We start from the raw sequence: 60,948 nt of genomic DNA, 5'->3' as shown, positions 1-60,948 counted from the left end.
TGAAAAATACTAATTTCTAACCAGTTATGATTAATAATTTCGGATATAATCATAAGGGTAATAATTTATAAATCACAACACGACATGCATGACACAAGGAATTTCGAACCACAAGCGCTGATCTTGCACGTACCCCACGAAAACCCCATATGAGCCGTTAGATCCGAATTTCAGTATCTTACGTGGCAATTTAACCGCATTTGAAATCCGCATTTGAAGTCCGAAATATAAATTCTTCAAAATAACCCCCACGCACTTAGTTACTGCCAGCTCTGTTCTAATGTTCTTCTCTTGCAACCTCTGATTCTGTAAGCTGCTTCTCTTCCAATTTCCCTTCTCACGCATCGTTTTAGTTGGAAAATTTTCATCTTTATACTCTCTGGATCTGATTCTGTAAGCTGCTTCTCTTCCAATTTCCCTTCTCACGCATCGTTTTAGTTGGAAATTTTTCATCTTTATACTCTCTGGAGTTAATTGTTGTATGGGGTGGGGGGAATTTGGTGGGTGAGGAATTTTTAGGGCTTTGAATTGAAAAAGTACTTAAATTTGGGATTTTACTATGATTTGATTCTCTGGGGTAAGTTTGACATCAAAGGTTCTCACTGGGTGTAATTAAGAATTTTTGTTTTTTTTTATAATTGGAAGTTTGTCACCCTAGCTCTGCTTGCTCTGGTGAGAATTTTGTTCTTGGAATGGCATGAATAGGGTTACCTTTTTGATGGGGTGATGTGATTTTCTCTGGAAATGGTGCAAAATGAATATTCAAAGATTGATATTTTTTTCTCTGGAAATGGTGCTAAATGAATCTTCTCTTTGGAGAAGAGTAAGAGAGAAAAAGGCTATGTTTGGCTCCTCATAGAACATGGTTGTGGCTGATTTGGGGGGCAGGGGGATAGGTTTTTTATTTTTTCTTTTCTGTCTAACCATTAGATTGTCAAATTGAGATTCAAATTATGAATTGAAAATCCTATTTCTTGAGCCGTGAATTGAACTGTATTGTGAATTGTTAAGATTCATGATCAATGATTAAAATTAATATATTCAGCTAACAAATTCATACAAAAGCACAAATTCATGATCAGTAGCTAAAAAGGCTTAAATCTGAGAGCATTTTAACATGAAGAAACACATCAAAACGTCTATGTATTGGCACTGTGAAGTCAAATAGCTCAAGATATAACTAATAAAGTATTACTAGTCTCCTTTTTTGTGTGACCCATTCATCACCAAAACTGAACAAAGCCCAAATTAGTATAAAGGCAATAGCAAAGAGGAGAGACAACAAGTATAAAAAAATACCAAAATCTCGCAGGATACCCAATACTACCAACCAGCAAAATCTTCAATAGTAGGAGACAGAATATGTGAAGCACATGTAGCACTCACTGTAGTGTGTGGGGAGGGGCAGAGAGAGGAGAAAAGAAAAAAATATTTTGTGTGGATAACATTGGAGGGTTTCTATATGTGAAGCACATGTAGCACTCACTGTTTCCCTCCCTTTTGCAGTTTTCTTTTTTTAAGATAGCATTTTTTAGAATTTTTCAGAACCATGTCATGTATGACCCCACCCAATTATTAATGCAACCTAGTCTCGAACAGAATCGTGCAATGCTGAAATTTATCACGATTTTAGAAGGATTCAGGTGATTCAAGGTTAAATTCAGGACCCTAATCAATTTGCCAACCAATCTATATTGCTGAAACTGAGAATCACATTGAATCACATGTATTGTATAAAGATTCCTACAATTTTAATAACACTGCTAACCAAGGGTAAAATATTATTTTTAGACCTCGAAAAGCCCCAAAATGACACTGGAGCAAGGCCAAAATAGGTTTTTTAGAGAGTAGAAACTCAATGTCATGATGTCTCTATGGAACACAGGTTGTGATTCAGCCGTGACCATGAAAGCTCCCCTTGATGGCAACGTTGTTGGGGCTAATCACTGCTCTGCTGCTATAGCACCACTAATGCATGCTATCAATAACCCTTAGTTTAATTTTAAAATATTTTCCTTATTGAAATATACTTCCGTTGTAGCTAGTTTATATCGTTTAGTTTTCCCTCCTTTTTTGCACTTTGCTGTTTCAGTGTTTGTCATACTTGTACTAAATGTTTTTCTTTTAATCTCCAGGTAGCCTTCAGTTGTGCTATTTAACAGAGTGTGCTTAAGAAATAGTAATTTTGTATATTTACTGTAAATAAGATCAGTATGAGTGAGGAAGAACCAGCGAATGAAGTTTCTAAGATTGATTCAAATGGAAAGAGCTTGCAGAAGATAATTTTGGATGAAATTACTGAGAAAGAGGATTTGGAAACTGATGGAGGAAAAGTCTTGGAGAACAATGGAATCAAAGAGTTGAAAGAAAATATTGTAAAAGAAATTGAAGATAAGAAAACTGATAGTGTGGAAAAGGTAGAAGAGGACAAGAAAGTTGGTGTTGTGGAAGAAGCAAAAGAGGATAAGAAAGAAGATGGGGTGAAAGAAGCAAAAGAGGATAAGAAAGAAGACGGGGTGAAAGAAGCAAAAGAGGATAAGAAAGAAGGGGTGGAAGAAGCAACAGAGGATAAGAAAGAAGATGGGGTGGAAGAAGTAAACGAGGATAGGAAAGAAGATGGGGTGGGAGAAGTAAAAGAGGATAAGGAAGTTGATGGTGTGTCATGTGTGAAAGAAGTTGAGGAGGATGGGGAAGTTGATGGTGTGAAAAAAGTAGAAGATAAAAAAGGTGATGAGTTGAAAGAAATAGAAGAGGATAAGAAAGATGATCATATATCTGAAAATGATAAAATGGATGAAGACACTGAGATTAAGGAAACAATGGAAGGTGAACCAGAAAATGGAAAAGAGGAATCTGAGAAACCAGTAGTAGATGCTATGGAAGTGGAGGGTGGTATTAAGGAGAAGGAGGAGAGCAAAGAAAATGAGAAAGTTGAAGTGGTGATGGAGGAGGATGAGAAGGATGAAGATGAGGATAAGGATAATATTGATAAGTCAAAAGAAGAGAAGGCAGAAGATAGTAAGGGTGAGAAAGGATCAAAAAAACGTGGGAGAGGGAAGATCAATGGGGAGAAAGTGAAAGAAAAAAGAAAAGAACTGAAGAAAACAGAGCCAAGGACTCCTACTATTGATCGCCCTGTGCGGGAAAGGAAATCAGTTGAGAGGTTGGTAGCATCAATTGATAAAGATGCTACCAAAGAATTTCACATTCAAAAGGTATTTGTTTTCAGTTTCACATTTGAAATATTTATTCTTAATTATCCATTTATTTTAACTTAATTTGCTTACAGCTTCTCTTTCAAATTGTAGGGCCGTGGTACACCTTTAAAAGATATACCAAATGGTATGGTGCTTTCCTTTTTTGAATTCTTCGATAATGGTGTTTTAATTCCCTTCTGTATATGCTCAAGCCAGCAGAAGTTTATATAATGCATAATTTACTTACACATGCATTCCATATTCTTCCTTGGTTGATGACAAAATCTTGATAAAAGTGTATGAATTAAATTTAACATAAATATCAGGCAAGAAATGTGCCATATATATATTGTTTCTATACTTCCCCAATTATGGTCTAAGAGTGTGCCATTTGTAGAGATGGTTGTTTGAAGGTTTTCAAATTATAGGGTTATTGTGACCCTTCCATTCAATGATTATGTGAGCCAAGGATATATGCTTAACTACATCTTTCCCTTGAAAATCTGAGCCCCTCACCCTGCAGATTTTCAAGAGTTGATGTTCCTTACAACATTAGCTGATACTTTGATAATGCTATTGGCAAAATCCATTAGCGTATACTGATTAGATTCCCTTGTGAAGTTTAATCTATTTATGAAATAGTTACTTTTTGCCTGCCTTCTTTTCCTATTAAAAGGGGAAAATATTTATGTATATTTCCTATTCCCTCTTACTGTATCTTCAATGACAATAATAATGACACAAACTTGGAAATATCTGAGCTCCTTCCTTTTTAATGGAAAATGAGATTATCAGCTAATTATAGTTTATCCATGTTATTTAATGTCAATTAACTGTTGGGTCTATGGAATCTTTAGCTCTCAAGATAATGGGAGAGTGTTAACAGTAATAGGAAATGTTCCTATTATCAATATATAAATGAAGTTGACCTGATATATGGGGGGTTTATTAGTTTTTGTTCTTATATACATTGATTACATTCATTATGTTATGAAGTGTGAATGCATGTTTCTTCTTCAGAACAGCTAAAACTTAATGACTTTTGCATTTTCTGCTTTAGTGGCATTTAAATTATCTAGAAGGAAGACTGATGATACCTTCAAATTGCTCCATACAATTCTCTTTGGAAGGAGAGGGAAGGTATTTCTTACTTCATTAACTATCTGTATTTTTTGTTACAGTTGTTATACCACCTCCATTGACATTTTTTTTTATAGTTTTTGTATTATGCCACCTCTATAGTTCAGGATATGTGGTATTGGTTGCCTAGATTGTTAAAAAGTTAACACTCAACTTACCTGGTGTTAAAATGCCACACTAATGTTATTATGGTTTCTTGTGAATCCTCTTTTTACTCTTTTTCAGGCAGTTGAAATCAAGAGTAATATATCAAGGTTTTCTGGTTTTGTGTGGCGTGACAATGAGGTAATTATAACCTTTATATATTAAGAAATTTGTGACTCATAAGATGCAACTATATAATACGTTACAATCATAGGGTTTTGTTTATAGTGGGTTCTTTTACTGATTTTTGCTTTTCTGATTGAAGTCCTTTGTCTGCCAAAGGTTCTAAAATCCTAATATTGTTACTGCAGGAAAAGCAAATGATTAAAGTAAAAGAAAAACTTGACAAGTGTAATAAAGAGAAGTTACTGGAATTCTGTGATGTGCTTGACATAACAATTAACAAGGCAACAACGAGGAAGGTATGTTGGTTAAGCATTATTGATGCATTTTGACTAATACCATTTAACACAGCCCTATCATTGCTTTTAAATTTCTACTTATGCAGGAAGATATTATTGCTAAGCTTATAGACTTTTTAGTTGCCCCTCATGCAACCACAACTGTGTTACTTGCAGAAAAAGAGAAGGTTTTCTTTATTCTTTTATGTTTCATTTTTTTATCCTTGTTATGGTAATTTCTTTCTACCTAGGCAACTATGTTCTGGTCACAATATTCATATTATTTATGTTTTAACTATTATCAGCCCAGTAAGGGAACAAAGCGCAAGCGTGTTGTAAAACGGGGTTCATCAAGATCTGGGACAACTTCAAGACGTTCTGTGAAGGTAATATCTCTCCTTTAACTGCCAGAATGTGAAATATAATTTGTGTATTTCAAAGTTAAGTCATGTAGAATATCAGTCTTGCATTGTTTTGACTATGCTAGTTTATCTCACTTTTGCTTGTTTATGCTCTCTGCATTGCAAGCTATCACAAAATTGTTCTTGTCCTAGTGAATGACTAGTTGTTCTTATCCCATGTCAGTAACGGTGCATTTGATTCACTAAATAATAGCGGAGAGGACAGCACTAAAAACACTCATTACAAGTTCTGTTATTAACATGGAAATATGATAATATGGCTAACTAATTCATGCAATAATACAGCAAGAATTTTGATATTTGTTTAATTGTTGTTATTAATTATCAATGTCTCAATTAAATTTGTACTAAGTGATGATTATGAAATCAAATGAAAAAATAAGTTAGGCCGTTATATTTCAAATGAAGGCCCAAAAGAAGCCCATTCATGGGTATCAATCCCCCACCCCCCAACAAAAAAAAAAAGCCACAAGTGTTGCAAAGCAAGAGGAATAGAGAGTAAAGTTTCCTGTTCAAAAAGAGAACAGAGCTGTAGTGGCATAGAGAGCCAAAGGGGTCAAACCATTCATGAGATCTCAAAGAGAAAAGGGAGATCAAGTGTTTTTGGAGAGGCTGGGACAATTTGGATTTAGGGATTCAGGTTCTGAAATCACTGGTTGTGGATCAAGTGAGATTAGTTCAGACCAGAGGACAGATCAGACCACTGAATAGGCTGCTGGCGACAGGAAGCTCTGGTCTGGGAGGGAGATAGGAGGCAAAATGGTTGGGAGAGTGTTGCACAACCCTGAAGAAAATCTTGGTCTTTTCTTTTGGGTTGCACCACCCAATCCAAGAGTGGGTCTGAAAATTGAATAAGTTTTCCAATTTGATGGTCCCACAAGCAATCCTGGTGATATTACTCAAATTCCAGGATTAAGGATCCTTGGTATAAATTAACAAACATGGAAGAAGCTAGAATCTTGTGGGATCATACGATCCTATTTGTAGAATTGCAATTTTGACAACATTGGTTTTAGGTTCACATTATGGCCCCCAAAACAATAGTTGTATTGGGATGAGTTCTTGGTAGTACTACTACTGTAGTACTTAATTGTTTGTTGATCATGTTAGTCTAATCCCATACTATCCAAAAATATAGTACCAATGCAACTACACAAGTGATATTGCAATTTTAGTTTGTTTTTATTGGGAGCTTCTCATTAGTTATTTGGTTTGCTCAACTTTTCGGCATGTATTTTTCAGAGGCAGAAGAAAAACGAAGATTCTACAGTAGCGCGGAGAAAGAGTGCATCTGACACAGATGAGTCAGAGGAAGACAAGAAAGATGAAGAAAACGAGGAGGAAAATGAAATTGGTGTTGCTGACAAATCTGAGGATGAAACACCAGAGAAATCTGAAAGTGAAGACAAAAGTGATTCTGGGAGTGAATCTGAAGATATAAAAGAAAAGAAAAAACCTTCTAAAACATCATCCACAAAGAAAGAATCTGCTAAGAAAAGTAAAAATGAAAAAATTACAGTTCCCAATAAATCTCGCTCACCACCAAAAAGAGCACCTAAGAAACCATCATCCAATCTCTCAAAGTCTGATGAAGACAGTGATGAAAGTCCAAAGGTCTTTTCAAGGAAAAAGAAAAATGAGAAAGGAGGAAAGCAAAAGACGGCAACACCAACTAAATCTGCCTCCAAAGAGAAAACTGGTAGATATCTTGAGCTCTCCTTTGTTATTGCCATTATTTCATTTGAAAATGTTCTGATTTGAATGCCTGCTGTGTTCTAGTAAAAATAATTTTTAGCTGAAACCAAATATTCAGGTATTACTAGACAGCACTTTTGTTTTTCCATTTTCATTAGATTAAATGCGAATGTTTTTAATTGAAAAACTGATAATGAAATAATGAATTTGGTATAATCATCTTCATACCATGTACATTATAAAACAAATTTCTGTTGTATCAAGCAGAAAAGGTTACTAGAGGAAAAGGCAAAAAGAAAGAGAAGTCGAGCCCCAGTGACAATCAGTTGCGTGATGCGATATGTGAAATTCTTAAAGAAGTTAACTTCAATACGGTAAGATTTTGGAATAAATTTTACATAATTCAGCAACTAGTTGAAATTTTATGTTGAATACATAGCTAAATCTAGTGGAACTGCAATCTTGTATAATGTTGAATGTTAGCAGTAAAAGCCAACAAAAGAATATACACAAAGTAGTAGAGATGAGACTGATGCATTGGATGTGTTGACATACTAGATGCAATAGGATTGGGAATGATTGCATTAGAGAAAGGTTGGGGTAGCTTAGCTCCTATTGTTGAAAAAAATGGTAGAAACATGCATTAGGTGGTTTGTGCATGTGGTAAGAAGAGTTGTAGAATCTCCAGTAAAGAGAGTAGATCAGATGGAGGGTGGAGATCAAGAAAATCTATTGGAGAAACGAAAACAGGTTTAAAGGTCAATAATTTGATTATAAACATGATTTATGACAACATTATGGAATTGTTTGATATATGTAGCTGTACTAGCTGACCCCAGCCAGTGGGAAAAGGCTTTGTGTTGTTTGTACTTCGTAATACATAGATAAAGTACTGCAAAACTACTTTTAGGTTTATTGTTCTACTTCATAAATGCATCTTTCTTAATTGAGATGCTGTCAAAATCCTCCTTGAAAGCTTGATAAAAAACCCTAGGTTAAGATTAAACATGTGCAGTACATTCCTGTTAGGCTGGAATGTGGCAGCAGATTTGCTTCATTTTAAACCTTGTAATATTTTTTGCTTCTACACAAGTCCTTCATATTAAAAAACTTCGTACCCCATTGCCCGGAGGCTCTTCGCTATGCGAAGGTATGGGGGAGGGATGTTGTACGCAGCCTTACCCTTGCATATGCAAAGAGGCTGTTTCCGGAACAAGTCCTTCATATTGCAAGTGGAATTTGTAGAATTCTTGGATGTAATATTGAATGTTGCAAATTTCAATTATGATGATGTTGCTACAATGTACTATGTCATAGTGCAGACCATGGCTATAAAAAGATAGTGTCTATGGCCATGAACCAGACATTGTAGCAATAAAAAGATAGTGTCAATAATTCATTTAGTGTCTACTGAATATTCTGTCTTAACTAAAATTAAAAGTCATTTTTTCTCTTTTTGCAGGCCACATTTACCGACATTCTGAAGAAACTTGGTATGGATCCTTTTTACTTTTTTGCTTAAATACATAATTTTTAGTTATACCTTTTCTCAGTTGCAACTATGAGAGTAAGTGCTACTTTTGTGCCCTTGAAAACGAGTGACATGTATTATCCACAAACCTGAATTACAATTCACAGGAGCTCTTTCCCTTGAATGATCTAGGATTTTAATTTTAAGGATGTATAGTTTATGTAGTCTTATCATTTACAAATATGAACATTTGTAAGAATTTGACAATTCATGAAAATGAAAAATATTAATCATAACTCAAAATTAAACGCCTAACAAAATTGCTCTTCGTTTTTCAGCTAAACAATTTGATATGGATCTCACTCCGAGAAAGGCATCTATAAAATCCATGATTCAGGAAGAGCTGACAAAACTAGCTGATGAAGCAGATGACGAGGACAGAGAAGAGGATGCTGAGAAAGATGAAGCCCCATCTACAGGCCAAGAGGTTGAAGGCTGATTGAAGAGTAGACTTAACTGCTTGGAGATAGGTTTAGCAAGGTACTATAACCCTAATTATGCATGCTTCATCTGTACACTATGTTGAGTGGAAGTGGCTATAGCTTACTCTTAGCATTCATCCAATCTGAAGAGAACAAACTTGTATTTATCAATTTAGGCTTTTGGTGGGCTGCCAGTGTGCAGCTTCTTGTTTATATATCAACAGAATTTGTAGGGTTTTAAACTGTTCATGAATACTACTGACCAAAACTGTACCAGTCTCAAGAATCTGTCTCTAGTTTAATAAACATTTTACCTTAGAGGTTGTCACCTTTCCGTGTATATTGATAACTAGTACCGGGATAAAAGTAATTATCTCGGGTGACAAAAGATGGCTCGTTCATTAGCAGTAGCTGCAATAAATGTTGTGCAGGAGTGATGATGATCCGGTAGCTCTAATCATTTCATGGTATATGCTGTGTTACAATTTCGAAAGTGAGCACCGAATTTGTCCTTGATCAATGTCAAAAGTAGGATACATTAGTTTAATACAGAAACAAACTTTACATTAGTCTTCAAAATTTGCAAATATTTATCATATTAATTTTTTAGACTTTAATTTATGTATACTATTAGGCCTCGTTTGGTGGCCAAGATGGCCAAGATATAATAGGAAAAGATATAATACTATCTTATTTTATTGGCATTCATTGTTTGTTGCGCCAATGGGATATGATAATGTTACATATCTCTTATCATATCCTAGGAGAGTTGGTTTATAGGAGGCAATGCATAAGATAATCTCTTTATATATATATATATATATATATATATATATATATATATATATATATATATATATATATATATATATAGATGAGGAAGAATTTAGTTACTCCTAACAATCCAATTTTGTTTTTACTCTTCACTCAGGTGACTTCTTTTCCCCCCCAAACTTATGCATTTTTTTGTCTCTCTCCCCTGCTCACAAAATCCAATCCATGTCTTCGTTTCACCTTCTTTATCATCAGAATTCATGAAATCTATTTTTGATTATGCTAGGTGCCCATAATCCAATTCTCCATTGCATAAATAAATTTAACGTCTTGGCTAAAAAAAAGTAATCAACGTCTACTCCTTTTGCTGCAAGAAAAAAAAAACTTCAGCAATAAAAACACAAATTAATCATTAGAACCTAGTACTTTAAAAGAAAGAAAAAACACTGTTGGCATAACATCAATTAAATAAAATCGCTATGGGTGTTCAATCAGAGGACACTCAATTGGAGTATGGACTTTGCCATTATTAAAAGAAGTAGGGAAAAAAAAGGTTGAAGGGAGTTGTGTTTCTTTAAAAGAAATGTAAGAATTCAATAGAATTACAAAGTACAATGAATGATGCGTGAGGTGCAGAGAGATGGGCAAACTGCGGTTGATTTTTCATGAGCAAACCGGAGATGGAAGATGAAGGAGCACAGTAACATTTTGGGAAAGAAAACTCTCACGTGAGTTGGGAGTGGAAATAAAATTGAATCGTTAGATTAAGAATAAATGAAGAAGATTGAGAGTATCTTTAAACATTTACTCTTAAGTGGATTTCTTGTCTTTTATATATATATAATTTAATATTATATTTATTATAATATACATATGAATGTTTCAAATGAAAAAACTTTTAAAATAAGAAATAAAAATAATTAATTTTAACCGTTAAATTATAATTAAAAGAAAATAATAACTGATAGTAAAGTTTTAATTTTAGTCAAATCATGTATGTTTCCTTATCTCCCTCTTACTTTCCCTCTTTTCTCGAACTCATCTTCTCTATGTTATCCTCCTTTCATGGGAGATGAATAACCCTCCATAAATATTTCCAATGATGGAAGTTTAAATTCAAAGTTCTTGTAACTGCAAAAAGTTGTGAGGTTTTCCAATCCCACAAGTTCTATATTAACAATTTGTTAAATAAAATTTTGACTACTTCGTCGTCTTCATTTCCCTCATCACATTATATTCCCTTCATGGTCTTAAGTTGAATCATGCTTTTGGCCGTTGAAAATGCCATTAAATTTATTTTTTTAATCCTGTACAATACTCTATATGCAAATATGTCAAGTCAATGATGCCGACGAAGGAGCTAAATTGCTCATTGTGTGTGGCAGAATTGTAAGCCGCAGTCACAAGTGCTGGAAGAAACAGGAATAACAGGCAACAACGTAAACATGGAATCGTGACATTAGAGGGAGATGAGGAAACATACATGATTTGATCAAAATTGGGGTTTTAAACTCAGTCATTAATTTCTTTTAATTATAATATAACTGTTAAAATCAATTCTTTTTATTTCTCATTTTAAATTTTTTTTATTTGAAACATTCCCAATATACACATGCTAATAATAAATTAAAAATGCATAAAATAATGTGCATGTATAATTATACATAATATTCATCACATATATACTATAATTTTTATTAAACATATTATTTGTATATTTATAATAATTTTGAGATGTAAATTTAAATTGTATTATTAATTCAAATATTTAAAACAAATAATCATTTTTTAAAAGAAAAATATTTGAATAATAATTATAATTTTAAAAATCCTATATAATTTTTTTAATTTTAAAAAATTAAATACATAAATAAAATATAATTTTGTATAATTTAGTTAAAAATATATTTTTATAACTTTCATAATTAAAAGTTAATTTTTAGAAAAAATATATGTAATTTTTTGTCATTTGAACATAATTTAATAATTTATATTATATTCTACCACTATCTAGTTTATAATATGGTGTGCATCAAATATTAGATAGGATTAAACCTTATCATGCTCTTATTATATTATGTTCTTATCTTGTTCTCATATCCTATTATACTTGTCCACCAATTGAGTCCTTGAAATAATTGTTGAATATAAATGCCTAATAAGATTTTATCATTTTATTATATTATCTAAATAAATTTTTCAGTGCAAATGCATTAGTTTTTGAAAAAAATCAATTAGTTCACATTTGTAATTTCTAGAGATAAAGGTTGGACTCTTGGGAATGAATTTGGTAGGTGTTCTTACAAGCTTTTTGGAGATCCAAGTTTAGTTCTAATTCCAAGAGAGTTTCTTGGTTAAGAGTTATGAAGTTGTCTTAGTTTTACAGTAGTGATTCTATAACCGCTGAAGGGGGAGAGAGTTGCTTTGATTTTAAGAGAATTTTGACAAATTGATCACCTCTAGTCTTGTTGTGAGTGATGTATGTTGAAGTGGTTGATCTAGCAAGGACTCTAGATGTTCCTGAGATGGTGGGGGTGTTTGTTGGGATTTTCCTAATTTTGTGGGTTTGTAGTTTTGTCTTCATTGATCATGGAATAATCTAAGTCGTAGCATGGTAGGTATATAGGCTTGGAAGTTATGAGAACCTTGTGTGTGAAGTAGCTTGAGTGAGTTGACTAAATGAGTCTAGTACACACTCCTAGAAGTCACAGACATCTTATGTTCAAAATGGCTTGAGTGGGTAGACTTATTAAGTCTTATCATGAATGGGTAAGTAGTCTTAGAACCTGCAAGCACCTTGTGTGAAGTGGTTCAAGTAGTTGGTCAAGTAAGTCATATCATGAGCAATTGCATTGACTTAGAAGTCACAAACACCATATGTACAAAGTGGCTTATGTTTTAATCGATTGAGCCATATCATGGGTGAGTTCATGTGTTGAGTGGTTGTAAGAGGAATTTAAAGTGTTTATCCTATATTAAGGGTGATCATGTGTTTATGAGACTGTCAGGTCTAATAGAGACCGACTTTGTATATGTTTATGACTACTTGTTTAACCAATTTTGAGTAAGGGCCTTTTTTTATTTTAAGTGTAATGAATGTGGCCCTAATACAGTAAGTCAGTAACACATAAACTTGTGGGGTTTTGTTAGTTTGAGGTGTCATGAGACTATATTATTAGCTTCAAGTTGGCCTTTCAATATGTTAATATTCTTTAAATCCTTTAGGACACATTTGAGTGCAATGTACTAAAGGAGGTTTGTGATGGCCAACAGATGAAGGATATAACTAGAGTGAGGATGAGGGAACCCATAGAGATGATGTCGTCAACTGATATATACGAAGTTATCGCTTTATTGGTCATTTGTTAGGGACCATTTTTGTATTTTTTTTAAATAACTTTTGTTAAGACTTGTGGTGCTTTAGTATAATGTTATGTTTTGTTGAGGGTTTTTTGGTTGCACGATGGTATCTAATAGGCAAGTGCACCAATTCGTTAAAATAGTATTTTGAAACGGTAAGATCGAATATCGTTTCTATAAGGATTTTGTTTGTACTCAACTAGTGCATATTCAATTTGTGTGCACTTAATGAATGAATTGGGAAAATGCTAAATAAATCATTTTGGTTGTAAATTAAACGATGGTGCGATTCTAAACTAAGACTGAGTAAAGGAAACAAACATTGAGCTTGATGACAAAAAATAGATGTAGAATTTGATTATGTCGGGGGCTCCTTACCGAAACCTCTCTTGATGTAATTAGGATAATTTTTCTCTATTTAATACTATTCTAGTTATCACCTACATCTGTGAAATTACTCTAACCGTGATTCCTCACACGAGAGAGCCTAATTCTCCTAGTTTTTTTTCTTAATCCCTCAAGAACTAAACTAAGTGAACTGCATGACTAATAGAGATGTACACCTTGGCTAAATTACTTCACACTATCCCTAGCAATGAAGCATTTTAGATGCTCTTCCAAATTCTAAGGATTAATCATATTTCCCAATGCTTAAACCTTAACATAACATATAAATGGATGATCAAATCAAATACATGGAAATAAACACAGTAAGAAACAATGAAACTAAGGATAATATTAAATAGATAATAAGAGTTTTTACATCAAGAGAATTTGGTGGAAAGCTCCCCAACAATGGATTGTTTAGCCCTCCATGGTCATGAAGGGCTCAAATATACAAAAGGTGTAAAAGATGAAGGGATAGGGAATGAAGGTGAAGTGGGAAAAGAGAGTGGACTCTCAATGATTGTCCTCCTCTAGCTCAAGCTTTAGGGCTTCTTCTTATCTCTAAATGAACTCCCTTTCTCTCTCCTTTTTTTTGCTTAAAAACCTTCTTGAGTTTGAAATCTCGCGACTATGCGCTGAGCGCGTAGGCGCACTGAACGCGAGTAAGTGGTTGGGCGCTAAGCAAATCATGTGCGCTAAGCGCCCTTTCGCCCGATTGCAGGTTCTTTAAGTTACTTCTTTGCATGCGGACATTCTCCTGCTAAGCAACACAGCTTGCTAAGTGAGCTTTGCGCGCTAAGCGTAAACCATCTGGCTTCAACTTCTCTCTCTATCCCTTGCCAGTATTTATCTGCAAAATAAAACCATCAAAACAGTATGAATTAGCAGTTTAAGGCACCTATTGCATAGAAACTCAGAGGATGCTAAAATTCTAATGGTTCACACAAAACGAAGCAATAAAAATGGGAAGATATTGCCAATTCTTACATGTTTTAACTACATAATTTACTTATACACATCAATTATCAACAAATTGCATGTTTTCTTGATAATGTGGTGTGCATTTATTATTTCTTACCACTTCAAGTGCAATGAGTTATGCATTTTGATTTTTATTAATACATTGATGTGTTGATGAGTTAAATGTGCAAAGTTTTTTTTCCTAAAAGCTTTATGTATAAATAAGATGTGGTGTTTGTGATTTGTAGTGACCCTTAAATTATTGTTTTAGGTTTGGCAAAATTGTAAATTTGGTCCCCCAGTTTATCTCCAATTTCGAATTTGATCTCCTAGTAATTTAATTCACAAATTTGATCCCCCTATTTTGTAAAACCGTGCAATGTTGGTCCCTCAGGTCACAATTGGACGTTGACCATTAACAAGTGATGTTGACTACCACGTGTCACGTTCTTATTGGATGATGACTGATACATGTCATGTTCTAATTGGATGTCAACTCTATGAAAGATGAAATAAATTGTTGTTTTCATTGATCAATCAGAACATGACATGTGGCAATCATAATCCAATAAGAACGTGACACGTGGTAGTCAACAACACTTGTTAACGATCAACGTCCAATTGTGGCCTGGGGGACCAGCATTGCACAATTTTACAAAATAAGGGGACCGAATTTTTGAATTAAATTATTGAGGGACCAAATCTGAAACTGGAGATAAACTGGGAGACTAAAAATGCAATTTTGCCTTTAGGTTTTGAGTAGGCATTGTTTAATTTTAGGTTTTTGTGATGGTGCTAGTTATGGCAAATCTTAGGGGGTTATTTCATGGAATTAACTAATCAAAATAACCAAGGTGAAAAATGTAGCAACCTAATTTTTAGTAATTCATGTTTAGCTCAATTGATCAGAATTACAACTGAATACGCCTAATTTAAATAATAAATTTTAGTTAAATGAACTTTGTGATTTTATTGTGAAATTTTTGGTGGTTAATTCAACTTAAACTTAAATTGCATTGTGAGATAGACAATATAAGATCTTATTGTTATATGTGAGCATACAATCAAATATTTAATGGAATTAATTATGATTAATCATTATTAATTATAATAAAGCTTTTGTGAAGTTTTAAATTCATTGCGACACTATTGATTAAAGTATTATTATTGATCTTATATCAAATGTGTATTTTACAATGTTTTTTAAGTTGAAAAAATGCCCTAACTATTCCTTGACAATATTTAATGACTAATCAGTCATAGCATGTTATTAACATGATAGGTCATCAAAACAAGCATAAAATTAGAAAGTTCACCTTTTGTACACAATTTTACACAAACATGAAATTGACACAAATTCAAACCAAGCCTTCCTCTTGATGTAACTTGACCATGTATTATAAGGGTTGGGGTGAATTTTAGCTTTAAAACTTGTTACCAAAACCTAAAAGAGTCAGTCATTAGTCATAATTATCAATCTCTCTCATCTTACATCCAAACTCTCAAACTCCATCTTCCTCTTCTCACTTTCCACTCCAACAGTACAAGTATTTTCTCTCTTAAATATTACTTCTTTCACCATTTCAAAAAGATAAAAAGCTTTCAAGGCCTAAGGTATGTAAGCCATTAAAGACCTTGATCCAAGCATCCTTTGTAACTTTCTTTAATAATTTTTCCTTCCTCTCTTCATGCCATTCTTCACCTCATTCTTTTCATGTTATTTAATAAAAAAAACATGGTCTTTGGGCAGAGGATGAGATTATAGTTCAAGAAAGTTCCTCTAAGGCCTAAAAATTTCATCCTTTTTTTAAGAGTTTCATTCTTTCTTTTGGTATTTAAGGGTAGGGGATGATTACCTCATTCTCTTCACTTTTGATCTAATATTATCTCTTGGTTGAATAAAAATACTTTCTTTGGACATCTTTTTTTTAGTTTAAATTTTAGGGTCATGATCATCATTTTATATCTTGTGAAATTAACTTCCCTTGCTTGCATGACTCTTTGATCTAGTGCATCATTGGACAAAATATCAAATTTATTATATGACATCAAAGATTTCTTTTTTTCTTTACCCATTTTGTTGCATTTGCACCATAAGTGAGTTGCTTTTTTGAGAAACATGCATCCAATCACCAGGTAATGACTTTAAAAAAATAGGAATGTTATCTATCCCTAAATTGGATGAATTTCCTTTTAATTTTGAGTTTTGATATCACCCATAACGATGACATCCTTATCCTTTTGTAGGGAAGAAGATGACTTTGTTTACTTAGGTTGTGAAAGGGGTGATTGTGGACAATCATGAGTGACATAACCATAACACTCACATCCTGAACAAATAATATGAAGTCCTTGCATAAATGACCTTGTACCTATGGCCATTTATTTTTCCACTACGAGTTTGTTAATATTTATTTCCACTCATACCTGTATAATTTTTTTTCCTATTCCTCCCTTAGGGTGTTAACGTCCACCTTAATCAACTTACCAATTATAAAACCCAAAGCAAAAAGGAAACTCTTGTCACAATAAACCATGTCAAGATTAGGAAAATGACCTAAACTAAGGTTTGATCCATTTTTGCTTTAGACAGGGTAAACTTAGGCTTTCATTCCTAACTGCAAGATAGTGATCAAAGAATCCAAGGGCATCTTGCTACTACTTTATCTACATCTGACTCCACATCAAATTTGACTGAAAAAATAATCATGATCATCATCCATAATCTAAAAACTTGCTTATGTCTTTTAGAGCCCAGGAAGATGATCTTTCATTGTCATAAGTCCTTTAAACTTTTCCAACAACTTCACAATAAGAGTATATTGTCAATGGTTATATAGTTCCTAAAGCAACGAAGACTCCACCCTCATTTTGGCTAGATGATTACCCTTCATACTTAACATGAACAAGTTTTTGGGCTATGAAATCAGATCTTGGAGTAAGTCAAGGGTGTGTAGGCTTTTATCTAATACTTTATTTCAAAATGATATTAGAGGGCCTATATCATGTGATTTCTTTAGACATGTAGGCATTAAAGTGGAAGAAAATGGAAAAGTCATAAACATTAATGCAGATGATTGATAAAAATACTTTTTTTCACTAGTTTGAAACATTTTACAAAGTGATTCTTCCTACATTGTTTGGGCTTGTAAACTCCTAACTTTTTGCTTTTTATTTTTTTATTTTTACCTTCTTATTAAAATCTCTTTTGCATTTTCTACACTAAAAAAAGCCTTTAACTCTTTCTCCCATTCTTAGTTTGACTCTCTATTACTCTCTCCATTTCTAATTATAAGACTATTTCAACTAATTTATATCACTTAAAAAAATAGTTAATTTAGTTAATTACATTAAAGTTGTCAATTATTTATACTATCATTTCAGAATTATATTTTTCTTATCTCTCTATTTACTTAATTGTTTTTCATTAATGTCTGGATAGTAAAGAATTAAGTAAAGATATGTAAGAAAAAATAATTAATGCATATAAAAATTAGAAAAACCTTTTATAAAAAGAGGCAAACAAATTTTTAAAAAAGATTTTATAATTAAGAACAAATGATGTATTATTATCAAATATTATAAATTATAATATAAACTCATTTACATTATTTGAATTCATAAAAAAGTTAATAATAAAATTAAAATTTTACATTCATAATTTTCAAGAAAATAAATTATTTAATAAAAATTAATTTTTTTTAAAAATATGTATGATAACCAATTTTCAAATTATAATCAAATATATTTTCATTTCATTTTACATTTATAAACTATTAAGTTTTGGACCATCATGAGATTTATCCACTCATTTAATATTTTTCTTTTTGGTAAATCACTAATTATAACCTTTTGCATCATAAAGAGGAAAGTACTCTTACATTGGCATATTCAATTGTTCATTTACTCACTGAAAAAAATATAACAGGACAATTTAACTGCATGACACAAAGGAATTTCGAAACACAACCGTTGATCTTGCACGTACCCCACGAAAACCCCATCAGAGCCATTGCATCCGAATTTCAGTCTTACATGACAATTTAACTGCATTTAAAATCCACATTTGAAGTCCGAACTATAAATTCTCCCAAATACCCTCCCCCATACATTCACATAGTTACTACTGTCAGTGGCAGAGAGAGAGAGAGAAAGACGTGGAGTGTGTGAGTGAAGAAGCTCTCTGTTGATGCTTACCTCTTCCATTCCAACCTTTGAATCTGTAAGCTTCTTCTCTTCCAATTTCCCTTCTCACGCGTCGTTTTAGGTTTAAAAGTTTGCATCTTTATGTACTCCGCTGTCAATTGTTGCATGGGGTTGGTGGATTTGGGGTGAGGGATTTTTAGGGCTTTGAATGACTTTACTTTGATTTGATTATTTGGGCTATGTTTGAGATCAAAGGTTCTCACTGGGTGTATTTAAGAAGAAAAAAAATTATATTTTGAAGCCTTTTCAATTCTCACCATGGCTCTGCTGTGCTCTGGTGAGAATTTTGTTTTTGGAATTGCATGAATATATCCTTTTGATGCGGTGATGTGATTTTCTCTGGAAATGGTGCAAAATTAATATTCAAGGATTGTTTTTTTTTTTTTTTAATTTAATTATTCGCTCTGCCATGCTGTACAGTGTTGAGTATTATCATGTTGGCTTTTTGTTTGTCATCAACTGCATTCCTTTGTTGCTTTTAGGGGGGTGGGTGGGTTAATTTTCATGCTTTCGCTGCAATTAATTGACATGGGGTAAATATATTCATTTTTTCTCGTTGTGGCCATGACTGAAAGATACTATAGTGCTTTTCGGGTTGGCTGCCGCACGCTGTTATCCAACATTGATAGTAACTATGATTGACCAAAGTGGAGCCAAATTGTACTCCCCTTGACGGCTGCTTTGTAGAGTCCAACAGCCGCTGTACTGCTACAGCATGCTATCAATAACCCTGGGTTCAATTTTAAAATATTTGCCTTCTTGAAATGCCCTTCCATTGTAGCTGGTTTTTATCGTTTATTTTCCCCTCTTTATTTGCACTTTGTTGTTTGAGTGTTTGTCATACCTATACTAAATGATGTGTTTTTTAATTCTCCAGGTAGGCTTCAGTTGTGCTATTTAACAGTGTAGGGCATTGTGTGCTTAGGAAATAGTAAGTTTGTATAATTACTGTAAATAAAATCAGTATGGGTGAGGAAGAATCAGTGAATGAAGTTTCAAAGACTGATTCAAATGGAAAGAGCTTTCAGGAGAAAACTTTGGATGAAATTACTGAGAAAAAGGACTTGGAAACTGATGGAGGAAAAGTCTTGGAGAACAATGGTATCAAAAAGAATATTGTAAAAGAAATTGAAGATAAGAAAGCTGTTGGTGTTGAAAAGGTAGAAGAGGACAAGAAAAATGGTGTTGTGGAAGATGCAAAAGAGGATAAGAAAGAAGATGGGGTGAAAGAAGCTAAGGAGGATAAGAAAGAAGTGGTGGAAGAAGTAAAAGAGGATAAGAAAGAAGATGGAGTGGAAGAAGCAAAAGAGAATAAGAAAGAAGATGGGGTGGAAGAAGTAAAAGAGGTTAAGGAAGTTGATGGTGTGAAAGAAATCAAGGAGGATAAGGAAGTTGATGGGGTGAAAGAAGTCAAGGAGGATAAGGAAGTTGATGGTGTGAAAGAAGTAGTTGAAGATAAAAAAAGTGATGAGTTGAAAGAAATAGAAGAGGATAAGAAAGATGATCATATATCTGAGAATGATAAAATGGATGAAGACACTGAGGTTAAGGAAACAATTGAAGGTAAACAAGAAAATGAAAAAGTGGAAGCTGAGAAACCAGAAGTAGATGCTATGGAAGTAGAGAGTGGCATTCCGCAGAAGGAGGGGAGTGATAAAAAGGAGAAAAAAGATGTGGCGATGGAGGAGGAGGATGAAGATGAGGGTAAGGATAATATTGATAAGTCAAAAGAAGAAGAGAAGGCAGAAGATAGTAAGGGTGAGAAAAGATCAAAAAAACGTGGGAGAGGGAATATCAATGGGGAGAAAGTGAAGGAGAAAAGAAAGGAACTGAAGAAAACAGAGCCAAGAACTCCTACTATTGATCGCCCTGTGCGGGAAAGGAAATCAGTTGAGAGGTTGGTAGCATCAATTGAGAAAGATGCAACAAAAGAATTTCACATTGAAAAGGTGTGTTTTGTTTTCAGTTTCACATTTGAAATATTTACCCTTAGTTATGCATTTATTTTAACTTAATTTGCTTACAGCTTCTCTTTCAAATTGTAGGGTCGTGGTACACCTTTGAAAGATATACCAAATGGTATGGTGCTTTCCTTTTTTGAATTCTTCTTTGATAATGGTCTTTTAATTCCCTTCTGTATATACTTGAGCCAACCGAAATTAATATAATGCTTAATATACTTGCACAAGCATTCCACATTCTTCTTGGTTTTATGACAAAATCTTAATAAAATTGAATTTAACATTTAACATAAATATTAGGCAAGAAATGTGCCAGATATATATATTGTTTCTATACTTTTCCAATTATGGTAAAAAATGTGCTATTTGTAGAGATAGCTGATTGAAGATTTTGAAATTATAAGGTTATTGTAAGCCTTCAATTCAATGATTATGTGAGCCAAGGATATGTGTTTAACTACATATTTGCCCCCAAAATATTGACTATTGAGGCCCTCGCCCTGCAGATTGTCATGAGTTAATTTTCCTTACTTACAACATTTGCTGTTACTTTGATAATACTATTGGCAAATTCCATTAGTGTATTCTGATTTGAATTTCTTGTGTACATTAATCCATTTATAAAATTGTCAACTTTTTGCTTGCCTTCTTTTCCTATTGAAAGGGAAAAGTATTTTATGTATGTATATTCCTTTTCCCCTCATATTGTACCTTCAATGTCAATAATAATGACACAAACTTGGCAATATCTGAGCTCCTTCCTTTCACTCTTAATGGCAAATGAGATTATCAGCTAATTATAGTTTATCCATGTTATTTAATGTCATTTAACTATTGGGTCTATGGAATATTTAGCACTCGAGATAATGGGAGAACATAGTTGACTATTAAATTGACTGCAATTTAGCAGTGATAGAAAAGGTTCCTGTTATGAATATATAAATAAAGTTGACCTGATATATGGGGGATTTATTAATTTTTGTCCTTATATACATTCATTATGCTGTGAAGTGTGGATTCATGTTTCTTCTTTAGAACAGCTAAAACTTTATGACTCTTCCTTTTTCTGCTTTAGTGGCATTTAAGTTATCTAGAAGGAAGACTGAAGATACATTCAAATTGCTACATACAATTCTGTTTGGAAGGAGAGGGAAGGTATGTCTTACTTCATCAACTATCTGTGTTTTTTTGTTACAGTTGTTATGCCACCTCCATTGACTTTTATTTTAGCTTTTGACTTTTTGTATTATGCCACCTCTATAGTTCATGATATGGGGTAGTGGTTGCCTAGATTCTTAAAAAGTTAAACACTTAACTTACCTGGTGTTAAAGTGTCACATTAATGTTATTATGCTTTCATGTAAATCCTGTTTTTACTCTTTTGCAGGCAGTTGAGATCAAGAGTAATATATCAAGGTTTTCTGGTTTTGTGTGGCGTGAAAATGAGGTAATTATTACCCTTATATATTAAGAGAATTGGTGCTCATAAAATGCAACTATATCATACTTTACAATCATAGGGTTTTGTTGGTAGCAAGTTCTTTTACTGATTTCTTGCTTTTCTGATTGAAGTCCTTCATCTGCCAAAGGTTCTAAAGTCCAAATATTGTTACTGCAGGAAAAGCAAATGATTAAAGTAAAAGAAAAACTTGACAAGTGTAATAAAGAGAAGTTACTGGAGTTCTGTGATGTGCTTGACTTAACAATTGCCAGGCCAACAACGAGGAAGGTGTGTTGATTAGGCATTATTGATGCTTTTTGACTAATACCATTTTACACAGCTCTATCATAGCTTATAAATTTCTACTTATGCAGGAAGATATTATTGCTGTGCTGATAGACTTTTTAGTTGCCCCTCATGCAACCACAGCTGTGTTACTTGCAGAAAAAGACAAGGTTTTCTTTATTTTTGTGTTTCAATTTTCTTTTTCCTTATGGTTGTGGTAATTTCTTTTTACCTAGGCAATTATGTTTTGGTCATAATATTCATATTATTTATGTTTTAACTATTATCAGTCCAGTAAGGGCAAAAAGCGCAAACATGTTGTAAAACAGGGTTCATCAAGATCTGCAACAACTTCAAGACGTTCTGCAAAGGTAATATCTCACTCCTTTAACTTCAGGAATGTGAGATGTGATTTAAACAAGAAAAAGACTCCCCTCTCCCGTCTTCCCCTCTATTGAGGGAAATAGTTATTTTATTTTTATTTTTTATGTTCTAACAAATCTATTCAGCTCATTTGGAAAAACTTCTCCCCAAGAACTTACAGGAAAAGTAAAAAAGAAGGTAAAATGAATTAAGCTTTTGGAAAATTTAATAGTTGTGATTTGACAAAACTGTTCTTAGGTTCAATTCTATGTTTGTATTATACCCTGCCCCTCCCTACAAAATAGTTGTATTGGAATGGGCTTGTGGTATAGTACTGCTACACTAGTACTTAATTGTTTGTTGGTATAATTTGGTAATTGGTACCAGTGCTGTGTATTATATTGCTTTTCATGTTAATCTAATCCCATATTATTCAGAATATAGTATCAACATAAGTGATATGTACAGTTTTAGTTCGTTTTTACTGGGATCTTCTTAGTTATTTGTTTTCTTTTGCTCAACTTTTTTGGCATGTATTTTTCAGAGTCAGAAGAAAAATGAAGATTCTTCAGTAGTACGGAGAAAGAGTACAAGTGACACAGAAGATGAGTCAGAGGAAGACGAGAAAGATGAAGAAAATGAGGAGGAAAATGAAAATGGTGTTCCTGACAAATCTGAGGATGAAACACCAGAGAAATCTGAAAGTGAAGACAAAAGTGATTCCGGAAGTGAATCTGAAGATACGAAAGAAAAGAAAAAACCTAAAACATCATCCACAAAGAAAGAATCTGCTAAGAAAAGTAAAATTGAGAAAATTAAAGTTGCAACTAAATCTCGCTCACCACAAAAAAGAACACCTAAGAAATCATCATCCAACCTCTCAAAGTCTGATGATGACAGTGATGAAAGTCCAAATCCAAAGGTCTTTTCAAGGAAGAAGAAAAATGAGAAAGGAGGAAAGCAGAAGATTGATGATAGTGATGAAAGTCCAAATCCAAAGGTATTTTCAAGGAAGAAGAAAAATGAGAAAGGAGGAAAGAAGAAGATTGATGATGATAGTGATGAAAGTCCAAATCCAAAGGTCTTTTCAAGGAAAAAAAAGGAGAAAGGAGGAAAGCAGAAGAGGTCAACACCAACAAAGTCTGCCTCCAAAGAGAGAACTGGTAGATATCTTGAGTTCTCCTTTGCTATTGCCATTATTTCATTTGGAAGTGTTCTGATTTGAATGCCTGGTTGTGTTCTATTAGGGTATTGCTAGTCTGCACAATTATTTTTCCATTTCCATCAGTTTAAGTGTGAATGTTTCTTAATCAAAAAACTGATAATGATTTTGGTGTAATTATCTAAATCCCATTTACATTATAAAATATCTCTGTTATATCAAGCAGAAAAGGTCACTAAAGGAAAAGGAAAGAAGAAAGAGAAGTCCAGCCTCAGTGATAATCAGTTACGTGATGCAATCTGTGAAATTCTTAAAGAAGTTGACTTCAATACGGTAAGATGTTGAAAACTTGAAATAAACTTTAGATAATTCAGTGTGACTAGTTGAATTTATTTTTGTTTAATACATAGCTAAAGATAGTGAAACTGAATGGAACTGCAATCTTGTATAATAAAATTGAATGTTAGGCGGTAAACAGCCAACAAGGAAAATAAACTTAGTGTAGTAGAGATGAGAATGTTGCATTGGATGTGTGGACATATTAGATGTGATAGGATTAGGAATGGTTGCATTAGAGAGAAAATGTTGGGTAGTACCTATTGTAGAAAAAATTATTGAAACTTGAAAGTAGAAACTTGCATTAGGTGGTTTGGGCATGTGGTGAGAAGACTTCTAGAAGCTCCAACAAAGAGAGTAAATCAGATGTAGGGTCACTCATTTGCTAGGGGTAGAGGGAGATCAAACTATAGGTGAAACAATAAGGGTTTAAAGGTCAATAATTTGTTAATAAACATTATTTATGACAAAACATTATGGAATTGTTTGATTTAGGTAGCTGAGCCCAGTTAGTGGGTAAAGGCTTTGTTGTTGTTTGTAATACATAGATAAAGCACTGCAAAACTATTTTTAGGCCTATTGTTCTACTTCATATTGTATCTTTCTTAACTGAGATACTGTCAAAATCCTCGTTGAAAACTTGACAAATAACCCTAGGTTAAGGTATACATTGGCCTTTTCTCTGTCAATGCTCTACTAGAACAATTAAAATATTTATTTACCTTTCAACCAATTTATGTATGGATAATTGGACATGGCATGACCCTGTAATTGATGCTCTAGTCATTAACATAGTCTATCAACTCAGAGTGATGGATTATTAAACATGTGCAGTGCATGCTTCCAGGCTGGAATGTGGCAGCAGATTTGCTACATATCAAACCTTGTAATATTGTTGGCATCTATACAAGGACTTCATATTGCAAGTGAAATTTGTAGAATTCTTAGATGTAATATTGAATATTGCATTTATGATGCTGTTGCAGGAGTGGACTACTTTGTCATTGTTGCTGGCCATCTTATGGCTATAAAAAGATAGTGTTTATGGCCATGAACCAGACAATGTTAATGTTGTATTTAGTATCTACTGAATATTCTGTCTTTTCTAAAATTAGAACATTTTTTTTTCTGTTTTGCAGGCGACATTTACTGACATTCTGAGGCAACTTGGTATGGATCCTTATTACTTTTTTATTTTGCCCAAATTTATAATTTATACCTTTTCTCAATTGCATCTTTGAGATAGTGCTACTTTTGTCCCTTTAAGAACAAGTTCTTTTGTATGCATCTGTTTCTGGATTTTGAATTATAACTGACTTGTATTATCCTCAAAACCTGAATGACATTTCACAGGAGCTCTTTCCCTTGAACGATCTAGGATATTTAATTTTAGAGTGTGTTTGTTTGAGGGGGGGGGGGGGGGGGGGAAATAGGGCAGAAGCAATGTTGGTTTTATGTGGGTCCCATACCTTTTACACACTACTTTAATTCAAATGTTTTTCTTCTATTTCCATCCTCCAAACCAAGCACAACAATAAGGATGAATTGTTTGCTTTGTATAGTCCTAATACTATTTACAAATAAAAAATGAAAAATATAAGATCATAACTTAAAATTAAGTGCCTAACAAAATTGCTTCTCATTTTTCAGCTAAGCAATTTGATATGGATCTCACTCCAAGAAAGGCATCTATAAAGCTGATGATTCAGGAAGAGCTGACAAAACTGGCTGAGGAAGCAGATGATGAGGATGGAGAAGAGGATGCTGAGAAAGATGAAGCCCCGTCTACAGGCCAGGAGGTTAAAGCCTAATTGAGGAGTAGACCGGACTGCTTGGAGATAGGTTTAGCAATGTAATACTATAACCCAAGTTATGCATGCTTCATCTGTACACTTTGATGGGTGGTAGTGGCTGTAACTTATTTTTAGCATCCATCCATTCTGAAGAAACTTGTATTTTGTCAATTTAAGCTTTTGTTGGGCTGCCATTGTGCAGTTTTTTGTTTACATACACCTCAACAGAATCTGTAGGCTTTTATACTGTTCATGAATAGTACTGACCAAATCTACAACAGTTTCAACAATCTGTCTAGTTAAATAAATATTTGACCTTTGTAGTTATCTCCTTTTTGTGCATGTTGATAACTAGCACCGTTGTTGGTTGGTCAAGTCTTTATCTTTCTAATCTTAATGTATTTTTTCGCTATATTATTTATGTCATAGTTGTGTGTTATCTGGTGTGACAAGATGACTGGTTCATTAGCAGTAGCTGCAATGAAATACACGCACTGCAGGAGTGATGATCCCATTTCTCACGTGTCTTACAAATAGTTCTAATCATTCCATGTCATAAGGTTACAAGAGTGAACCCCGAGTTTGTCCTTCAGCAATGTAAGGTAGGATTAGTCCAATAATTTAAAATTTTCACATTAGTCTTAAAAATTTACATATCTCGGTCATTTCAATCTAAATGCAAGAACCAATGTAGTTCACAATTTGTAAATTTTAGCAACTACAGTGGGACTTTTATATGCTTAAAGGATTAATGTGTCTAGTCAAATTTCTTAGGAATGAATTTGGAAGGTTACTTAAATTTCAATATTATCCCTATATTTTGTAAGTTGGGTTTAATTCTTTATATCATGCATGGGACATGTCTATGCCATTGTGGTTTGAAAAGGGGTGTTTGTTGAATTAAATGTGACTGTTAGTAGTGAAGATTGAAGAACACACTCAAGGAATAATTTGGTCCGGCTAACCTTAAATTGTTGGAGGGCATTACTTCAAATGTAAGTGGAATAAGTCAAAAAGGTTTCTGGTTAGAAGCCTTCTCCACTAAGACAAGTGGAACACCAAGAAAATCTAATTATAGTGACAAATGCGATTTATATAATGATTTTGATCAAGATGTAAGGTGTCTAGTTGACCAGGTAGGGACATTTAGAGGGAGAATTATTTTACACCCATTTGATTCGTTAAAGATGAGATGGTTGAAAATAAAATATCATTCATACTTTTCCCGTGCAAATCATTTTACTAACATATATGCACAAGAATAAAAGTTAAAATAAAAATCATATTTTGTCAAAAAGAAATTCTCTTTCTGTTTTCAGTGTCTTTCCTGTTTTCGACTAAACACACCCCTAGTTGAAAACACAAGTTGGCCATTTGGCATTTGCCAGCAGAGGATTGCATACAATATTAGTTCGGTTAACTTTTTTAGTTGGTTTCTTCAGGATGAAGCCGTTTAGATTTTACTGAAATTGATTTTAAAATAAGTTAATGTAAAAGAATTGATTTTCGTTTATGGATGACATTTTAAAAGTTAATATAAATATATCTGCTGAGATAAAATAAAGCAAAATTAAAAAAAATACTAAAAATATAAACTTGACAACTCCATGAATAAGAAAAAGGGTTAATGTAAATAGTTAACCGCTTGTCTTTACAGGTATATAAAAAGAGGCAAGAAATACTATAAGTAACAAACAAATAGAAGGACAAAAGATGTTTACACCAAACTAGAGTCTAGTTCAATTGATTATTGAAAATTTCTGAAACCTATCTTCCTTTCTTACTAATTAAAAGAAAAATATATGTTTACACGCAATGAGTTTAAAGAATTTTATACGTGGATCTTATTTATATGAGAAGGACTTGGATCCTCTCTAATACTCTTCTTTGAGATCCTTTTCAGTTCTTTTATCTAGAATGTTCTTTTATCTTTTTGCTCTTTGGGTCCTAATTATAAGATTTTTTTTTTTAGAAATTACTTGTTACTTTTTATAAGACTATTTTTTAATTTATATGTTTTAATTTTTTTTTCCTTCATACACTTACTTAATTATTTTATCTCCAAACATTTATAAAAAATAATTAAACGGATAGAAGAATAAAAAAATTATTTTAAAATAATAGTATAAATAATTGATAAATTTAATATGATTAACTAAACTAATTTTTTTTATTAACGGATATGAATTAGTTGAAAAGTTATTATAAGCATGGACGGATGGAATAATTTTATTAGGCTTTTTTTTTTTCTTTGACGGGGCATTATTTGGCTTCCTCTCTTCATTGTTTCTGTATTTCGCCTTTCGTTTTTATATTTTGCTGTGGATGCTGAAGAGGATCTAATTTGATAGGAGAAATAGTGAATTTTCAGTTTTGACATTTTAGAGTAACGAAAAGATATTTACGTGCAACCTATTAATTTTTTATGCATGCCATTATTAGGATTAGGTAAAATAAAATAAAAAACAGTATTAGGTGCTCTTGAACTATTATATTTCGATTAGTTTTCACGTGATATATAATTAAGGGTTATTGATTCTTTTTTTAGTAACTTAAAAAATTTCTTCTGTAAAAAAATAACTTAAATTTTTTAAATGTATCATATAAAAAGATTGATTCATATCATGAATACGTGGGTGGATAAAGATCACCTAATAAATTTTTCTATTCAAGAGTAGTGAGAAAATTTAATTTAAGTGACCTATAACGTCTTAGTTATAAGTTTTGTACTTAATTATCCCACCAAAAATGAATCTTATTTTCCAAAGTGAGTATTATTCAACATATGATTAAGGGTATATTTGAGTGAATATTTATAAAAAAGTAATTTTGACTCAAAGTGAGTTTGAAGTAAAATTATTTAGAATAAGTTACACTAACATTTTCTGAGATTTTGTCAAACTTTTTTCAATATCGATCTGTCATTTGTTTTACTGTTACACTAATTTTTTTAATTATTTAAAAAATATTACACCAACACTTTTTATACATTATATTAATCCCTTGATTGATTGAAAAATTATGTATAGAAGGTATTGTACATGTTGAAAAAGTAGGAAGATTGTGTGCAATAATAATAAAAAAAACCTTGGGGGATATTTGTAATTTACTGAATTGTTTATATTTTTTAGGAAGAATTATTTATATTTAAAATAGATCCTATAGAGTTATGAAACTTCCTCTATTTTCTCTGTTGTAGTAAGTTATCAGAGTCATATGTTTGATATTACTAAAAAGTTGCTTAAAGAAAACCAAAGAGAGTGATCAATAGAAAAAGAAAAGTGATCCCACATCACATCATCGACAGTAGAAAATTAAAACAATGGTCCATAGTCGGTGACCCACTTAGCAACTCTAATAATGTTTATAGTGGTGATGTTGGCACCATTCAAGTTGCTTATTTGCAAAGTTACAATGCATGTGACCACTTCAGCCTCCAATTTAATCACTTGAAAGCCAGTCATTAATTAATTAATACCCTCTCAACCTCTTTGTGATATTTTCTTCTTCATTGTTTATTCAAGCTGTGTCCACCAATGGTTGATTCAGTTTATCGTACGAGGTTGGTAAGAAGTGCAAAAAAGAGTGCATAAACCTTATAAATCAACTGAAAGGTTGTATTAGAAATCCATATAAAAATATTAATTTCTACGACGGAAAGATATGATTGTGGTATTTTTTAATAATTAAAAAATTTAAATGAACTTTTCAGTAATTGAGGAACCATTTGAATCAATTGGATAATTAAGCCTTCATTCAATCAATGAATTGAAACATCAACCTTCCTATAATGTTATTAGAGATTACATTACATTATTATTGTTATTAACCTGTTATTAATTTGTACTTTCTTATGGTAATAGATATAATGTGTAAGTTTTTCGGCCAATTGGAAAAACAAAATTAAAACCCGTGTAGTTGATCTTAAAAATGTTCCTATATATATGTTCTTACTCGAAAACAAGGAAAGAGCATACAAATGAATATGTTTGCTTCAGAAATTTGTTTGACATAGAATCACGCAACACGGACACAGTAAGAATAGACACAAGAATTGTGAGAAGCAAATTATGATTCTATATTTAATTACTTATTAGCTATTAATTAATCTTATTCAAGTTGATAGTTTTCTTAGTTTGGAGCCTCCGTGTCCACCCAAAAAAATAATAAATGAAAACTAAAAAAGCAAGTTGAGCTCTTTTTCAAAAAGTTCGGCCAAATGTTCAATAGATATGATATATTTTTGTTTTTCTTACGAGAAAACAAATGTTATTTATGCAATATTATTTATAATAGTTTTTACAACACTATTTTCATTTTTTTATTACATTAATTATCTTATTACATATTTTTCTTTCTTTTCTTCTTATTTTTTCTCTTTTTCATGAAACAAATTTTACAAAGTTATTGTAAAAAAAACTCCTTTTGTCAAATGATATGCAAGTTGTTTTGTTTAGAAGTAAAGCACAAGTTCCTGTTATGAAAAGTCCAAAATAGTGAAATGGTCCTACTCTCCTCCCTCTAGCCTCTAGGCCATTAGTTTCACCATCAAGTCTTCTTGTACCTCCAATATTCTCATTCTTGAATAACAAGGGTTAACATGACCCAATCTGTTTCACTAACTTAATTTGATGTCAGGCTTAATTTTGACGGGTTAGGGTTTTACAATTATATCCTATATATATACGTTTAGAAAGTGATTATGAGTTATGTTTCAAGTAATTTTAACCCAATTTGATATCTTATTTTCACTTTGGAAAAAGAATCTTTTGAACATTTGTATATTGAGAATATTTTTTTATTTAATTAATAAATAATATTTCATATAACATGATGTTATATTTATAATGATATATTTTTAAATATATATTGTCAAATATACCTTGATTTAAGTTTATATTTCTTTTGTTCTATGATTTGATGATACGTAATATTACGATTGATATTACGTTAAAATATGTGAATTGACTCAATTTTATCTTAATATATTTTGAGTCTTGATAATATTGGTTTAAAAAATAAATGACTTCATCAAATTTTTAAATCGAGTAATGTTACTACCTATATTACAGTAAAAAAAAACACATGGAACTTTCTTCTGCTCCATTACAGCAAGAAGAAGCATTATTTCCTAAGAGGTGAGAGAGGTAGGAAAGATATATACAAAACATACGATAGTTTCTAGCAAGATAGTGACAGTGCCCAAATCTTCTTTCACACTACCTAAATCAACTAGAGTCTTTAATTAGGGAACAGATCCACATCATGTGTTCAAGGAAAATTTCTATACATCTGACTGTCTAGGAATAAACTAATTTTTAAAGATTATCAATTTTCTTTAATAGAAATTATTAGTAAGATTAAATTTCTTATGTATAAACAAACGCACATGTTGCATTTGTTTTAACATCTTGATATATGCCTTCTTGTATTAGGGAGATTTTTTATTTTCTCTAGCTTGACCCCGTTTATTGTTGTATCATTTTAAATTTAATATAATTTACATTTTTCTAAAAAAAAAAAAAAATCAATGACAAGCAAAAAACAATTCACCCGTAGCTGCAATGTGAGTCTTATGATTAGTAATGGACTAATTAATCACCAAAGAACATGCCAAATCCACAGCAAACTTCTCATGCATCGTTATAGTGTAGTATTATCAGTGCCACATTGCCATCCAATTGATTCATAACTAACTAGTTATTGACCCGAGATTGATGTGTGCGCTAGGGATAAATTTTGTTCTAAAAGGAATAATTATCCATGTATAATCAGTTATCAGCTAATTATTTCATATATGAAGAGATTACCATTTATTGAGGATTTGGAACATATTTGTGACATTTGGTAAGATGTGTGAATAAATCATCAATTTCATTCCTAAAATATTACTTTTGTTCTTAAATAATCCATAAACTAAACAAATTATTATATAAATAATTTCTTAAGTATTGAAAATTATACTTGTTTTTACCTGAATTGTGAAGTGCTCACTAAAATAATCTCTACCGGTAATATAATCTCCTACTCAATATTTGAAATTCCTTCAAACAGTGATATTTACAAAGACATTTTGACAATCAAATTAGTAAGTAAATAATCAGAATTTTAGTAGAATTAGAAGATATTTTTACTTGTAATATATTCGTTTATTTATAATAATAGAATTTGTCATTAGTGAAATAGGTAATTATTGTCTACTAATAACTCAGATGACCAAGTTATATCTTGGCCAATATAGACTACTACTAAGTAGTCTTTCAAATATTAAAAAATAAATCTTTAAAATTAACTCTTGAAAATTAATAAAATATATTAACGTAGATACTAAACTAATGGATATTCATTACTTTAATAACTATTTATATAATTTTATCATTTTAAATTGATGTTTTACTCTAAGATATATCATGGAAAAGATGAAGAAAAGTGAGAACAGTAAGGTTGTATCTCAAAGCTTAAACCAAGACATTGGTATCCAGACAAGTCCAATACATCAAATCAACCTCCCTTTTTCTCAAGAACTGCAAATCCTCCATTCAGGAAAGGAGTGGTATTAAGAGAAGCTTCCAAGTCAAAATCAATGCCACCAATGAAGAGGAAAGATTCTGATCAACTAATTGCCCACACTGTTAGGCAAGCAATGAAAGCCTCTCCATTCCCCTTTAAGATATTTTAATTTTAATATTACATAATAGTTGTGAATGAACTGTGACAAGATAAATTACAAAAGCTTTGTTTTGGTTACTTGCAATGTACCTTTTAAATTTGATTAAGTTTAATTTAAAACATAAATTAAGATAGTTTTTTAAAATGCTCAAAATTATAAAAGAAATACGTATCATTAAGTTTAAAACCTAACAGGAACCAGTCAACCGTGATTCTAAGTAAACACTATTTGCAATGACATTCAAATTCTTGTCGTCACTTAGAAAAACCACAGCCACTAACCCGGAAATAAATATCATAACTATGATGAAATATTTTGTCATCAAAGACAAAAACTTTATACAGTAAATCAAAATCTTTTTGCTATTATATTAAAAAGAATTCATGCAAGTGGGGTTTATGTCACATGTGAGTATTAACTTTTTTCTCCCCAACAAATTTACTCTCGCTTAATATATTCTTATTGGTTTTATGTATATTAGTTTTGATTTAAAATTTTCAAGTTCAATAAAAAAAAATTCAGCAATGTTGTGGTAGAGGTTTCACCAGAAGTATTACAAATGATTTTTTTTAACCACTCAAGGTTTATTAGTTTAAAGGAAAAAATCATTTTAAAAGATAAATTTGACGAAAACCATTTCATATTATTTAGCATTTTTTTTCATTAAATTTTTACTGATAGTTCATTTGATTTAATTTAAGTATTAAAAACATCAATTTTAAAAATTAACAGACCAAATTAAAAAAATTTAATAATAGAGACTAAAATAAATAAATAAACAAAAGGATAAAAAAGCAATTTAGTCTTTTTTTTAGGGAACAGTCTATCTTTTTTTAACAATAGTATGTTAACTACTCTTATTTTCAAAAATTTAAATAAAATAATTCAAACTCCAATTATGCATCTTAATTTTATATTTTTTCAATAATAATTAACCATTTAATATTGATTTATATATTTATTATAATTATGAATAATAAATAATAAATTTGAACAAAAATTCAAAATTTAATTAAAATTCCAGGCATCTTTGTTTTCATTTAACATAAATAATAAAATATTTCTTTGAACATTTCTTAAAAAGTATGAACATAAATTTAAATTATTATTTTATATTTAATGTATTTACATTAATTTATTTGTCTTACATACACTTGTAATGTTCTCCTTATATTTATTAAACTATAATATAGTATATATAAAGAAAAGATTTTGAAATTTGAATAAAATAAGAGTGTCCAAGTCAGAGGCGAGCACGTGCCAGATACCAAAGCAACGGTCCAGATCATGGAGCACTCACCAAATCCAAGGGCTCCTATTTGTCCGTGCAAACTCACACTTATCGACTAACAACGGTCCACAAAGCGCCACGTGTTCTCAAGATAAAGCGTTATTAACCCTTCTGATCCAACGGATCCTGCTCATTACCTCCCAAACAAACCCTTCCGTTCCGTTTCACCTTTCCTCTTCCCGCCGGAGCCGCCGTCACCCGCCGCCGGCAATCGTATCAGACCCTCCCAATACACCGTCTCCGACTTCCACGCAGAATTGCACGATTCATTGATTTCAATTTTCAAGTCTTGAGGATTTCGTTTCAACAGCGCTTCAATTTGACGCAGAAAAACTGAGTCAAACCAATTCTCCCAGAGTTCGTGACTTGGATTCTCAATTTATCGTTCATTCCGAATAGAATTTGAAACTCCGAAGAAAACTGCACCGAACACTGAATCTCAGTTACCGAGGAGCTTCTTCTACGAACCGTGCTTAATTCCACACAGAAACACCGAGTCAAACTGGTTCGTGCTGTGTTCGTGGTTCAGATTCTCAATCGAAATTTGAAATTCAGAAGAAAACCGCACCGAACACAGAATTTCAGAATCTGAACAAGTTTCTTCCGTTAACAGCACTTCAACTTCACGTGGAACAAGAATCAAACCGTTTCGTGGTTCGGATTCTCAATTCCTCGTCCATTCGCAATCGATTTTCAAATTCCGAAGAAAACCGCTCCGAACACTGAATTTCAGACTCTGAACAGCGAACAGTACTTCAAGTTCACGTGGAACGAGTCAAAGCGATTCCAATCAATTTCGCGAACTCCTCCACGGTGAACTCCGATATTTTCCTGCACTGACTTAGTGATTCGTTTCATCTTTCTCAGCTTCGATTATCCGTTTGTCGATGGCGGACTCGGACAACGACTCCGGCGGCGCGCACAACGCCGGGAAGGGGAGCGAGATGTCGCCGCGGGAGCAGGACCGGTTCCTGCCGATCGCGAACGTGAGCCGCATCATGAAGAAGGCGCTGCCGGCGAACGCGAAGATCTCGAAGGACGCGAAGGAGACGGTGCAGGAGTGCGTGTCGGAGTTCATCAGCTTCATCACCGGCGAGGCCTCCGACAAGTGCCAGCGGGAGAAGCGCAAGACGATCAACGGCGACGACCTGCTCTGGGCGATGACCACTCTCGGCTTCGAGGACTACGTCGAGCCTCTCAAGGGCTACCTCCAGCGCTTCCGAGAAATGGAAGGAGAGAAGACAGTGGCGGCGCGTGACAAGGACGCGCCTCCTCCTACCAATGCTACCAACAGTGCCTACGAGAGTCCTAGTTATGCTGCTGCTCCTGGTGGAATCATGATGCATCAGGGACACGTGTACGGTTCTGCCGGCTTCCATCAAGTGGCTGGTGGTGCTATAAAGGGTGGGCCTGTTTATCCCGGGCCTGGATCCAATGCCGGTAGGCCCAGATAGATGGGCCTATGTTATTATTATTATTATTATTGTTATTATTATTCGTAAGTTAAAAGAAATGTGAGATTCAAAGTGGTGATTAAGTGAATTAGTAACAAAAAAGTGCGACTCAGTTGATTAAAAATATATATAAATTATTATAAGTCTTTTAATATGTTTTTGATTCTCACACATAAAAAAAATTAGAGTCAACTAGTAATAATTTTGAGAGAGTTGGTTTGTATTCTTATGATGATGATGGTGATATTATTATCATTGATGGATTGATTGGTGATATGTATAGTATGACACACTTCTAAGTTCTAAGGCCAACAATCTGTAACTGATTTGACTGTTGTATCATAGAAATAGTGTTTCCTAGTATTGTACCTCTTTTGCTTATTGGTTAACTCTGTACCCAAATGGTCAAGTTTTCCTTTTTCCTTATTGGTTATGTACTTTAAATTCAACTCTTTTAGGGCTATGATAAAAAAGGAAGCGGTGCTATGATTCATACATTGGTGTTTGTTTGTTCATTAATAGGAAAATAACAGCAATCTTTCTTTCTTTTTTCATATAATGTTTTGGTTTTCTGTCAAAACGTTGGTAAACCATGAAAAATTGCGACGGTTGTGTCATGAGATTTAATGTTACTTCTTCTATTTATGTTGTGTAGTAAACATATATGGTGGAAAAATCTTGCTAAGATTGAGCATAAGGAAATATTGATCGCCACGCGAATGGTATGAGAGAATATTTTGGGAGACCAGAAAGAAACACGGATGAGGGTTGCTACTACTTTTTTATCTTCTAAATAATTTAAAGCTTTACTCTTCTTGGCACTAGCATGTGAAACTATAGATTGGTTGCTTCTTGTTCCTTTGCCCTTTCTAAGTGTATCTGGTTCAACAATAATTTTATACATTATCCGGACGTAAGAATAAAGTCAGTTTTTGATCGTAAGAAACCTAACGCCACAGCCTTTCGTATCGGAATTTATTCCTTTACATTGAACAAGTGTATAAAATAATAACAAAAAATAACATTGCATCTACCATTGATTTTAAATTATAAGATCCTTTAATATAAACTGACGGTAAATATAGTTTTATTTTATCACTTTGCATACCAAGTCTATCGGTTCTTATATATATAATACGGCAATATACAAACTCATCGAAACTTAATTAAACACATAAAGAAAGAGTATGCAAGAACTAGTAACGATATGAAGCAAATTGCTATGTATAGAGGTTAGGCATCACAACTAATTGAATAGGCAGATCACTGATGCATGAAATGTATACCTACCTAGTTTTAAAGTTCGGAATTGTGTGTAGGTGTTACATTATTACCTATATACCCTTTCTTCTGTATCTAAGTCGGTTCTAGATACAAAAGTTGGTATGTATCTACACAGAACATACTTTGTTCTTAAAGTTTAAACTCTTCCATTATAAGAGTAGATCGGGTGTCACAAAATAAAATGTGGTGAAAACCAAAACAAGTATAACTCAGTCAACTTGCATAGGAAACGTTCAATCTCGAGATCGAACATCGGAAAGGGAAACAGAATAATTATACAAGGACCGAAAACCCAATCCTGAAGAATATATACCAGTAAACATATCGACCGAAAATAAATCAATTGATCAAATCAAATCATCCTAGATTACCACTATTACTTCCATGGGCAACAATAAAATAGAAGGCTGCTGATGGAATTGAATAAGCAATCTCCTTCAAAGTAGTCAAAGGCTCTCTTAAAGCTAAAACCTAAACATAGTAATAAAATAAAGAAAACTAACACTTAGGTGACAATTTGTATTCACTACTCAAAATCAAAAAATGACACATTTCCCTAAAAAATCATATGAAGAAAACACACTATCATACAAGAGGCATAAACAGAGCAGATGGTATGACAATTAGAGGCATAAACTGACCATTTTTAAATGGTTACTAGCACATTCAAATAAGAATCAATTTATATATATATATTAAGAATCAATTTATATTTTGGAAATAAAATAGGATAGGAGAAAAAATAACACATAAAATAATTTTTTTTCTATAAACTAAGAGTTGGAAGATGGACAAAAAGAAAACATCTAGTCTCAATTTTAACAAAATAAAAGATTGTTTATATGTCTTCTAGTAAGCATATAACAAACCCTAGGAAACAGATGTCTCTCAGAAACAATAGACAACATTTGAACATGACCGGCTCTCCCATACATAAAAGGATTATTCCCCAGAACATCATTTAATTTCAGCAGTTTCTGGAACAAGTTTAATACATACTTTTGGAAGTAAAATGAGCTATGGAAAAAGTAGTCAATATATCTAACAAGAGTGCTTGCAACACACTCTTCTCAACACTCTTACAGGTCAATTTATTAAAATCTACAAAAATAAAAAATGAAATTCATTAAATAAGAAATGAGACCCACACAATTTTAAAATTTTCAGCAAATTTCAATCAATAGTAAAAAGTAAGAAAATTGTGTTCGAGAAGCTATCATTTCACTTTATATAATATATGAAATTTTTATAATCAACATTATATCTTTGAAAAGTGAAAAACCTAAGCATCTTCCTCTCTATTAAAAGCATTCAAAAAACAGAGACAACAGAAATCAATGCAATATGGCCCTCCAATTCTCAACAGTTGGATTCCATTAGACTAGATATAAAAAAGACAAGATCATAAAACAAAACTGGAGCTGGATTCGACCTTTATCAGCGAAGTTAATATCAATATATACATGAAAACCATGTACAATTCTCCAGCTTTGAATGATTACAGTGGTCAAATGGTTAGCTCTCTACATCATACACAATATTTGCATGCTACACCGCTGCTATGCTAACAAAATGTGAGGGAGAAAACAACAAAGAAGTGGGGAAAAATGATACAACAGCCAGCCAAAAGGTGGGGAAAAAAGATACAACAGCCACCCAATAAGAAACGGCACATTATCAGCATCCTCTGCTAAATCCTAGTACATATTTCAAACAATAAGTTCTAAACAATCTGCCACATTTCAGACTTCAGCAAGTTAAACCCATTACATCAGCATTGATGGTTTAATTAATCGTGTGCTAATAACTGAAACATAAATTCAAATCAAAAGCTAATACTTCATAGCAAAAGTTCCACTTCTCAATGTATGAATGTAAGAAAAGGATTGTCATGACTTGAATCTCCAACATTGAAGACGCTTGATCCCCATCATAACCCAGAGTTTGAATGAACAGTTTCCTTTCTCAAAACAATTGTCCTACACCAAACAGAAAACCCATAACAATGATAATTGTTCAATTCAGAAAGCATTAACAGAAAGAAGAAAAAGCAGGTATAATTCATATAAAATGGCAAAACAATACTTCCTCAATTCCGTTAAACAGGCACACAGAATTTTAGTTGATTTATAGGAGTGAGAATAAAATATATAGACCCGAGAAGCAAACATGACATTTTTAATCTTTGGAAAACTTCGATCTTAGAAATGCATATAACTTCAAAAATTATTAGAAATTTTGATGTTCAAATATCTAAAAAAAATTTGCCTTGAAAGGAGGAAATGATGCATGATACATTATAAGACAATTGTGCTAACTTATTGTTGGGGATCTTTTCTTGTTAGGAACTGGGCATTTTACCTAATCTTTAGTAAATAATTTGTTCCAGCAATACAATTAAGCAGGCTAAGAATCTAGTAAATAACCCCAACTATATAGAGGTTAGTGCTTTGTCTTTTAAATCATCTAAAAGAATATAATTGAAAGTCACCCTACTTTCTTTTTCCTATATCTCAAACAAATATCTCGACAGGTGTTAAAAAATGTAGTCTAAGAAAGAAGTTAAGCAGTGTTCTGGGTAATTTAAAATTTTCATGGGAAAATCTAGATTGGGGAATTCAGCAAATCCAGAAAGTCATACAGACCATTTGATGCTTCAATGTTTACATATTATATGCTCATCCCAATATCATAATTTATTCCTCTAGAAACATTTAGCCACAATATATGGATTCACATGTAAAGACATCCATTTCAGAATATAGAGCTTTGATATACAGCAATTCAAGTGTATATATACCACTAAATAGAACATAATCTTTATACAATTATACTACCAACAAAAGGGAAGGGTACTGAACAGCCTGGGAAACTAGTTACTACTATGCAATTTAAGAAGCTACACAGCTGACTCCAGATCATAAACTCGTTTAGTTTACTTTACATAATTAGCCCAACAAAATAAAATAAGAAATGAATAATCATGACTGTAAAGTGTTTAGCAGACAACATATAGATTTCCATTTCATCCAGAATCCATAGTCAAACAGCCACCTGGTCCAAATGCAAAGAGGTACGAAAGCTATACAGCCTCACACTGGGGATCACAGGAAAAAAAGATCCAAATACATTTGGTGGAACTCATGCAGAATTTTAAGCAAGGATGATTACTAGAATAAAGAGGTGCGCACATGAACAAAAGAAATACTACATTGAAACATTAACTAGACAATGGAAGAAAGAAAATTCTAAATTCAAAAATAATAATAATTTATTTAGATAGATAAAGAGTTAAAGACATTAATATTATATAATGGGAAAATACAAAAGTAGATAAGAAGTTCTCAAAAAAAAAACCACAAAGCAGAAGGAAAAGAAAAAGAAAAATCCTCACATAGAAGACCACAAAACAAATAAGGGGGGAAGGGAAAACAAAAGGACTCCCAAACCCCCTATGAAACACCCACAACAAAAGCAAAACACTGATACCAAAAATAATATCTTAATAATATTTAAAACTAACAGTTTCTTATTGAACATTAAGAGTCATCTTGATAGGCTTTTCATTTGTTGGCTATAGTTTAGTCCCAGCCATCTAGGATGCCTGAGCTTATACTTCTAGGCTCAGTTTTGACAAAAAATATGTAGTGCAAATATTACAAGGCTTGATCTCAATCATGCCAATTCATCTGTTGGTCTGCAGAAATCTACTAGCTAAAAACTCTAAAAAGTCAAATAGTAGTGTTCTCTAGATTGTTGTTATGTCATCTATGGTTAAAACAATCTCAGCTCACAACTGGTTCTAAAACAGGAAGTAAGCTCATATCACAAATTGAGATCTAATAACACTAGCAGGCTCAGAATTGAAGTCGTAAACTAACCTTTCTCAGAGAAGAAAGAAACCACGCTCCTAACAAGAAGAAAACAGAACAAGTGATTGAAATAAAACAGCTGCTCAACAACATCTGGGCCCCAGACAATCAAAGCAAATGACAAATCCTGACTCTTTGGTCATGGTATTTTCCTTCCTCAACAGAAAGAATTCAGAGCAATAACAGGCAGCATACATAGTTATTCAGAAGTAAGACGCCGCCTCTTCCCATAATCAGCATCTCTTGGTCTAGAATGGTGTTCCTCCTCTTGCGATAATCGTGACTTGCTGTGAGTCCTTGATGACCGTCCCCTCTCCCACTCATCATCGTGCTCTGCTTCCCGGTCTCTGAACCTATGATGATCTGCATACCCATCCCTATCTTCTCTGTGCCTGTCACGCTCACGGAGATCCTTTTCACGGTCACGATCACGATCACGGTCTCGAGATCGTTCACGGTCACGGGATCGTTCTCTGCCCGTTTCTCTATCATCACGATGCCTTCTTTCAGACCATTCATGATCATGACCCATATCTTTTTCTCTAGATGCATCTCTCTCATATCCTTGATCTCTATCATCTCTGTACCTTCTCTCAGAAGAACCAGACCAGTCCCTTTCCGAACCTCTATCTTTTTCCCTCATAGGCCACCCAGCTCTATCATGACTCACCTCACCATACTGTTGGTCTGAAGCAGCTTCCTCCCCATAACTGGACTCTCCAGCCTTCCCACCACCGGGCTCTTCACCACCCCATCCACCCATATTTGGATCCGACCACATTCCCATATTAGGACCATCCATGACTGATCCGGGCATCATCCCCATACCATTAACAGGCATCCCTCTTCCAAAAAAGGCTGGATTAACATGAGGTGCCACTCCAGGCAAACCAACACCTCCAACACCAGGGAATGAAGGCAAAATACCCGAAAACGGAGGCACCGGAGCACCAGGAAAGCCTCCATAGCCACCCATTCTGCCCATGGGACCACCAAATGCAGGATCAAAACCCTGATTCATCATTGACTGAGGATGCAACATTGGAGGGGTACCACCCATACCCTGTCCAAATCCATTTCCACCATGGCCCATTATACCTCTACCACCCATCCCACCACCCCTGTTCCTCATTGGATTAACAGGCCCTCTATTCCCCATACCAGGATTGTTTCCTCTCCCCCAGTTACCTCCTCCTCTTCCATAACCTCTATTCCCCTCTCCACCTTGGTAATTACCACCCGTTGAAATATTACTCCCACCAGGTTTAGCCCCTGCGTCAGCAGGCCCCCTCCTTCCCTGAGGAACAGCAGATTGGTTCATCTGCTGATTTCTGTTTATCTGAGCCTCCCCCATTTTCTTAACGGTAAAAGGTGAAGCAAATGCAACGACACACGGCCTCCCATTAAAAACATGCCCATTCATCCCTTCCTTGCAAGCAGTTGCAGCAGAAGGATCAAAAAACTCAACCTGGCAATACCCCTTTGATTTCCCACTCGCCTTCTCATCGAAAAACTTCACCTCCTTCACAGGCCCATACCTACTAAGCTCGGTTTCAAGCTCGGCATCAGTAGTCCACCAATGCAAATCACCCACAAACAATATAGTACCACCAGAACCGGCAGCACCACCACCACCACCAGCACCTCCAACTCCTCCAGTATTAACACTAGTAACAGCACTCACACTGTTTCCAACACCATTTCCACCAACCCTATTAACATTCCCTCCTCCTCCACCACCACCAACACCACCTTGACCTTGTCTCACCAAACCCTCATTTCCCACAATCCCAACAACCCCACCATGAGGTTGCTGTCCAATCCCCTGCATTGCAGCACCATCATTCCCACCCTGATCCTCAATTTCACTCAAATTTCCAGATTGGTTCCCTAATTCAATCCTAATCCCACCTTTGGCACCCACCTCGTTCCCTCTATACCCTTGATTCTGAAACCCATCAACCCTCCCCGAAACCCTAGATTCCACAACCCCGCTTCCTCCACCGCCACCGACACCCGGAATCGAAACCCCGGCGGCATCCGGAACCGGCGGCGGCGGCGGAGGCTTCTTTTCTTCGACCTCGTCGTTTCGGAACCCCGAATCGTCGTTCTTGCGCAACGATTGAAGGAACCCTTCGCCGACGTTGACGTCGTTGTAAAGGTCCTCGTAATCGTCGTCTTCTTCCTCGCCCAAGAAACCCTCGTCGGCGACGGCGGATATAGCTTCGTTACGGTGGAACTGATCCATGGGATCGCCGCTCTCACCGTACCCTCCCTCGCCTTCGTCCATTTTTTGGGTCTTTTTCCTTTTGCTTCTTCAAATTAGGGTTTGCAGTGAAGAGCGATACAAAAAATGGAGTACAAGCATGTGGAAATGAAAACGCAGCGTAGAGAAGAGAGAGAATATGCGATTTGTTTAGGAACTAATGTAATCAAATCTAATAGTCACAAGCTAGATAATGCGGTATCTTTTCATATACACTTGCCAAGAGCAAATCTTCCATAGGCCTTGGGCAAAGACACCCAAACACATCATACTCACCAACCAATGGTAAAATGACATCATTTTTCATCATGATAACTTATGGTAAAAAAAAAACACATGTAGGATATGAAATAATGGTAATTCCATATTTGCATATTACATGTGTTAACGATTTTTCTCCAATAAAAAGTTAACGACAATTACGACATCTTGTAACGATTGTGAACTTATCTATTTAATATTAAGCATGCGGAGAAGGATTGCCACTATTATCTCATCAAGTTAAAAGTAGAAGCTCTAATTCGTCAACATTATCACCATTATCATGAGGTTGATCTTCTCGTGACAATAAAAAAACCTACTAGCTAACTAACAAATGAAGTACATGGCGATGAAAATGATGGTGCTAAGGAAGAAAGTATGTTACAAAGATGACAACGAATGAAAGCGTTGTCATTTGCAAATTAAAGAACCACTACTCTACTCCATGGAAGTTTTGTGTGTTCCTTGGTAGCTAAGAATATCCTCATTGGAGCTTTTTTTCCAATATAATGCAAGGTTGAATTTTTTTTTAAGCATTGTAAATTTCATCCATAAATCTACGATTCTTGCACTTTATCCTTAAAATGTTGACAATTGAAGCATTTTTGTGTCATTGTCGTTCAAATACATTGAGAAATCAATGGATTCACATGACTTTGAGGGTGGAACTTGAAAATGATCGTTGGAAATGACATATCTTAGTATGACTTTCACACTAGCCAATCATGGCCAAAAATTCTACATATGTAGGTACTACCAAATAAGTTGTTTTATTCATGCTCATACATTGGTTTAAGTTTAACTAATTCAACTCCGACTTCCATTGATAACATGTTCATGATGTAGTTAGATGCAACTTCTTTTAGTGGTATTTAGATGAAGTAGGTGATGAAAAAGGGATCTTCTAATTAGACAAAGAAGAAGTATGGTTGTACTTTAAAGTTCCTTAGGCAACATAAAATGGAATAAGTTCTTTGTGATTAGTTGTTGTCTTTTTGCTTGTGATGAATGTAATTGTCACATTGCTATGATTATTAGGCGAAATTGGCCATGCAAGTGTTTTGTATTTAATGTATCAATGAATTGAAAAAAAATTAAAACTAAATCTCATGATCAATAAAAGAAATCTTAAATAGGTACATTGATCCAAAAGCATATAGTCTTCCATGGAGATTTCACACAATTATCAAAAGAAGGAAATAAAAAGAAAATAAGTAGTCATGTCTCTATGATCCTAAAAGAGATGTTTAAATAAAGTATAATAAGGGTTAACTAAATCCTAGACCAAAAATATGGGTCCATAATTAGCCTAATTACAAATTGATTCCACAAAATTTAGCTAAGTTGCAAAGTAAAATGCATCTACTACTATCCATGATTTATTAACCCTTTTAGATGGCCAAATTGGCTTTTGGTATCTTTATAAACGTCATAGATATATTTGTCCTTGAAATTTTGACAAGGACGAGTAGGCTCTCAAGGTCAATTTTAAGGTTGACATTTCATTCCATGATTCTACATTCTACTCGGCTATCATTTTCTTTAATTGATTTTTTCCTTCTAATTTTTAGTGCTTTAATTCGTTCAAAAGTTTTAGATTATCATTCTTCTTTTCACTTTAGATTTTACATTTATTAAGTACAATATTTTGGTATTTGTTTCATTAATAGTATTAGAAATTTTATAATTCCTAATTAATTAATTAGTGTGAGCTACATATTATATTTATCATTTATATTAGTTATTTACATTTATGGGCTCAATAAAAGTGATCTAATTTGGTGAGCCTATTAGACTATCATAAGAAATTAATATGGACTTGATAAGTGAAAACCAGTTTGGCTCGTTAGGGAATAATTGAAATTCTAACAGGTTAAACGGTGATTTGGTTGAAGAAGAACACAAAACCAATAGTTCCTCATATTCATCAATTCCGCTGCTTATCATGGATCCAAGTAATTTTTGACAACCCCTCTTGATAATCTAATGTAATGTGTTTCCGATGATTATTAGTATTTTATTAAGATCCCTAAAATCTCAACAAGTGATATCAAAGCCTTCATTATTGTTAGATTATTGAGAATTAAAGTTATTTGGTTTGTGTCATACCTGTATTATTTTGTTACATGAATCCTAATTTTATTTTGAGATTTTAGCTTTGCAATTATAATTATGATTGTAAGTTTGGAATATTTTTTTCTTTTCGATCACGATATAATAATCATCATATACACGTTCATGTTTTGCGTTCGGATTCAATGAGAAAAACTATTTTTTTTCTTGCTCCGGAATAGTCATCCTTTTTTGTTTCTTGTTCACATGTTTGTTTTTTTTTCTTTTTCATATGGTTGTTGGTTTTGTTTCCTTATGCATGCCATGAATCCATGCCATGACATGATATACATGTGATACATAATCTTTGGCTTTATTATATCATCATAAGAAAACCCATGTTGCGTATCATTAAATGCAATTTGGCTTTTGTATTTTATTTTTGTTTTCCTTGTTTTTATTTGTCAATTATGTGTATTAATTAGTGATTCCCATTATATTTTGGTGTAAATTCAGAAATTACAAACTCTCAAAATTATTTCTCTTTTTTATGTCTGGTAGTTTTGATTGAGTTGATTGAAACAATATATATTGTCAAAGCAATCTCTATTGCATAAATTAATTTAATTAAAATTGCATAGGTATTAGTATAAAATTATTTATACGAATTGTGCTCAGCCCAAAGGAAGACACAATTTGGCTAAATAATTTTGTACCTATGATGATAAATGTGTGATAATTATAAGGTATTTTCATGTGAATTATAGTCGGTCCAAAGAAAGACTATGATTTAATAGAATTTATTGTTAATATTTGATCATTGCATTGAGAGTATTAATTCCAAATTAATTTCTCTATCCAAAGACTATGAATTAATGTTGTGCTGGGTATCTTGTGATGGGTTTGTTATGTGAACTATTTTGCACATGTCTTGTTATATATATATATATATATATATATATATATATATATATATATATATATATATATAACTTATTGGCTTATTTGTGAACATGTAATTATTTTTATTATTATTATTCAATTTCTATTGCTAGTTCTGCAAATGTATCTACTCAAGTGAACAATATCTCTATGCTAAATGGGACAAATTTTAAGGTCTAGAAAGAATTCGTAGAAATTATTCTTGGCGGTATGGATTTGGATTTGGCACTTAGAATGGAACGACCCACTTCCACTCCGAAAGCCTCCAATGAGGTAAAAATTGAGAAATGAGATTGTTCCAATCGAATGTGCATTATGATCATGAAGCGCTTTATTCCAGAAGCGTTTCAGGGCTCTATTTCTGAGGGTGAAAATGCAAAGAAATTTATTGATGAAATTGAACCGTACTCTACCAAAAATGAGAAGGCGGAGACGAGTAACTTTTTGGCTAAACTCATCTCCATTAAGTATAAGGGAAAAAGTAATACAAGGGAGTACATAAGGAAATTTCTAACTTGGCATCTAAACTGAAAGCATTTAAGTTAGAGCTTGGTGAAGACCTGCTCGTGCATTTAGTTTTGATCTCACTTCGTGCACATTTTGGGAAATTCAAAGTGAGTTATAACACTTAGAAGGACAAATGGTCCCTTAATGAGCTTATATCTCACTGTGTGCAAGAGGAAGAGAGGTTGTAGAGAGACAGATCCGAAAGTGTTCATTTAAGCTCCACCTCATAGAATAAGAAAAGAAAGAAAACTAAGGGTGTTGCTGAAGGGTCTTTTCAGCAAAAGAAATCAAAGAAAGATGAGGAATTTACCTACTACTTTTGCAAGAAGTCTGGACACATGAAGAAAGAGTGTCCCAAGTACGTCACATGGCATGTAAAGAAAGGTAAATCTCTTGCTCTTGTTTATTCTAAAGTTAATTTAGCTTTTGTACCTAAAGATACTTGGTGGGTAGATTCTGGTGCTACTACTCACATAAGTATAACCATGCAGGGTTGTCTGTGGAGCCGACTGCCAAGTGATGATGAAAGATTCATATTTGTTGGCGATGACAAAAAGGTTACGGTAGAGGCCATAGAAACTTTTAGATTACAGTTAAAGACTGGATTTTATTTGGATTTGTTTGAGACTTTTGTTGTACCATCTTTTGGACGAAATTTAATTTCTTTTTCTAGTTTGGACAAATTTGGTTTTTCTTGTTCATTTGGAAATAATAAAGTTAGTCTCTACTAGAATTCGAATTTGATTGATTCTGGTTCCTTAATTGATAATCTATATATGTTGGATGTTAATTGTTCCTATAATGAAATACTGCAAACAAATTCACGTGGTACAAAAAGGAAATTAAAAGAGAATTCAGCCACTTTATGGCACAAACACTTAGGTCATATCTCTAAACAGAGAATTCAGAGACTTGTGTCGGATGAAATTCTGAGTAAATAGGCATTTTGGTCCCTGACTTTTGACCCCTTTTGCAAATTAGTCCCTATCTTTGCATAAGTTTTGCAAAATAGTCATTCGCGTTAAATTTGAAAGTAATGCTGTTAGTGAGGTGCATTGTTGGCAATTTTAGTATCACATAGACTATTCAACGTGGCAAATTGTCCCAAATTGTGACATGTAGATTGGACTTTGATGCAAAATTTAAAAAGTTGTCAAATATTTTCTTCTTCACATGCTTCTTCTTCCTCAAATTAGGGTTTCTAAAAAAATAGAGCGTTATGAGGTTGTTGTTTTCATGATTTTTTTTCCAGAAGGCAGTGAAGAAGAAGGGTTCGTACCCTCTGTGGCCAGGCGTGCAAGGTTTTTTCATCACTTGTGATGGCGGTAGAGAACACCAAGCCTCTCGTGAAGCTCTCAATATTCTCGATTTCGTATGATTTCTTTTCACCCTTCCTTTTCTTTCGAACAAGTTATGTGCGGTTCCAAATTGTGTAACCTGAATTTTTGCCTTCAATTTTATGAAGATGCAGATATCAAGTAACTATTAGCAATGCCAATTTATTCAATTGCAAATTTCCATTAGTGCAAGGTTTTCTATTTCTTTTTCCTTATTAATTTTGTATATTCTCGATTCTTTTTCCTTTTGAGAATACTCCTAGAAAGCTATCTTTACTTTAAAAATTCTTGAAACTCTCTATACTTAAATGTTCCTTTCATGAAGTGCACCATTCAACAACTAGTTGTCACTGCATTCAAGAACTTAAATTTTCTTATACATCACAAAGATGCAAACAAGTGATTCCAAGAATTTTTTATTTACTTTTTTTTTCCCGTTGAAGGGAGCAGGGGGACAAGTTATTACATTTTGATGTCTTGTGAATGAAATAACTAAGGCTCCATTTGGGTTCTGTTTTTTTAGAAACCCTAATTTGAGGAAGAAAAAGCAAGTGAAGAAGAAAATATTTGATAACTTTTTAAATTTTGCATCAAAGTCCAGTCTACGTGTCATAATCTAGGACAATTTGTCACGTTGGATAGTCTATGTAGCACTAAAATTGCAAACAATGGACCTCACTAGCGGTGTTACTTTCAAATTTAACGGCAAAGACTATTTTTCAAAACTTATGCAAAGATAGGAACTATTTTTAACATTTAAAAAAGATGGAGACTAATTTGCAAAAGGGGTCAAAAGTCAGGGACCAAAATGCTTATTTACTCATGAAATTCTTGAACCTTTAGATTTATCAGACTTTGAATTCTGTGTTGAATGCATAAAGGGAAAATGAACAAACATAAGGAAACTAGGTGTCGAAAGAGCTAAAGACATCTTAGAATTGATACATACGGACATTTGTGATCCTTTTCCAACACCTTCTTGGAATGGGCAACAGTACTTTATCTCGTTCATAGATGACTACTCTAGCTACGGTTACCTTTATTTGATACATGAGAAGTCTCAATCCCTAGACGTTTTTAAGAGTTTCAAGGCTGAACTTGAACTTCAACTTGGAAAAAAAATTAAGACTATCAAATCTAACCATGGTGGTGAGTACTACGGTAGATATGATGGATCAGGAGAACAACGTCCAGGACCTTTTGCGCTTTTTCTCAAAGAGTGTGGAATTGTTCCGCAATACACTATGCCAGGAAAACCTAGCATGAATGGATTTGCAGAATGAAGAAACTGAACTCTTAAGGATTGGTGAGAAGTATGGTTAGTCATTCTTTTTTTGCCAGAGTCACTTTGGGGAGAAGCCTTAAAGACCGTAGCTTACATCCTTAATAGGGTGCCAAGTACAGCAGTTAATAAAACCCCTTATGAACTTTGGACTGGCAAAAAGCCAAGCATTAAGCATTTACATATTTGGGGTTGTCCGGCTAAGGCGCGGCCTTATAGGCCACATGAAAGAAAGCTAGATTCAAGAACAATTAACTGCTATTTTGTTGGCTATGTTGAACGCTCTCAGGGCTATAAGTTTTATTATCCCACTTTAAGATCAATATTTGAAACGAGAAATACAAGATTTCTTGAGGAAGTTGAGTTTGGGAAGGAAGAGAACATAAGAAAAGTTGTCTTTGAGGAAGAACCTGTTATTGACGGTGGTCAAGTCCTCATACCTATTGTTGTTCAAGAAACAACTCTAGTAATAGAAAACAATGTTTAAACTATGTTGATGACATTGTTCAAGAAGAAGACAATGATGAGGTTCCTCCTCAAATACCAATACATCAACCTCAACAACCTCAAGAAGTGCCATTAAGGAGATCTAATAGAGATAGGAGAAGTGCAATCCCTGATGATTATATTATCTTTCACCAAGAACATGAGGATGACAATGGTTTAATAGAGGATGATCTAATTAACTTCTGTCAAGCCATGCGTAGTTCTAACTCTCAAAACTGGATCAATGCCATGAAGGATGAGATGAAATCTATGCAAGACAATGACGTTTGGGATCTCGTCGAATTGCCTGAAAGTGTGAAACCTATTGGTTGCAAAATGACGTTTGGAATCTCGTCGAATTGCCTGAAAGTGTGAAACCTATTGATTGCAAATGGATATTTAAAACCTAAAGGGATTCAAAGGGCAATGTCGAGAGATATAGGGCTCGTCTAGTCACTAAAGGATTTATCCAAAAGGAAGACATTGACTATAAAGAAACCTTTTCTTCAGTATCTTTAAATGATTCTTTTAGAACAATAATGACACTAGTAGCTCATTATGATTTAGAGCTACAACAGATGAATGTTAAGACTGCGTTTCTAAATGGTGACATTGAAGAAACAATTTATATGATGCAACCTGAAAACTTTGTATCAGGTGACTCAAAGTCTATGGTTTGCAAACTAAATAAATCCATCTATGGTTTGAAACAAGTTTCCCATCAATGGTATTACAAGTTCCATCAAGTCATTATCTCATATGGTTTTGAGGCAAATGCAGTTGACGATTGTGTATATCACAAGTTTAGTGAGAGTAAATACTCATTCTTGGTGTTATATGTCGTTGATATACTGCTTGCTAGCAATGATATAAGCTTCTTACAAGAGACTAAGAAATTTCTGACGAAAAATTTTGAGATGAAATATCTTGGGGAAGCCTCTTTTGTATTAGGAATCAAGATACTAAGAGATCACTCTCAAGGCATCCTAAGGTTGTCACAAGAGAGTTATATCGATAAGGTCCTAGATAGATTCGGCATGAAAGATAGTAAACCAGTAGATACCCAGATAGCTAAAGGAAACAAATTTAGTCTCAAACAACACCCCAATAATGACCTTGAAAGAATAGAGATGCAAAATATTTCTTATGCATTAGCATTAGAAAGTCTAATGTACGCTTAAGTTTGCACTCGTCTCGATATAGCATTTGTAGTAGGAGTTCTGGGTAGATATTTGAGTAATCCTGGAATGCAGGAAAACGTGTGATGCGTTACCTAAAGAGAAAAAAATGATACATGCTCACTTATCAAAAGTATGAGAATCTTGAGATCATTGGATACTCAGACTCTGATTTGGCTGGATGTCAAGATAGCAAACACTCCACATCTGGATACATTTTTATGCTGGCTGGAGGAGCTATCTCTTGGAAGTCTGCTAAACAGACTCTCATGGCTTCTTCGACTATGGTCGTGGAGTTCATTGCTTGTTTTGAGGCGTCCAACCATGGGATATGGTTGAGAAATTTTGTCACTGGTTTGCGTGTGGTTGACGACATTGAAAGACCATTAAATATTTATTGTGACAATAACTTAACAGTTATTTACTCCAACAACAATAGGAGTGCAACCAAATCAAAGTTTATTGACATCAAGTTTTTGGTTGTTAAAGAAAGAGTTCAGAATAGACAAATTTTCATATAACATTTAAGGACTAATGATATGTTAGCTGACCCACTTACGAAAGGTTTGGTACCTAAAGTTTTTCATTAGCACACTGCTCATATGGGAGTGACTCCTTATAGTACCTTAGTTTAGTGGGAGTCTCATTTATGTTCTGTATATGCCTTATGTTTTTCAGATATTTGTATAAATTGATTTTCTATAAAATAAAGTTGGAGGTTATCATTTCATTATGAGTTTGTTTTGTTTGCAATATTTATATTGTGTTTGGTTTGATCTCTATAAAGAATAAAGTTTGGACTAGTTGGAAATGAACATGAATGAGATCACATTGCATGTTATTTTCATGCCGCTTATCCATATTTGATCTATGTCATCAAGTATATGTGACATTGGTGATCATTGTGACTCAATCACGTTGGATTGTGAGGAAAACTACAATGGTTCTGTGTTACTATATAAGATGAACTAGATTGTTTAAGGAAAGTCTAAAAGTAAATAATATATGGTTGCGCGCCTAAAGACTTTTGCAATATAAATGATTAAGGTTAATATGAAGCTCAAGTGAGAGATTGTTAAGAATTTTATAATTCCTAATTAATTAATTAGTGTGAGCTACATATTATATTTATCATTTATATTAGTTATTTACATTTATGAGCTCAATAAAAGTGATATAATTTGGTGAGCCTATTGGACTATCATAAAAAATTGATATGGGCTTGATAAGCGAAAACTAGTTTGGCCCGTTAGAGAATAATGAGAACTCTAACATGTTAAAACCGAAAGCATGGTTGTGGTTCCCAACACACCAAATTAGAAATAGATTCTCTTCTCCCCATCTGACGAGAAACCTAAGGTCCCAAAAAGAAAACAATGATTTGGTTGAGGAAGAACACAAAACCAACAGTTCCTCAGACTCATCAATTCCGCTGCTTATCATGGATCCAGATATTTTTCACAACCCCTCTTGATAATCTAACGTAATGTGTTTCCTGTGATTATTGGTATTTTATTAAGATCCCTAAAACTCCAAACAAACAGTAATTGAGGGTATGGTTGACGTGGGATCACTGTCCAAAATACATATTTGCATCTGCATACTTATAATTTTTTATATGTGCAAATTTGAATTGGAAAAGAGGATGATGATTCAACATTCTTTATCTCTTAATTTTTTAACTAACATTCTCTTGAATTGAGTAACCATACTTATCTCTTAATTAGCTAACTAACATTATTTATTGGATTGCATAACTAATATTAGTTATGAAATTGAGTAACCCCTTTATCTGTATGTTTGTTGCAGGCAAATTTGAGAAAAAGAGGGTGTGAAGGGAAAAGATGCAGATAAAAATTTAAAGAAAATTGAAGAAAAATAAATGAAGAAATGTGGGTGGCTATTTCATGAGATCATTTGCATTGTTAAACACTCAGAAAATGGAGAAGGGAGAACATTGCATTCAAGAAGAAATCTCATTATCCTTTGTTGCACTTCTTCACTACTTGGGTTCTCTTATGGAACAGAAAAGAGAAAATTGAAACATCCTTCTTGATCTCAAATTTCGATCAAATACCCAATTCATTGCCAAGGAAACACCTACTGCTTCAATAACCAAGCAAATTATTCAGGAAGTATGTATTGTCTCCCATTTTGTACCAACGTGATATGCTCTCACATTTTAGTGTTCAAACAAACACTTTTCACTTCAAGAATAATTGTGTTTGATGGTGCAAAAGAGAAAATGCACATGTTTCTTTATTTTCTTTTAATTTTGATTTTATTTTTTTGGTGCTTTCAATAATTGATGCTATGTTCCAATGATATGGTGGACATATATGATTTATACTATAAAGCAACATTTTCTATTAAATATAAATAGTTGCATACTCACAAACAATATTGTTGGTTGGAGAGGAAGGAGGGGTAAGAGGGGATTCGATTTGAAAATTTTGTGGCAGCAATAGTAACTGTACCTGTTGCATCCTGCATTACAACCCAACTCTTGTCACCACCAATGAATCATAGTTAATTTTTATTTGATCTGTTGTGGGTGGTATCCGTTGCATGGTTTGATGGTGTTGCTCCCTTAATTTCGTGGTTTGAAAATCTCGACACTTCATTTCAAGCTTTTCTCACACACATTTGTCGTCATTTTTTTTCCAAATTTTTTGTTTCTAAAGCCTTCTAGAAAATTCAAAATGCTATGTGCTTATAATCATTGTGTTTTTGTTGTAACTTTTTGTAATGTTAGGATTATAGATGTTCCATAGACTCTTACAAATATCCATTGAGAATGTTAAATCTAATGCAATGGTGCAATTCTTCAAAGAATAATGCAGAAATTAAATATTTAATATTTGTTGTGGTAATTGATTGAATATCTTGATTAAAATTTCTGTAGACAAAAAATGTTGTAGTGTATGATATATCAGATATCAAAGTTTTTATTATAGAGAATAGATGATGATAATGATTGCATTATTTAAACTAATCTAGATATTTTACTGGGTGTTTCTATAAGTTGAATGATTAATTAATGAGTCAAAATTTTAAAGGATGTTGAAGCTTTTTTTTTTAATATTTTACTTGCAGTATTTCATAATCATGTATGTTTACTACATTATAATACTTATATTTTTTATTAATAACTATAAATTATATAATCATTTTTCATAATATACGAAAACTGCTTTTGGGATATCTCCCGTAAACAATAAGACTATATATGCATATTTATTTTAAATTATTCTCAATGCAAAAAAATCTTAACATCTCATTTAAAAATTAAAGAATGCCAATACATAGATATAGATAGACAAAAAATAAATCATTAAACTAAAATTAATATATATATATATATATATATATATATATATATATATATATATATGTCAATATATAATGGAAAATTGTTATAATATATAAATTTTAGCACAATAAAAATATAAACATACAAACACAAATATAAACATATATAAATTTCAGAACAAAAAGTTGTGCATTGGTTTTAATGAGTAACAAAAAATTGAAGTTTTATACTGTCCATTTTTGTTACCTTTGTGCTCTCTTATAAACTTTTTTGAAATCAAACATGGAACAATTGTAATGCCTTGTACCATTAATTTTAACAAATTAAACGGGTCCAAGGAAAACAAGATCAATGTTTAAGCAAATCAAATCATTTTTATACAAAGATTAATGAAACATTTAATAACTAAAGTTTAATGTTAGTTTCATGTGAGGACTAAAACATAAAACTTTTTTTTATGGAACATAAAACTTGTTTTAGTAAAGTAACTATAATACCACATAAGACTTCTGTTGCATGCGTCAACATTCATTTAGTTTAATTAAAACAAAGTCAGATAGTAGGCACAAAATGTAATATTAACTTCCTATAAGGACCAAAATTTAGGATTTTCTCATATAGAGATTAGTTCATAAATGCGTCTCAAGTATAGAAGTTAAATAATTAATTTAACCTAAGCATAATATATCATAGTTTAACATAATTCATTGTTAACTATCTTTTTATCCAATTTTTTTAAAAGCCTTTTTATCCAATGTAATAGTTAGTTTTAGTTGTGTTGAATGCCGCATGATTTTTTACTATTTATTTTACAAAGACATAACAGAGGGTGATCGACCAAACTATGGAATTATTATAAAGATAATACCAAAACTAGACTTTTTGTTATACGTGATAATCAAAGAAAGTATAAAAAATTTACAACCATGCATTCTATTTATCCAACTAAGCTAAACTTTTTTAGTATAAACTACGGTCCAATTTATAATACTCAATTACTTAATTCATTATTATTAAAAAATGATTAATTTAATTCATGATAATGTCTTGAAATTTTTCCTTTTCAAAAACTATTATCGTCATTAATATTCATATCTCTCTCCTAATTATTTATCATTATAACCTCTCATTTAGTTATAAATATTATAGTATAAAAATAATAAATACAAAAAATATTATAAATCAAGTCTTATAAAAACATCAAATATCATTTTTAATTTAAGTCTTAAAAATAGAACCAAAGGAAATAATATTTTTTATATGAGGCTTTTTTTTTTACCTAATCAAAAGTCAACTGGTTAATCAAATTAATTAATTTGATACTACATAAAAGTCAACTCCACAATCACATTTGCTAGTTTTGTTAAAAGTATTAGTATGAGAGATTCAAACCTACCACTTATCTTTTTCTTCTCCCTTCACCCTTCCTCAATGAAAAGACTAATCTTATATCTCCGTCACCATGCAAGAATGAATAACATATAAAGCAAATTGTCACATACAGAGGGAGGCTAGTTATCATGTTAGGAATTGTGTTGAGGGGTTACAACATTATTACCCCTATCTCTTTTCTTCTGTGTATCTAAAAGTCTTTCTAGATACAAAGGTTGGTATGTATCTAATAGAACATTGTTTTTTAAAATTTAAACTTTTCCCTTACAAGACTAGATGGGGTGAAAACCAAAACAAATACTATAACTAATTAAACTCACAAAAGAAACATTTCATTTTCGGGGACATCAAAAAGGGAAACATATAGACCAAAAATAAATCAATGATCAATCTTCCTGAATAACCACTCATGGGCAACAACAAAATAAAAAGGCTGCTAATGGATTTGAATAGGCAGTCTCCATCAAAGCACTCAAAGGCTCTCTCAAAGTTAAATCTTAAACATAGTTATAAAATAATAAAGACAATTAAGTCTTACACAGATAATTATCTTCACTACTGATAACTGCGAAATATGAGCTAATTATATAGTCAATTTTGGCTAATAAATGAGTATAATTTCTTTACTTTATTAGTGCTTTTAAGGAAAAATGAAGAAATTAACATCTTTGCAATTTTTTATTATTAAAGTCAAGAGAAGAATTCAAGTGTTTTGAAGAAAAATTGAGGAAAAAAATGGAAGAAAAAACCTTGAAGAAAAATTGAAGAAAAATTAAAGAAATGGACAGTTCGCTTAGGGCGCCACCCAGGCTTAGCACATGTCTACGCTTAGCACACAACTCAGGCTTAACACGTGGAAAAGTCCACAACGAAGCTCAAAGGCGCACTTAGCGTGAAAGTCCACGCTAAGCGCGAAGTCAGCGTGAAAATTAAGCTACTTGGAGCCTATATAAGGAGGAGGAATCAAAAAGGAAAGATACACCGAGTCTCAGAACTATCCAAAGTCTGGGCCTATTCCTTAGAGAAAACCCATTTTCTTAGTCATTCCTCCTTTTCTTATTACTAGTCATCCAGTCCCTTCTTCTATTAGTCTCTGAAGTGTAAAGCCTTTCATGGTTATGAGAGGTTAACCCCTTGTGCTGGAGTCTAGCCGTTAATGCCCTTGAAGTGTAACTGTTCTTCTTATCTATTAATGCAATTTCAATTTCTATTGTCTTTTTTCTACTCTTAATCTCTATTATGTGATTTGGTCATCCATGCATTTATTTTTAGGGATTATACATTGAAAAATGATAATGCCTAAAGAACTGAGAAATGACATCTCAACATTGCATTACTAGAAATAGAGTGACTTTGTTGTACCTGTGCATACATTTTCATACTTAATGTTGTTTATGATTCAATCTTTGCAAATAGATTTGGGAGAGAAAATACATAAATTAGGCTCTTTATCATGAGAGATCAAGGTTGAACATATTAGTAGGTGTGGGTGAAAATTGAAAAGACAGTTAATAGATAAAAACATTAATATTGCATCAAGGGTAGATAGACATGCTAGGTCCCAACATTATCACATTCTGACTTCATCTTTTACATTTAAATTATTGTTTATTTTCTTACTATCTTTTTGTTTTTCCTTTTACCCCAAATTTTCACACTTGTAATCCATTTTCTCTTCTACTTCTTTTGCTTACAAATTAGATATTTCTCTTCTACTTCTTTTGCTTACAAATTAAATATTTACCAACATAAGTACAAACAAAGTTCCCGTGGACTCGATACTCAATCTTCCGTTTTAATCTTTATTATTTGTGATAAAATTAATACACTTGTCAATCTGTTAACAACTAAAAAAAGCACACAATTCATATAAAGAGAACACAAACTATCATACAAGAGATACAAGAGACCTAAAGTGACCACTTTTAAATGGTTACGGGATACATTCAAATTATATTTTGGAAGTAAAAAAGGATACGAGAAAAAAGAAAAAAAAAACTTTTAACTATTCTAAAGAAGAGTTGGAAGCAAAGAATAAGGATAAGAATAAATAAATCATCCCATGCCAAATTTAACATACTAAAATCGTATTCGGATTGTGACTATCTGTCTTCAAATAGACATAAAATAAACCCTAGGAAACAGATTTAATGTCTAACAGAAAATAGGCACAATATTTGAACATGACCTCTCCCCCACAGAAAAAGATTATTCCCAGGGACAAATTTATTTCAGCAGTTTCTAGATTTCATCCATACTTTTGGGAGTAAAATAAGGTATGAAAAAAGAAGCCAATATATGAGTCAAAGAGGACTAGAGGAGTGTTAGAATCACACTCCTTCAAAAACATACTCTCTAACTATTTAAAATTTATTGAAAAATATAAAATTAAGAGGGATAAACATTAAATATAATATGAAATCCACAGAAAATTATTTTTAAAAAATTTTGACCAGTAAAAAAATGTGTCAGAAAATGAGTTCCTAACATTTTCATCAACTCATTGTAACACTATTTTCAACACTCTTATTGGTCAATTTCTTAAAAACTACAAAATTATAAATGGTATTCAATAAATAAGGAATGACACCTCACAATTTTAAGCTTTTTCGACAAATTTCAGCGAGAACAGTAAAGAATGCGTAAAAAATGGGTCAAGAGAATGTTACTATCATTTCTCTACATATACTATATAAAAAATTTATATAAACTTTGTTTCTATAAAAAGTGAAAAATCTGATATCCTCCTCTGTATAAAAAGCATTCAAGATACAAAGAGAGACCACGGAAATGAAAACAATATGGCCCTCCAATTCTCAACTGTTGGATTCCATTAGACTAGATGTATAAACATGACAAGACCATAAAACAAAACTGGAGCTGGATTCGACCTTTATCAGCAAAGTTAATATCAATATATACATGAAAACACGTACAATTCTCCAGCTTTGAATGATTACAGTGATCAAATGGTTAGCTCTCTACATCATACACAATATTTGCATGCTACACCGCTGCTATGCTAACAAAATGTGAGGGAGAAAACAACAAAAAAAGAGGTGGGGAATGAAATGATACAACAGCCAAGCCAAAAGGAGGGGAAAAAAAGGATACAACAGCCAGCCAATCAGAAACGGCACATTATCAACATCCTCTGCTAAATCCTAGTACACATTTCAAACAATAAGTTCTAAATACTGCCACATTTCAGACTTCAGCAAGTTAAACCCATTACATCAACATCGATGGTTTAATTAATGATGTGCTAATAACTGAAACATACATTCAAATCAAAAGCTAATACTTCATAGCAAAAGTTCCACTTCTCAATGTATGAATGTAAGAAAAGGATTGTCATGACTTGACCCTCCAACACAGAAAACGCTTGATCCCCATCACAACCCAGAGTTTGAATGAACAGTTTCCTTTCTCAAAACAATTGCCCTACACAAAACAGAAGCCCATAACACTGATAATTGTTTGCAACTCAAAAGGCATTAACTGAAAGAAGGTAAAGCAGGCATAATGAAAATGGAAAAAAAAATCCTCAATTCCATTAAACAAGCACACATAAGTTTAGTTGATTTATAGGTGAGAATAAAATATATTGACCCCAAAAGCAAACAACACAATCTTTAATCTTTGGAAAACTGCAAACCAATGTTTTAGACCATAGAAATGCATATAACAAAAAATTAGAACTATTGATGTTAGAATACGTAAAAAATATTTGCCTTAGGAGGAGGACGTGATGCATAATAGATTAGGACAATTGTGAGATTCTCCTTAATCTCTTTTTGCAGTTGCCTTACTAAAACCCACAATTTCGTTTTCAACAATACAAATCATTCAAGAACGACCCTAATTTCTCAACCCTTTTCATATCCATGTCCAAAGATTCTACTACAGCTTAGGCTAGGTATTTTTAAGGGAAAAACTTACAAAAACTTAATCTCAAACAAATACATTGACATAAGTGTTGAAAAATACAGTCCATATAGGAAGTTAAGCAGTGTTCTTAGTAATTTTGAATTTTTGAGGGAAAAAGTAGATTCAGCAAATCCAGAAAGTCATGCAATTACAGATTATCTGAAACTTCAATGTTTAAAATCATAAAAACTTGATTAAAAAATTCCATAAAGTCATGCTTCAATGTTTATATAGTATATGCTCATCACAAAAATCAAAATATCTTCTGCTAAAAACATGTAGCCATAATATATGGAATGGAACCACATATAATGACATTCACTTTTGAATATAGAACTTTCATATAACCACATAATTCAAGTGTAGATATACCACTTATTAGAACATAATCTTTACACAGTTATACTACCAACAAAGGTCAAGGGGGGAGGGGGATAATAACTGTACTGAACTTCATGGGAAACTAGTTACTAGTTGTAGTATGCACACATAGAAGCTACAAAACCAGAATGGAAATCAAACATACCTATGTCCAGATTATAAACTCCTTTAGTTTGCATAATTAGCCTAACAATAAAAATAAAAATGAATAATCATAACCATAAAGTCCTTAGCAGACAACATATAGATTTCCATTACACCCAGAATCCATAGTCAAACATCCACCTGGTCCAAAGGCTGAGAGGTATGAAAACAATACAGCATCACACCAGGAATAACAAAGAAGAAAAAATAAGATCCAAATGCATTTGAACTTTAAGTTTCTGATTTGTTGGCTATACTTGGATGCCTGAGCTTATACTACTAGGTTTAGTTTTGACAAAATTATATGTTCCAAAATTTACAAGGCTTGATCTCAAACATGTTAATTCTTCCTTTGAGTAGGAAGTTAGAATATTTTAAAGCCTGCAGGAATCTACTAGCTAAAAACTCTAAACAGTCAACAATACTATTCTCTAAATTGATGTCATGTCATCTATGGTTAAAACTAAATCGCAACTTACAATTGGTTCTATATCAATAGGAAAGTTCATAAAAAAGCAGAGGCATCTAGTATTATTCATCATAATGCACATAGCCGGCAGTAAGCTCATATCCCAAATTGAGATCGAATAACACTAGCAGGCTAAGAATTGAAGTCGTAAACTAACCTTTCTCAGAGAAGAAAGAAACCATGCTCCTAACAAGAAGCAATTAGAACAAGTGATGAAATAAAACAGCTGCACAACAACATCTGGCCCCAGAGAATTCAAGCAAATGACAAATCATGACTTTTCAGTTACTGTTTTTTCCCTTCCAAAGTGGAAAGCATTCAGAGAAATATCAGGAAGCATACAAAGTTATTCAGAAGTAAGCCGCCGCCTCTTCACATAATCAGCATCTCTTGGTCTAGAATGGTGTTCCTCCTCTTGCGATAATCGTGACTTGCTGTGAGTCCTTGATGACCGTCC

The 60,948-nt window shown here is 32.9% G+C and overlaps 5 protein-coding genes across 11 annotated transcripts in view; 3 read left to right on the top strand and 2 right to left on the bottom strand.

Moving 5' to 3' along the window:
- The first annotated feature begins 234 nt into the window (after positions 1-234).
- Positions 235-9,395, top strand: LOC114396466 (glutamic acid-rich protein-like). 2 transcript variants are annotated; one of them, XM_028358452.1, is made up of 12 exons: positions 235-308; positions 2,136-3,215; positions 3,309-3,342; positions 4,258-4,337; positions 4,563-4,622; positions 4,793-4,903; positions 4,990-5,070; positions 5,188-5,268; positions 6,547-7,003; positions 7,267-7,373; positions 8,462-8,492; positions 8,809-9,395. In XM_028358452.1, the coding sequence occupies exons 2-12, from the start codon at positions 2,214-2,216 to the stop codon at positions 8,967-8,969; spliced, it is 2,205 nt and encodes a 734-aa protein (XP_028214253.1). In that variant the 5' UTR covers positions 235-308; positions 2,136-2,213; the 3' UTR covers positions 8,970-9,395. The 2 variants fall into 2 exon arrangements, with proteins under 2 accessions (XP_028214253.1, XP_028214252.1); XM_028358451.1 differs by having other exon boundaries at positions 7,264-7,373.
- Positions 9,396-18,531: 9,136 nt separating this feature from the next.
- LOC114396465 (glutamic acid-rich protein-like) lies at positions 18,532-26,311 on the top strand. 3 transcript variants are annotated; one of them, XM_028358449.1, is made up of 13 exons: positions 18,542-18,655; positions 19,215-19,373; positions 19,517-20,588; positions 20,685-20,718; positions 21,676-21,755; positions 21,988-22,047; positions 22,219-22,329; positions 22,416-22,496; positions 22,617-22,697; positions 23,234-23,852; positions 24,075-24,184; positions 25,327-25,357; positions 25,838-26,311. In XM_028358449.1, exons 3-13 carry the CDS (start codon positions 19,605-19,607, stop codon positions 25,996-25,998), a joined length of 2,352 nt encoding a protein of 783 aa, XP_028214250.1. In that variant the 5' UTR covers positions 18,542-18,655; positions 19,215-19,373; positions 19,517-19,604; the 3' UTR covers positions 25,999-26,311. The 3 variants fall into 3 exon arrangements, with proteins under 3 accessions (XP_028214251.1, XP_028214249.1, XP_028214250.1); XM_028358450.1 differs by lacking the exon at positions 19,215-19,373 and having other exon boundaries at positions 18,532-18,655; positions 24,078-24,184; XM_028358448.1 differs by lacking the exon at positions 19,215-19,373 and having other exon boundaries at positions 18,532-18,655.
- Positions 26,312-33,840: 7,529 nt separating this feature from the next.
- Positions 33,841-35,890, top strand: LOC114396426 (nuclear transcription factor Y subunit B-3-like). The gene has a single exon (XM_028358404.1). It carries the CDS (start codon positions 34,829-34,831, stop codon positions 35,393-35,395), a length of 567 nt encoding a protein of 188 aa, XP_028214205.1. The 5' UTR covers positions 33,841-34,828; the 3' UTR covers positions 35,396-35,890.
- A 2,194-nt stretch (positions 35,891-38,084) lies between these two features.
- LOC114396425 (uncharacterized PE-PGRS family protein PE_PGRS46-like) lies at positions 38,085-42,993 on the bottom strand. Its single transcript, XM_028358402.1, has 2 exons — positions 40,561-42,993; positions 38,085-38,658 (listed from the first exon to the last, which is right to left on the bottom strand). The coding sequence occupies exon 1, from the start codon at positions 42,839-42,841 to the stop codon at positions 40,751-40,753; it is 2,091 nt and encodes a 696-aa protein (XP_028214203.1). The 5' UTR covers positions 42,842-42,993; the 3' UTR covers positions 38,085-38,658; positions 40,561-40,750.
- A 15,477-nt stretch (positions 42,994-58,470) lies between these two features.
- Positions 58,471-60,948, bottom strand: part of LOC114396423 (uncharacterized PE-PGRS family protein PE_PGRS46-like) — a 4,611-nt gene continuing 2,133 nt past the window's right edge. Inside the window, exons 1-4 of one of the 4 annotated variants that reach the window (XM_028358401.1) lie at positions 60,834-60,948; positions 60,649-60,731; positions 60,024-60,064; positions 58,471-59,011 (exon numbers count right to left, since the gene is read on the bottom strand). The exon at positions 60,834-60,948 is cut by the window's right edge and continues 2,133 nt beyond it. In XM_028358401.1, the coding sequence (XP_028214202.1) occupies positions 60,838-60,948 (111 nt within the window). In that variant the 3' untranslated portion in view covers positions 58,471-59,011; positions 60,024-60,064; positions 60,649-60,731; positions 60,834-60,837. Of the gene's footprint in view, positions 59,012-60,023; positions 60,065-60,648 lie in introns of all 4 variants that reach the window. The other 3 variants (XM_028358399.1, XM_028358400.1, XM_028358398.1) reach the window with 3 other exon arrangements.

Source organism: Glycine soja, chromosome 18 (genome assembly GCF_004193775.1).
Source record: "Glycine soja cultivar W05 chromosome 18, ASM419377v2, whole genome shotgun sequence".
NCBI classification, from domain to species: Eukaryota; Viridiplantae; Streptophyta; class Magnoliopsida; order Fabales; family Fabaceae; genus Glycine; species Glycine soja.
Note: the sequence above shows the minus strand (reverse complement) of the source record. Positions and strands in the feature narration are given on the sequence as shown.

What these genes read in the sequence shown, in the direction of transcription:
- LOC114396466 (XM_028358451.1), top strand. Translation starts at nt 2,214, where the DNA reads ATGAGTGAGGAAGAACCAGCGAATGAAGTTTCTAAGATTGATTCAAAT. An exon ending in ACAAGGCAACAACGAGGAAG is followed by an intron (nt 4,904 to 4,989) that starts GTATGTTGGTTA and finishes CTACTTATGCAG; the next exon opens with GAAGATATTATTGCTAAGCT. An exon ending in TACTTGCAGAAAAAGAGAAG is followed by an intron (nt 5,071 to 5,187) that starts GTTTTCTTTATT and finishes AACTATTATCAG; the next exon opens with CCCAGTAAGGGAACAAAGCG.
- LOC114396426 (XM_028358404.1), top strand. Translation starts at nt 34,829, where the DNA reads ATGGCGGACTCGGACAACGACTCCGGCGGCGCGCACAACGCCGGGAAG.
- LOC114396465 (XM_028358448.1), top strand. Translation starts at nt 19,605, where the DNA reads ATGGGTGAGGAAGAATCAGTGAATGAAGTTTCAAAGACTGATTCAAAT. An exon ending in TTGTGTGGCGTGAAAATGAG is followed by an intron (nt 22,048 to 22,218) that starts GTAATTATTACC and finishes TTGTTACTGCAG; the next exon opens with GAAAAGCAAATGATTAAAGT. An exon ending in TACTTGCAGAAAAAGACAAG is followed by an intron (nt 22,497 to 22,616) that starts GTTTTCTTTATT and finishes AACTATTATCAG; the next exon opens with TCCAGTAAGGGCAAAAAGCG.
- LOC114396425 (XM_028358402.1), bottom strand. Translation starts at nt 42,841, where the DNA reads ATGGACGAAGGCGAGGGAGGGTACGGTGAGAGCGGCGATCCCATGGAT.